At 36.3% G+C, this 62,635-nt stretch overlaps 3 protein-coding genes and 1 long non-coding RNA gene across 5 annotated transcripts; 2 read left to right on the forward strand and 2 right to left on the reverse strand.

Annotated features, from left to right (window-relative positions):
* The first annotated feature begins 16,554 nt into the window (after window positions 1–16,554).
* Window positions 16,555–22,318, forward strand: LOC113091745 (SLAM family member 9-like). The gene is made up of 6 exons (XM_026257368.1): window positions 16,555–16,703; window positions 17,112–17,441; window positions 20,115–20,399; window positions 20,519–20,626; window positions 20,755–20,816; window positions 21,786–22,318. Exons 1-6 carry the CDS (start codon window positions 16,595–16,597, stop codon window positions 21,831–21,833), a joined length of 942 nt encoding a protein of 313 aa, XP_026113153.1. The 5' UTR covers window positions 16,555–16,594; the 3' UTR covers window positions 21,834–22,318.
* A 991-nt stretch (window positions 22,319–23,309) lies between these two features.
* On the reverse strand, window positions 23,310–27,020 carry LOC113091746 (uncharacterized). Of its 2 annotated transcripts, none has more exons than XM_026257369.1 (5): window positions 26,639–27,020; window positions 25,678–26,013; window positions 24,372–24,743; window positions 24,221–24,277; window positions 23,310–23,799 (listed from the first exon to the last, which is right to left on the reverse strand). In XM_026257369.1, the coding sequence occupies exons 1-5, from the start codon at window positions 26,706–26,708 to the stop codon at window positions 23,690–23,692; spliced, it is 945 nt and encodes a 314-aa protein (XP_026113154.1). In that variant the 5' UTR covers window positions 26,709–27,020; the 3' UTR covers window positions 23,310–23,689. The 2 variants fall into 2 exon arrangements, with proteins under 2 accessions (XP_026113154.1, XP_026113155.1); XM_026257370.1 differs by having other exon boundaries at window positions 23,312–23,799; window positions 24,390–24,743.
* A 17,334-nt stretch (window positions 27,021–44,354) lies between these two features.
* Window positions 44,355–51,182, reverse strand: LOC113091747 (uncharacterized). Its single transcript, XM_026257371.1, has 7 exons — window positions 51,143–51,182; window positions 50,716–51,051; window positions 46,980–47,312; window positions 46,220–46,543; window positions 45,370–45,696; window positions 44,945–45,289; window positions 44,355–44,434 (listed from the first exon to the last, which is right to left on the reverse strand). The coding sequence occupies exons 1-7, from the start codon at window positions 51,180–51,182 to the stop codon at window positions 44,355–44,357; spliced, it is 1,785 nt and encodes a 594-aa protein (XP_026113156.1).
* Window positions 51,183–52,782: 1,600 nt separating this feature from the next.
* On the forward strand, window positions 52,783–55,342 carry LOC113091744 (uncharacterized). Its single transcript, XR_003287429.1, has 3 exons — window positions 52,783–52,949; window positions 54,301–54,398; window positions 54,488–55,342. It is a non-coding gene; the product is annotated as an uncharacterized LOC113091744 (long non-coding RNA).
* The last annotated feature ends 7,293 nt before the right edge of the window (window positions 55,343–62,635 follow it).

Below are 62,635 nucleotides of genomic sequence, written 5' to 3' on the forward strand. Positions count from 1 at the left end.
TTCATGCCACCTTTGTAGTGCAAAAATTTAGTTCCTGACAGTGTTTTTTACATATTAAATCAGATTTTCTATATTAAACGTTTGAAAAGTTGAGTTTTGAGGATAACTCAGACCAAAGTATTATCTATTTAAAACCACTGGTCCAATCAAACAGCATTTGTTGTTTGCAGGGATGGACATGAATGGCAAGGAACATAACATTTATTTGGGCATTATGTACAGATCAGCTTAGCTGAATCATAAAACATTTTACAAGCAAACTTATTATATACTGGCTATCAATTGAATATTATAATATATGCCTAAAATATTTAGGTGTGAAAATAACCTTAATTTAAAATATATTTAATAAACAAAACATGACAACAGACTTTGAAATGTGATTTGATAAAAAACAGGTGGCCCCCTGAGAGAAAAAAGTTTGGCCAGGGCTAATTTCAAATAATGTGGCATGAAAAGTTGTACGTAGCATCAGAAAGCTACATTAACCTACATCATGTTCTACAACGGATGTGAGCAGCCGCTGTGCGGCGAAGCGCAAATATACAATAGAACTCTTTATAATAAGTGATGCTGTCTTGGATGAGGCACAACAGCAAAAATGTGGCGAGTTTGTAGAAAAGAAAAGTGGACATGGAAAAATAGATTATTCAAATGTGACTGGACTGAACAGTTTTGAGTGAGTGACTTATCTTTGTTATGGAATACACGTGTTGGTTCACGGTGAGTTCACAGTTTTAATGTACAAGTTAGATTTTTTTCAAGATCTAAGGTAAAATATGCTATCTATTGTTGCTTTCACTATGGCTATAAAGATAATGCAAATTATTATTGTTATTATTCATTACATTTATACGGCTCTTTTCTGCTGTTCTAAACACTAAAAACACTGCGCTTGTTCTCTCTTTCAGCGCGTAGAGTTATTCATTTTAGGTTAAACTCAAATCTGACTCCATTTTATTATTTAATCTGACTCCATTTTAGTATGACCTCGAATTTAGGTTGAAATGCAAATTGGTTGTATGCCTTTTTAATTAATATTCTTCTGGCATTTGAATTATTCTAGTTAACTCTATTTTTATATTAACTCATTCATTCGGGTGCTCATGTTGCTAACAAGGGATACAACGTAATCTACTAGTCAATAATTACAGAGTAAGACAGAATAGAATCAAAATGTAACAATTTATTTACAGTCAGGTAGATATGTATTTTGCCAATTACATATCCAATTGAAACAACATCAAATCATATCAATACAAACATCAATTCTCAAAAGATGAATCTAAAAGTAAAATATGCATACCTGACCTTAGAAAATACATAGTATGAAGTGAAGAGACACACAACACACTACGGGCTTTCTGGCTACAGAAATCGCCCTGATCCTTTTGCTGCAATCCTTTAAATACCTCAGACCAAGACAAACATCCCCCGAGATGAAGACAGAAACTAACAATTGGAATTTGCATTACCTCAGGTCCCAAGCCTGGGTGGTTTTTTACAACTCAATGGGAATAGCGGGTAATTTACATGGAGGACCCTAGGTAAGGGCACTCCCATCACAGTAATCAAGATATTCTCTGACTCTTCAGATCTGTATTACCTTCTAATCTACTTTTTTGAGAGTGAGACCATTGTACCAGTTGCACTGAGACATTTCCAATGATACTAGACATGAGTGTTAGTTCACTTGCATTGACATTTTCATGTAATCATTTTGAGCAGACTGAGTAGAAGGAAGAATGGGTGAAGGGATTTAAAATGAAACAAATGGCCAGAAGGGGAGGAGGTCTCCTGCTCCTCCACTCTGTGGGGTGTCTTGAAGATCCCCGTGTATGTTTGTATTGTCTGTTTCTCAGGAGATCAAAGTATCTCAGGTTCTTTCGTCCTTACAATGAGTCTATTAGAAACATTAATTTAAATGAATTATATAATAAATAAATAACTTTTATTTATTTATTTATTTTTAAACGGAAGTCCTGAATGACTTATTAAAGGCCATTTATTCATTTTGATCGTGGCTGCTGAAACATCAGGTTTTATATCTGGACAATTACATTTTTTTTATTTTTTAACAAAATATTGGGTACAGAGACCAAAATAATACTAATTAAAAGAAGAACAATCATTGTTAGTTGGCCTCAGTTAGGAAACATTTATTTTCCATTAAGTTATTTTCACACTTAATTATAGTCAAGTCAAGTCACCTTTATTTATATAGTGCTTTTAAACAAAAAAGATTTTGTCAAAGCAACTGAACAACATTAATTAAGGAAAACAGTGTCATATGCAAAGTGACAGTTAAAGGCAGTTCATCATTGAATTCAGTGAGGTCATCACTCATTCTAAGTTCAGTTTTAAATAATGTCTGTACAATCATTTGCAATCAAAGTCAACGATACTCTGTCAATGAAGTGTCCCCAACTAAGCAAGCCAGAGGCGACAGCGGCAAGGAACCGAAACTCCATCGGTGACAGAAATGGGGAAAATAACCTTGGGAGAAACCAGGCTCAGTTGTCAGTCTCCTCTGACCAGACGAAACCAGTAGTTCAATTCCAGGCTGCAGCAAAGTCAGATTTGTGCAGAAGAATCATCTGTTTCCTGTGGTCTTGTCCTGGTGGTCCTCTGAGACAAGGTCTTTACAGGGGATCTGTATCTGGGGCTCTAGTTGTCCTGGTCTCCCGCTGTCTTTCAGGGCTGTAGAGGCCTTTCTAGGTGCTGATCCACCATCCTGGCTGGATAAGTACTGGACCCAGGTGACTGCAGTGACCCTTTATCTAGATACAGACTGGATCTGGTGGCTATGGCATTTTATACCTGTTAAAATTAATTGTGTAAGCTTTTGTTACTTTCACTGTTCATTTTAATGGTGGCATTCGAGAAGCTCAATGCTGTAATACAGGGAACCACTCCTTATACATTATACGAGTACACCCGTATATTTTGGTGATGTAATTTGCGTCACACGCACTGTACGCGGACCCTCAGATATGAATAAAAACCATAATTTTAGAGCAAGCTAAACATACACAAGTGCGCACACGTTTGCATTGGTGCAGAAGACTCGAGAGCCTAGAGCATTTTGACACAGTCTGCCAGTCTCACTTTTGGCTGTATGCTTGACGTTTTAAAATAAATGTTGTTTATAGTGAATTCCTCTATAATTTTTTATTTGTTTAAAATTTATGAATTTAGATCATTTGAATCACATGCAATTACTGTAACCCACCCTGTTAAAATCCACTTTGTGGTTATTTATCATCCCCTAGGTCAACTGGGAAACTTTTTGGAGGAGTTTGGATATGCTACTATCAAACTTTCCAGATAAACCCCAGGCTGCTGACTTCAAAACTCTGCTCACCTAATTTGAACTCAAGTGAGCGTCTACTACAGCAACTCACAAATCAGGCAATTAACTTGACCTCATCTACACTCGCTGTTGCTCCATGGACAACTCTTCAGTGCTCCACTGCACACCTCAAACCACTTCCTCATAACTGCTAACCTCACACTTACTCCTGAAGCGGCACACACTCCAACGCAGGTCACCTTTCGATGGAACCCTATGCTCACTCTCTCTATATCGCCTATCCTCTGTGGTTTCATCCTCTCTTCCTTCACTCTCTCAGTTTTCAGCTCTGGACACTCTTTACTCCAACCTAACCTCTTGCTTGGGCAACTTTTGCCCACTGTTGTCTAGACCAGCACGCACCACCCCATCGGCCCCTTGGCTGTCCGATGTTCTCTGTGAACATCGCTCTAAACTCAGGGCTGAAGAGAAGAAATGGCATAAATCAAGAAAACTCTACGGACCTCAGTGTGTATCAGTCTATTTCTCTTCCTTCTCTGCCAAATGTCTTCACAGTGAAAACATACTACCACAACAAAATCACAACTCGAATGGAATCAATCTTACTGATATAGATATCATACCTCAAGCGATGATGTTACAGACCATTTCCTTGTATCGTGCATGCTGCATATCACTGATATTAACTATATGTCTCAGCGTTACCATCTGGGCAGAACTATTGTTCCAGTCACCAAAGACAGATTCGCAAATAACCTGCCTGATCTATCTCAACTGCCTATTTGTACCCAAAATACACATGAATTAGACGAAATGACTGAGAACATGGGCACTACTTTCTGTAAAACATTAGAAGCTTTTGCCCCCATCAAATTGAAAAAGGTTAGAGAAAAACGTACTGTACCATGGTATAACAGTAATACTCACTCTCTCAAGAAAGTAACTCATAGTCTTGAACGCAAATGGAGAAAAATTAACTTGGACCATTTTTTAGAATTGCATGGAAAAACAGTATGCCCAGCTATAGACAGGCTCTAAAAAACTGCTAGGGCAGAGCAAATACACAAACACATAGAAAATAACCAAAGCAATCCAAGGTTTTTTATTTAGCACAGTGTCTAAATTAACAAATTACCAGATGCCACCTGATTCAAATACTCCACCAAACATTTAATAGTAATGACTTGATAAATTTCTTCACTGTAAAATAGATAACATTACAAATATAATAGTGAATGTAGATTCTACAGCGTCTAACACTTCAGTTTCATCCATCGCACCCAAAGAATAAACTGCAAGTGCTTTTACAAATATTGGACAGGAAGAGCTAAATAAACTTATCATTGTATCTAAACCAACAACATGTTTATTAGATCCTGTACCCACTAATACTGAAGAGTTGTTACCTGTAGCCGAAGAACCGCTTCTCAGTCCAGTTTCAAGGCCCCATCTTAACACAAAAACTTGCACTTGTTAAAATTACAAATGGCCTGATTCTTGCGTCAGATCAAGGCTGCATCTCATTTCTAGTTTTACTTGATCTTAGTGCTGCGTTCGACACCATAGATCATGACATACTCATAGATCGATTACAAAACTATACAGGTATTCAAGGGCAGGCTCTAAGATGGTTTAGATCCTACCTGTCCGATCGCTACCATTTTGTTTATTTAAATGGGAAGTCATCTTATTTATCACCAGTAAAATATGGAGTGCCACAAGGATCCCGTCCTAGGTCCCCTTCTATTTTCAATATACATGTTGCCCTTGGTAATATTATTAGAAAATACGGAATTAGCTTCCACTGTTATGCTGATGATACTCAGCTATATATCTCAATGAGACCTGATTCAACTTCTAAATTATCTAAGCTAACAGAGTGCTGTATGTAAAGATTGGATGACCAATAATTTTCTCCAATTAAAATTCGGATAAGAAAGAGATATTAATTATTGGACCAAAAAACACTACACAGAATCTGGTAGATTACAATTTGCAACTAGACGGATGTACTGTTACTTCTTCTACAGACAAAAATCTGGGTGTTATATTAGACAGCAACTTGTCTTTTGAAAAATCATATTTCCCATGTTACAAAAACTGCATTCTTCCATCTTAAAACATTGCGAAGCTACGAAACATGTTATCTGTTTCTGATGCAGAAAAGCTAGTTCATGTATTCATGACCTCTAGACTGGACTATTGTAATGCACTTCTAGGTGGTAGTCTTGCATCCTCTATAAATAAGCTACAGGTAGTCCGAAATGCCAGCAGCTAGAGTCCTTACCAGGTCAAGAAAATATGGTCATATTACCCCAATTTTACAGTCACTGCACTGGCTACCTATTATTATTAATTTTTTTTTTTTATTTATCCTTTATTTAACCAGGAGAAGCCCATTGAGATTAAAAATCTCTTTTGCAAGGGAGACCTGGCCAAGATAGGCAGCTGAATTACATCACATCATTACATACGTACAAAGACACACACTCAAAAAACCATGAAAATAAAATATTAATTAATAGAAACAGTTTGAAAGCCAATTATGCACTTACAATGAAATCTCAATTAAAAAACATTGACATGTGAGGGAGTCCAACTCAAAACATCTCATTCTTAACTTAAAAACACTCAAAGGAATCAATTTACTAAGTTTTAAGTTGTTCTGCAGCAAATTCCATGTAAAGGGAGCAGAATAAACAAAGGCCTTTTTACCCAGCTCAGTACTGATATGTGGGACAGAAAACAAGACAACAGCCTGAGAACGCAGAGAGGTAATGACCAGCACTTTTTTTTCATAAGAAGTGAACATAAATAGGATGGAAGCACACCAAGAATAGCCTTATATATAATATGTACCAATGACAAAGCCCCCGTGTGGCCAGAGCAGACCACCCTACACGAGAGTACAGCTCACAGTGGTGGGTGCGAGCTTTACAATTAGTAATAAACCTCAGTGATGCATGATAGGCTGCGTCAATCATTTGAAGGCATTGAGCAGATGAATGCATATATAATATATCACCATAGTCCAGCACAGATAAAAAAGTGGATGCCACTAACTGTTTTTTAACATTAAAAGAAAAACACAGCTTATTTCGAAAGTAAAAACCCAATTTTAGCTTCAACTTTCTCACTAGACAGTGAACATGAGGCTTAAATGACAGGCAATCATCAATAACAATTCCAAGATACTTATAAGTTGTAACAGTCTGTATTTCATGTCCGTCAAGAGTAATCACTGAAGGAACATTCAGTGGTCTATTCCGAGTGCCCGTGAAGAGCATACATTTGGTTTTTTCTGCATTAAGCACAAGTTTCAACTGTAGCAACGTGTTTTGAACCACAGTGAAGGCATTCTGTAAATGTGCAATGGCTTGTTTAAGAGAGGGAGCACAGCAGTATATAACGGTGTCATCTGCATAAAAATGAAAGTTTGCATCAGACACATGCCGATTAAGGTTATTTATATATATAGTAAATAAAATAGGGCCTAACACAGATCCTTGTGGAACCCCTTTAAGGATTGGTAAAATACCTGATTGAACACCATCATACTTAATGCACTGGGTTCTGTCACTAAGATAGTTTGAGAACCAAGAGACAGTATTCTCTGAAAACCCCGAATTAAGAAGCCTAATCTTTAAAACATCATGATCAACCGTGTCAAAAGCTTTTGACAAATCAATAAAAAGTGCTGCACAATGCTGCTTCTTGTCACGAGCAACAGAGATGTCATTTATCACCTTCATTGCAGCTTTATTAAGTTCCGTATGAGTTACAAATTATCATTACTTACCTATAAGGCCCTAAATGGTTTAGCTCCTGCGTACCTAACTAGCCTTCTACCACGCTACAACCCATCACGCTCCCTAAGGTCACAAAACGCTGGACTTTTGGTAGTTCCTAGGATAGCAAAGTCCACCAAAGGAGGTAGAGTTTTTCACATTTGGCTCCCAAACTCTGGAATAGTCTTGCTGATAATGTTCAGGCTTCAGACACACTCTCTCTGTTTAAATCTAGATTAAAAACACATCTCTTTCGCCAAGCATTCGAATAATGTATCTTAAATTGTGAGTGTAGTTGCATCAGATTAAATGCGCATTCTTATTCTTTAGCTTGGGTTAAACTAATTAATTTTACTTTGTTGAATCAGCAGCTATGTTAATGATGTCTCTATTTGTTTCTATGTTTTGCCATGGGATTTACATCCCGTGGTAACTAGGATTTACACAAGCTCCCAGTCTGGATCCAGAACACCTGAGAATAGATGATGCTGACCCTCAGAGGACCTCTGAATCCTGAATCAACAAACAGAACTAACAAATATTGCTACAAGTGTGACTGCATCATATAATAATTATTAATTATTAATAATATTCATCGTCTGGCTGACTATGTCTTGTATACATTTTTCTAAAAATCCTTTCATGCGTGCACAAACTGACAATCACCCCTTATAAGCTACTACTAAATATTGTAGAAACATAATTTTCTGTAAAGTTGCTTTGTAACGATTTGTATTGTAAAAAGTGCTATACAAATAAACTTGAATTGAATTGAATTGAAGAAGTGTTCTGACTATCGCACATTTTTCAAAACTTTCTCTCCTCTTCTTAGTCCACCTCCACGTCCTCCTTCATTGACTCTTACAGCCAACGACTTTGCATTTTTCTTCACAAATAAGACAAGAACCATCAGTGACATATTCTCCAGACCGCAAACTGCTGATAACTTCACAACGACTAATACACACTATCTCTCCTCCTTCTCTCCACTCTCAGAGACGGACATTTCCAAACTTGTCCTGTCATCCTACTTCTTTTCCACTTGATCCTATCCCCACTCGGTTCCTTCAACTAATTTCTTATTCAGTCATACCTTTACTTACTCACATTATTAACACCTCTCTTCACTCTGGTACATTTCCCTTAGCATTCAAGCAGGCTCGGGTAAGCCCACTGCTTAAGAAACCATCTCTAAATCCAGCACTTCTTGAAAACTACAGGCATCCCTTCTTCCATTCATTGCAAAGACACTTGAGCGAGTTGTGTTCAACCAACATGTTTAGAACAACCTCCTGGACAGCAACCAATCTGGCTTCAAAAGCAGCTGAAACTGTCCTGCTCTCGGTTACTGCAGCCCTGCAACTGGTAAGAGCAGCTTCCACATCCTCTGTACTCATCCTGCTGGATCTGTCTGCAGCTTTTGACACAGTTAATCACCAGATTCTACTGTCCACCCTAAAAAAGATGGGCATCTCTGGAACCGCACTCCTGTGGTTTAAGTCCTACCTCTCCGATAGATCCTTCAGGGTGTCTTGGAGGGGTGAAGTTTCTAAGTCACAGCTTCTTGCTAATAAAATCGACCAATTAGAAAAGAAATGCCAACGTGAGTCAGATAAGTCTGAAGGTCTGTACTGAGTTTGGTGAAGCTCTAGGTCAGGGGTGCCCAACCCTGTTCCTAGCGCTCGACTGTCCTGCAAAGTTTGGCTCCAACCCTAATCAAATACTTTGGTCCAATAATCAAATCAAATGTTTTCTCTCGCAAAATGCTTTCACAACTAATGGCAAACACATGAATACACGACATGAATACAGTAAGAGCTTCGATGTGCAACCTAACAGCTTTATTCATTTTAACGGCAGTTTGTGCAAGTGTGCAGATATAATTGCGATGTGTGATTGACAGCTCCCAACAGTATAAAGGGAGCGTTCTTTGATCGCTCTCTGTAGTTAAATCACAATTTAAATAACAGATTTGTTTCTTGCTACTAAGAGAAACAAAATAAAGTTTGTGGAGTCAATAAAATGCCGCATATATACGCAAAAAAAAATTAAGTTTTGCAAAAGAAAATTAAAGTATTGAGGAAAATAAATGTGCTTTTTGCAAAAAAAAAAAAAAAAATTATAAAGAATTGCAAAAGAAAATAATAGTATTGGGATAAAAAAATATTTTTGCAAACAAAAATAAAGTATTGTAAAAAATAAATGAAACAGCGCGAAAGCAATGATTTAGCAATACATATTTTCCATGATCATATCTATTAATTTATTTGCAACGCTGCTTTTATTTTATGCGTCAGTCCAGTTTGAGCTTGCTATACCATTTTGCATGTTGCACCGGTAACAACATGCCTCCCTGGAAGTGACTTCATTGGCCCGAGACGCAGCTCACTGATCCATACTGTCAAGATGAGCAGAGGCTTGCAAGTGGATCGTTTCTTTTTATTCAATGGCATTGACTTCCTTTGCAAGCATTTGTAATAACATGTTAATAACATTGTTTATTTTATATTTGCCTATACATTATGTATTTTAACAGTGTTATTATTTATCAATCATTATTGCCTCATTGTTTTTTTTTATATAATGCATTTTAAGTAATTTTAAAGGCTATTGATGGCTTAGGTCTGTTTTTATAGCAACAACAACAACATTAAAATATTACAGTATATTAATACTTCTTTGTAAATTATTATTTAAAGTAACAAAACCATGGTTGTTTTGCAGTTACCATGGCTACAAGAATGATGATTTGTGGGGTTATTGTTAAAACCATGGGTAATTTTCGTAAGGGAACCTGAACCTTTCACAAGAATGGGCCTGAAAGTGATAAACAGGCCTTGTTTTTTTACCAAAATGATTTATTTTAATATATATTAAAAATGTATAAAGTGTGCATTGCTGACACCTAAATGAACACATTACAGTTGTTTTATGACTGCAAGTCTTTCTCCTCAAATGCTATTGGACAGGACAACTAGAGCCCCAGATACAGATCCCCTGTAAAGACCTTGTCTCAGAGGACCACCAGGACAAGACCACAGGAAACAGATGATTCTTCTGCACAATCTGACTTTGCTGCAGCCTGGAATTGAACTGCTCTTTTCGTCTGGTCAGAGGAGAACTGGCCCCACAACTGAGCCTGGTTTCTCCCAAGGTTTTTTTCTCCATTCTGTCACAGATGGAGTTTCAGTTCCTTGCCGCTGTCGCCTCTGGCTTGCTTAGTTGGGGTCACTTCATCTACAGCGATATCGTTGACTTGATAGCAAATAAATGCACAGTACACTGTTTTCCTAATGAATGTTGTTCAGTTGATTGGACGCAATGTATTTTGTTTAAAGTGCTATATAAATAAAGGTGACTTGACTTGACTATTGCGCTTCAAATTTGCGTTTGAGCCCATGTGAAAAAGTAGCATAATTTACATATGATTTACAGTTTATTTGAATAAATATTAAACATTCAGTTCAATTATGCATTAAAGCTGACATCTAGATGAACAATTACAGTTGTTTTTATGACTGTAAGTCATTCTCCTCAAATGCTACTGACGTTAGAAAAGTGTATACCAATATCGCATGTAACTTTAGAGACGGTCCCTAAATTTGAGACTCGAACGTCCAATGTCAAGCCAACTTTAAAACAGTCAAGCCTGTTTTTTATTTTTATTTTATTTTTTTTTACTTTCGTTTTCTTTTCTCTGCGCAGGATTGCTGTTGTCCTTTACCCGGATATAGATGTCCATCCATCCATTATGAACATTCAGCCGCAAGCATTAGATGCGAGCGCCTAAGGGAGAGTGGCGCATTTTTTATTTTTTTTTTATTTTTTTTTGCAAATTGGATGGTGCCCTCTCTGGGAGTTGGTGCCCTACGCAGACTGCGTACTCTGCCTATAGGGAGCGGTGGTACTGATGGGACATTTAAAGAAGATTTTCAAAGGATGGTTTTGGTCAAATGGTGCCCCATGCACTGCATACCCCGTTTTTGCGCCCCTGCTTACCACGAGCAACATAGGCTCCTCCACCACCGCGGTTTTTGCTGGAGATCCATGCATCATACGGTCCAGAGTCTGTGGTTCTGATGGACAGATTTTCAGTTTGATGATCCAGCTTCAGTCTGTCTCTGATTCTCTTTTTACGATTATCACAAGGCACATCTGTACAGATCTTACTGGGGTCCCCATTGATTTCAGCGATAGCAATGTTATTAAAAGGCCATATAATGATTTCTTGTTGTTGTTTTTCCATAAGATATTGTAAAGTAACCAAATCTCCCTCCATCACAGAGACTGACCCTCCATCTGTGCCTTCATCAGACACGCCTGCAGAAGAATAAACTGTAAAAAAAAAAAAAAAAAAAAAAAAAAAAAAAAAAAAATGTCGTACAATGGTATTGTAGAATACAGATAATAAATATATTTGTCGAATATAAACTAAACTGCATCCCGTATTTATCTTTGACCTGAAGATAGATTCTAACATTAAAATTACTTACCATACGTGAGTAAATGCACGAGCAATACGAGCAAATTTAAAGCACCCTTCATTTTCTACAGTTTCGGTTGAAGGTGCTTGGTCATGCCTGCTGCGTAACCACTGGATGACGAGATGACGTAGTGACGTTTGTGCAAACGAAACAAACATATTTTACAGCTTCTGTTTGTAGTGACGTGCGAAACGAATTTTAGTCATTCGAATCACAGCTTCGTGAATCTTAGACTTATTTTGTGGACTCTGGAGAACTGCAAAGCTGGCACCACCTTTATACGAAAAAAAAAAATAAATACCACGCATCAAATGTTTATACGTTTCCACATAATGCTTCTGTATCGTAAACATAACATCCCATGCATTTCTTAACCAAGATTCTGTCTATGATTGCCGTTGCTTTTAATGTCTGTATGTGCTAGAACTCAAAGCAAGCTGATGAAAGAAGAAGCACCCGGCTGCAGCCTGCAGATCGAGGCGGGTCTGCATTTGGGGCGGGGCTGCACGTGTAGATAGAAGAAAGAATTATGAATTCAATATATTTTTAAAATTGTATTATTTCATATCATCAGAGTATGAGAAAGGGAATGAAAAGGATGTACCATTATTGTTTTCATTTATATAGCATAAGACAATTATTGTAACATAATTATCTGCCATGTAGTTGATAAATGACACCACAATAGGCTAATGTGTCTGTCATTTTAATTTTTATGAAACTTTAATTTTCTTTACTACACTGCAAAGCATATACTTTTTCCTCTCCTTTATTTCAGAAAAATATGCAGTTCCTCGTTATTTTAAAGTAAAACAAAATAAATAAATTCGAGCGCAATTTCATGCACATCATGCTCTTATTTTAGTGCAGTTGTAATAAATTCACATCCTTGAATAAGCCATGCATATCTTCTGATATGACCAGTTTCAGGGGCAGCCAAAAAAGAAAAGAAAAAATAATTAAAATCATATTTTCACTCATTACTCGAAAGTTTCTTAAGAGATCCGAGAATCTCACAGCCACTGCTGTAAAATACTGAGATAAACTTTATAATGTATCATCTATTTATATTGAATTAATATATTAAATTGGTATCTTTTCTGATACCCATTTTGTGATCATTATTGAGCCGATTCTTGTCAATCAGTCGGAATGATCGGGACATTATACACTTAACGTGGCGTAATACATTAAAACGTGTATTAAAAACGTTTACAAACCATAGTAAACATTTTTAATAAACCATTCTATAACACACAAGAAGGTTATGGGAGGAAAATGCTTAATGCGTAATTAAACGTGCGGCGTTCGTATTCTGGGCTCATATCTGCTTGTCTATGAATATAATATAATATAATGCTTTATTAATAGTTTGTTTACTGAGTTTGATCTTTTTAAAACACTGTTTAAATGCATAAAGCCATACTCTCACGTTAAGCGTCCAGAAGATTAAACTTGCACCAGCTAACATCTCGTGATTCAATGAATCAGACATAGGGAGTCAAGTTAACAATGAACAACTGAGCATTGTAATAAAAGCTTTTAAAAACTGCATAGCGTTTTTAGCTTTTAAACAACATACTCCATCCTACACTAATTACGCACATATTTCCTATTATGTATGTCTATGAAAGACGATCGAACCAATCAGAGTAGCTATGGGGCGGGGCTACACGTGCAGCCCCGCCTCAATCTGCAGGCTGCAGCCGGGTGTATTTGGATGAAAGCGCGACCCCAAAAGCGAAACTAAAACAGCATTTGACCACTAGAGGGATAAACAATATTCATGTTATAAGTTTTTCAGACAGTAGAGTCTGATATCACAATACCACTTAAGATTTTCTTAATACGTAGGTTTAAAGTACAAGCAGTAGGCTATTATCATATAATAATCTTGTGTCCAAACTATGGAATTCACAATTTCAGGAATTATAGCTATTATATGTGAAAACCTATTTTTTGTGGTATTTATCAATTAAATGCAAAAAAAAAATTATTTTTATTTTTTTTCAGAAAACAACTTTAAAACACTTTATTATTATTTTTTACATTGGGTGATGCAAAGTTAAGGAAAGGCAAACATTTCTCTTTTATCATTAAATAAATGCTCTTTTTATACACAGATCAACATTTGAACGGCTTACTTAAAAATACTGAAACATTTGTATCAGTGAAACTAAAACATCCATGTCTAATTCTTTCTTAATTATGAAATGGTAACAGACTTTTTTCTTTATCTCTGATATCAGAAAAACATTCACATGGAGGGAAATATATATAATAATTTAAGTCCCTATTATATTACTTAGCCTGTTTACATATTTACAGGCGAATTCAGAAGAAAATACAATTAAAAAGATGGTATAAAATCACACAAACATTTCAATAAAAGAACTAGGAGAGACAGATGGGAAAAAATCCTCACCTGAAATAATAGACTCTGCCACCACATCTAAACAGAACCTCATGAAATATCACAAATTGTTTTAAATTTCAGGCAAGATGACATTACAACTCTATTGTGATTCAAATAAAAGTACAATTAAAAACAATGTTTCACTTGTGCACATTATAACAGAACCAGTGTTGCCAGATAGGGTGGATTTCCGCCCAATCGGGTGGAATTTGATTGTGCATCAAAATGCTGGTTTGGGTGGGTTGACAAAATTTTTGATAATTTCACCGGTATTCAAATTTTTATTAACGTGGATAAATTGTTGAGCTGTTATGGTGTGTGTATATGAGCATGTGAGATGACAGCATCAGTCTCATCCCAATAAGTGTGCTATAGTTGCTCTAATACCATTGCTTATTATGATAACTTATCCTGTGCTTTTTGTCTGCACTTGAATGCTGGGTATTCATAAGCTGATGTTTCATGCTATACATCCTTAAACCTCAGGTAATGTTTTTATTGCATACTCAGGGTCATTGATTGGACGAAAGCACCATGTGACTTGTGTGCATATGCCTCTAGCATTGCACATTATCATATAGATATTGTGATTTACTACAAAGTTTTTCCTGAGTGGATTTATAATACTTCTTCAATTAAAATTGGAAAATGTAATTTTTTTCACACTGAAACGTTTTTTTGTTTTGTTTTTTTTGTTTTTTGTTAAATGTGATCCAAAATCATCACGATGAGAAGAACCAACGACTTAAACTACTTCAGTCTGTGTGAAATGAATTTATTTAATACACAAGTTTCACAATTTTAGTTGAATTTCTGAAATAAATGAACTTTTTCCACGGCATTCTAATTAATTGAGATGCACCTGTATGGTTAGACACACCAGTTTGCAATATCAAGCAGCAAAACAAGCTGTTTTGTAGCTAAAAATAGCAGGACGTGGATGGGACCAGAAGCCAGACACATAAAACTGATAAATGGCTGTGCAGGAAAAATAAAGTGGATACTTTCTCAGAAGTAATAGGAGTGTGAAGTCTTTATATAAAGTCTTTTTTCTGGAGGTAGTTGAAAACACATTGGACAGGATTGCTTTTGTAGACACACATGTGGTCAAACATGTTCAATAGGCTCTTATCAGTCCTGATTCTAACATAAACCAACAGTGTTCAGTATAGTTTTGTGGCTATCAGAGCAGAAAAGAAAGCTGCTGTTCTCGGTATCATTTCCTGCTATCTCCTTTCATGTTTAATATAAATAGCATGAGCTTATTGTGCATTATCAGACCAAAAGAATTAGAAAAGGCCTATGCATGCACCCTCCTTTAGACAGTCCCCTCAGAAAAAAAGAAACAAAAAAATCAGAGAAAGGCAGGATCCATTTGACTGACATGTAAAGTAACCAATCACCATCATGTTTAAGGAAGTGAAAATGTATCAAAAATATCTCTACCATAACAGACCAGTGTGCAAACAATAAGACATAGATTCTAAAACATGAACTTAACATAATTTTGAACAGATTCATTCTTCCATGAATCTCAACATCACAACATTTTTTTTTTTTTTTCAGGCAGAACATTAAATAATGAGACATGTCGGTAGCACTTTATTTTACAGTCCTGTTTCTCATGTATGTACTACGTACATATTATAGTAATTACAATAACTGTGTAATAACTAGGTACTAACCTTAAACCTTGAACCTACCCCTAAACCTAACCCCATGTAGTTACCTTGTGTTACCAGAACTTTCTTAGATAAATACACTGTAAGTACACTATAAGTACATGTTAGTACACTTACTGTAAAATAAAGTGCAACCGACATGTCTCCTGGAAATCCTGTAGAATTCAATTAATCAGATGATGACTGTGAAACTCATGAAGTGTTTCCAATTTTGTGTGCAGGTGTGGTCATGATGCAGACCATGAGCCATATCTGACCAGTTAAAAGTATAAGACAGTTAATATAACCTCTGATCTGTGAATAACCTTTAACTGTGTTTCATACATTAGTTTTGAGTAATTTATTTGTAAAGCAGTTTTATCTAAACAGGAAGTCAGACTGTGTGGTTCATTACAGAAGGACAGGAAGAAGCCCTTCAGCCTCAAACTAAACACGCACATAATGAACAAATGTCCATTCTCAGCTCTTAAACTAAGTGTCTACAGAGAGATCAGATCATGTTTCTGTATCGAAATCAGACCACAGCAGTTTCAGTTTCACTCAGAATATTATCTGCACGTGTCACACACCGCAGAAAGACTAGCAATGAGAGAAGATTCACGCTTCTTAATTTTGTTTTGCAACTCAAACAACTGAATTATTATAAAACCATTTTAAAACCCATAAGTTTATTTACCAATAAATTTAGATTGACTATTCCAGTATATTGGTGCATATTTAACAGAAAAGTTTTTTTTTTTGAAACCCATCAATGTTAAATGATAAAAATCAAGAATGTTTTCAATAATTACAAATAGTTAAAGTCTTTATACATATAAATCTTGTTCTTATAAAGACTAAATAGCATATTCAGAGTGTTTCCGTGTGCATTAGGTGTGTCAAACTCTGTTGTGGGAGGATTCATAAAGCAGATGAACAGACTGAGTGTTTTCAGCAGATGGTCTCGATCAGACACTGAACTACTGAAGAAAATGTTTCACATGGTTTTTTTGCTCTGCTTGTCCCGGTGGTGTCTGACTGGTAAGTTCAAAAAACTATTCAGTTTCTTTCAGTTTCAGGTTAATAAACATGCTGCTTTTGTTCAGATACTTAAGTTAGAGGATTTGCATTTGCTGTTCATCCCAGATTAATCAAGTAAAACAGATAATAATATGACAGCTACCCTGGATTCAGGTCTGTCTCTCACTGAGTCCAGAATTACTTTCAATCATTTCACTCAGGTGCAAGACACATGTGAAGTTACAGGCAATTAATACCTTAAAGTCTGAATTATCAGCTTACACAACAATCTGTAACTTGTTGTCATTGTTTCCTTTAGCATTTCTGTTGCCATTTGAGATTTTCCTCAGTACACATTTTAGAAACAAAAAACTGATTTCAGGCTTTGTAAACCAACAAAAGTTTTTAAATGTGTGAAATCTCTACCAGTCTGTTCATCAGGTATGTTTCGTGAGTCGTTGTCAGTGATGGAGGGAGACTCTGTTACTCTACACACTGATCTTACTGAAATACATGAAGACGACGACATACTGTGGAAACGTGTAACTGAAGACTCTCTCATAGCTCAAATCAATAGAGAGGACCAAATCTTCTCCACATTTAATGGTCCTGACGGGAGATTCAGAAACAGACTGAAGCTGGACGATCAAACTGGATCTCTGACCATCACAAGCATCTCAATTGAACACTCTGGAGATTATAAACTAGATATAAGTGGAGATGTTTCGTCATCAAAAATATTCAGTGTTTTTGTCTATGGTGAGTAGATATTCTTGTTTTATTAAAGGAATATTTTGATTCAACACAACTTACGCTTATTTGGCAGCATTTGTGGCATTAGTTTGATTAATAAATACCTGAGACATCCCTTGTTTTCTTATGACGAGGCACTTACAATGGCAATGAACAGTTAAACATTTAAAAGCTGACACTGTAAAGTTTATACATAGTCTGCTTGCTAAGTTGTAACACAAGGAATTATGTTTCCAAGTCCAAGCATCAACTCGTTTCACTCAAAAATATCCCAAGAGCTGTTTATAAGCAGTATTTATTCATATCACGCTTTTAAGTTAAGCATGCTCGTGACATCCCAGACCTAAATAGTTAAATGATTTACAGAAGATGGATCACTGTCTAGCCATCTGGGATTTTGCTATGGAGATGCAGGTTAGGATAATATTTTTGGTAGCATTGCATCACATCATGTGTGTATATTAGCATTTGTGGGATCTGATAGAAGGTTCAGACAAAGAAGCATTGACACGTGACGTCAGACTTAAGTGGACTGAATTATTATACTTAAAATGTTTTTTTTACTATTATTATTATTATTAAACAGGACATTGGATAAAATTTTCACTTTGTTCACTTTTATTTTTTGCATTTGGTGTAACTGCCAGCTCAGAAAAGCTGAAAAGAAATCACACAGTTACTTTGTTATGCGGTGTCTGTGTCTGAAAGTCATTCAGTGAGCTGCTTCAATCTGCACCCATTTGTTTTTCACGTAGATAGCTAGCTATTTGAATAAGACTAGCTCACGCACATATAGGGATATATTCACTCGTCTTGTGTTGATATGTACCATGGAAGAGATGTGGGGCAAGCAGTAGCTCATTATCATTTAAAGAGATATGTACCGAATGCGTCGCTGTGAACAGATCTGTTTTTGATCAAGTAAAAAGTGTGTTGTTTTATATGAACATTGAGGAATTTTAACCAAACTATGTTACAGACATTTCATGAACTCCCTGAAGAATCATACCAACTTGTGGAAAATGGGCATCCAATGTCCCTTTTAAATAATTTTTACTGTATTTTAATACTTTAAGGTCAACTTAACACAGAAAAGGTTAGTTAAGTGATTTATCAGACTTAAATCATAATAGCATGCACATTGTTTAAGTATTGCACCTGCATTATTAAAACTTTGAGCATTTTAGATGTGCGGATGGGATACATTTACAGCCAGTGTAAGTGCACAACACTCAATTTTGTTTGTCTGCTGAAAATAAATATTTGTGTTTTTAAGAAGCAGTAGACCTCAGATGCTTTAGATTGAGCTGTAGTGAACTCTGAATGTTCCTTTAGCTATTTGCTGACTGGCAGACAGAAATCAGCTTGGAGAAAATCAACAGCAGTACAGAGAATGAAAGGACAATGCCGAAAAGCTGAGCGGATGTGGCTTAAGACAAAATTTGAAGTTCACTATAGCATCTATAAAGACAGCCTTCATGCTTTCAATGTGGAACCAGCCACAGCTAGACAGACTTACTTCTCAAACCTTATAAACAGTAACTTAAACAACACTAGTACTCTTCTTGCCACTGTTGAGAAACCAGATTTTCAGGCAGATTTCCAGTCAAATGCTCTCTGACAGCAAAAGCAATGAGTTTGCTTCCTCATCAATATCAGGAAGGCGATTAGCACATCCCCAATTATGCAGAGGTCAGCTGGATTTGGCTACAATATCAAAAAGAAGATACTATGTCTATTTTTGAAGCAATTAATAGCACATTTTTGGAAGAAATAGTGCAGCAACTAAAATCATCAACCTGCTATCTTGACACACTTGAATGAATGCCTCACTTCTTTCTGGGACTTTTCCAAACTTCCTGAAAATTGCAGTTGTTAAGCCCCTCCTGAAAAAGAGCAATCTTGATAGCACAATTATGAGCAATTATAGACCAATATCAAATCTTCCTTTTATAAAAAAATTATATAAAGGTAGTTTTTAATCAACTGAACAAATAATTAAACTCAAATGGATAATTGAACCATTTTCAATCTGGTTTACAACTGCATCGCTGCACAGAGACAGTACTCTAGGAGAGCATAAGTCTAAGTGGACGTCAATGACATGCGGAGTCCCACAAGGCTCAATTCTTGCACCGCTCTTGTTTAGCCTGTATATGCTCCCATTAAGTCAAATGATGAGAAAGAACCAAATTGCCTATCACAGCTTGATTTACCAAGCCTTATTGCCAAATGACTAAAGACTCATTAACTCCTATAAAATATAAACCTACCAGACCACTCAGATCATTAGGATCGAGTCAGTTAGAAGTACCAAGGGTTCATACAAAACAAAGCGAATCTACTTTTAGTTATTTTGTCAACCGGAGTTGGAATTGGTTTCCAGAAGAGATCAAATGTGCTAAAACATTACCCACTTTTAAATCTAGACTCAAAACTCATCATTTTAACTGTGCATTTATTGAAAGAGCACTGTGCGATGTCCATAATGATTGTACAGTATTTAATGAATTGAACAAACGAATTGAATTAATAAATAAACTTGCTTTGCCTTGCCTAATTACATAACTGAAATGTTTAATGTTTGGGATAACAGAAGCATTCACTGACTGTCAACACACTATACCAACAATATTGTTGATCAAATTTATTTTCTGTTTATTGTCTCACATTTTCCAGCTCATCTGCCCACTCCTAACATAAGCAGAAATTTTTCACAAAATCTGTCATCATCCTCACAGCAGAATTGCTCATTGGTGTGTTCAGTGGTGAATGTGGGTCATGTGACTCTCTCCTGGTACAAAGGAAACAGTTTATTGTCCAGCATCAGTGTGTCTGATCTCAGCATCAGTCTCTCTCTACCTCTGGAGGTGGAATATCAGGATAAAAACCGCTACAGCTGTGTGCTCAACAATCCCATCAGCAACCAGACTCAACGTCTGGACATAATTCAGCTCTGTACAGGTATGATAGGAGTGAATATTAGTGATTATTTAGAGAGCGAATCCACTCAAAAAAATAAACTATTATGGAGATCTTTCAGATGTATTTAAAGTCAGACAGACTATTTTTCTTCATTACAGATCAGGGTCTACCTGTGTTTTACATGATGTTGATTGCTGCTGCTGGATCTCTGTTGATTATTGCTGTACTCATGATCTTCTGCATCTGCAGGAAATGTACAAAAACAGGTGAGGAATTCAATTATTATCTACAAACATTAACTTCCATTCATTCATTTCAATCAGATATACAGATTGCTATATACAAGAATGCAAACTTTCCAGTTTTAACACATGTGTGATTATTGTTAATACAGTTAAGACCTGGGAAGAAAACAATACTGATTCAACATTTGGTAAACCAACAACTCGAAAAACGGTAAGAAGATGCAAGAAGTTGATGCAGTCAGTTAGTCTGATTGAAGCTTGTTGAATGCAGCTTTGTGTGTGATACTCATCATACAGACGAGGAACAAATGTGGGTGATCTATCAGCCCCACCATTATCAGTATTGCCTTCAGTAACTAGCAGATCAAAAGGACAGATCTTAAGTATGTTTTCAAGCTATTAAAAACTAAGTGCATTTACTGTTTGTAAACCACTGTAAGTATTTTCGGACCTAAGTAGATTAATTAGCAGAAATGTAAATTTATTAGCAAAGAAAAGTATTGTATTCTTCTCAATCTCTGTTCTATTTATGACCTACGTCACATGCTACTTCTGAGATGAACAACAAATGTGTATTTATATTACAAATGTCCATGTTTGCTTGGTTGTGTTTAGTGAAGCCACAGTGTCCTTTCACATTTAATGCATCTTTTTATGCAATCTAATATATATGTAAAAGAAAATAGCATTGGAAAGAAAATAAAAACTAATTGTGTTGGCCCTTTACTAAAAGTCACAATATGTAATTTTTGCCGCTAGAGGGAGCATGTTCAAAATAAACAAAGACCAAAATCAAAAGATTATTATGTCACTGGCAGGTGACACAATGACACTGTGGACACGGTCCATGTCACCAGTTAAAATTGCTAATTACTCTGGATTTAATCATTATTCGAAACATTTGGGTGAATGTAAGTACACAAGAATATATAACACTGCTCTAGTGTTTTTTTGGATATTTTAATAAAAAAAATCTAAGATTTTGTGCCTTTAATGCTAGTTTCTATTATCTTTTATAAAAGTTTGTTTAAAAACAAAACACATTATTTGTTTACATACAAAGTTCACACTTAAGGTCTGTTAACCGCTCAAAAGTCTTTTGTCATTAATACATTTTAATTCAATAACTGTACATCCAGCAAATCAACAGATACCTGATTGAGTGTATTTTTCCTTGCAGAAATCAAACATGGATGATGTGTATGAAAATATCCCCAGAAAACGATGAAGAAATACTGTGTCTACTGGAATTTGACATTGACTCGCACCATTTGGTTTTGTTCACATTTGTTCTCTGATAGGATGTTGTTTTGACTCTTGTATCACATTTTGTAATGTTATAAAATTTTTGCAATTCAAACTTTCAGTTTAACATATGAACATTAGCTAACTTTAATACTGTTGTACTTTATTATTTACTGATTTTTTTATCTTTTAAAAATGTTATTGGCTGTCGAGAGCATTACATTGTGATTACAGTATCACACATACATATTATGATTTCCTGGACATTTTGGCAAATAAATCACAAGCACATCAAATTCACAATTCAAAGCAGAAAATCACGAATATAAGAATATTGTTATTTTTCCTTGCTATAAAAAGATGCTGTTATTACAGAGGAGCCCTAAAGAACCAGCTGCTGATGCCTACTTGAACAACAAACTGAGTAAAATGCTGTCAAAATATATTTATTTATCTTTTAAAGGCTCCTTTCATAGACTAACATTGTTATATTTAAATGTTAATAAATCTGCAGTATGTTGGCTTCTCTGAATTCTGTTCTGTTTGAGATTTGTACAGACTGTGGATATTTAAACGGATAGTTCCCGTAAAAAAAACGGTCATTAATTACTCACCCTCATGTTGTTGAAACCCGTAAAACCTTTGTTCATCTTTGGAATACAAATGGACATATTTTTGATGAATCCGAAAGGACATCTGTTAAATATTCCATTTTGAATCTCTGATTTAGGTCTGTCTGAACACTGAATCCACTTATTTTCAGATCTGATTGACTCTTCTTTATGTTGTGTTTCTCTGTCTGATGATCTGGATGATAATGTCTCTGTGCTGAATTCTGTTCTCTTGTCTGGCCTGGACATGCTGGCTCCCTTGAAATCACAATCTGTTTCTTTAATATTCTCTGCTCCTTGGTACAATGATGTTATGTGTGCTTTGAAAGCTATGTGTCATGAAATGGAGCATCATTCTACCTCAATAGAGAGCCCAGGGGAAAACCAATCCACTTCCATCCCAACCAGCTATGCCCCCTTCAGTGATGTCTTCTGCCCCAAACGGGCTTCCAAGCTGCCTCCACACCGGCCGTGGGACTGTGTCATCGATCTGCTGCCGGGTGAACCAGTGCATAAAGGAAGGATCTACCCTCTATCCATTCCGGAGGAGAAGGCCATGGAGGAATACATCAAGGAGGCGCTGGCCCAGGGTTACATTCGTCCATCTACCTCCCCTGCTGCTTCGAGCTTCTTCTTTGTAGAAAAGAAGGACGGAGGCTTGAGACCCTGTATCGATTATCGGGCTCTCAACAACATAACAGTCAAATTCAGATACCCACTTCCCCTCAGAAAACGTGTTTTAAGAGCATTAACTGCAGGGCAATGCACATAAATTTTGAGGGACAGTTGCCCAAAACAAAAACCTCCAAAAACGGTGGCACAAAGAGGGTGGGTGCTTGTTTAATTATCCATTTGTTACACATAACAATTAAAATACAAGTCAACACACTCTGTAATCATTTCAGACTTTATTGTAGATGATTTGATAGAACATCACAATTGCTCATTGCTGATAATAACAACATATTTACTGTTTTACATTTTGATATTAACCTCATCTTTTATGATTGCGATGCCCTTTTAAATGTCCTTTTAAAGCCATCATATTTTGCCAAGATATTCCTGTCTGGCCTTCTTACAACCAAGACTGAAAAGGAATATTTTTGGTTTAAAGGAGCTTTAGTTGCATTTACATTTGCTGGCAACTGGGTGGAAACCCATTCATAATGCAATGAAGTGCTTTCATCTGTTTATGATACTGTTTAAAAGCTAAATGGTTGTGACATAATTACACATACTGAAAATAAAACTCTTCCTCTGTGAAAGGGTAAAATACCAGATCATTTGTTGAGGAATCCAGGATGCTTGTTTTATGGGTACGTTTTCTACAGCAGCCTCCTGTAAGAAATAAATAAAATAATTAATAAAACAGATTCACAGAATGTGAAAAAATGAACAGGATTGATGTTTCAGTTACAAAATGCTCTGACAAACTGAATCACATTGTCATGTTCTGTTCTAGTAATGCAACCTGTTTGAATGCAGTGACTGATGCTTTGAGATTAAAATAGCCACAAAGCATATAGAAAGAATTTGGTTGTTTCTACAAAATGACAAAAATAAAAAAAAGGACTTTTTGCATGTGATTTGAAACAAAACTTCTAACTTTCAGTTAAATATCCACAGACATCTTCTCTCACTTGCACATCTAAAAAAAACATCACTATTGTAAATGCACTTATACTGGTGTTTTTGTAATGACGGAATGAAATGAAACCACATCACACACAAAAAACACACAACAACCATAAATTCTCACCTGGAACAAATAGCAGAACAAATATTGCTGCTATAGCAAATAAATACAAAAGACAATCTGTAACGAAAAAGACATTATTACTAGAGATTGATCATTATTGAGATCTTCGATAACAAAAACTTTAAAACTGCTCAAGGGAAAATGATCTTACAGACTGAATTACACTCACTATAGCCGGGAACACTGAAGATGCTGATAATGTGGCGTCGACGGATGCTGCTGCTGTTGGTGACGATCTCAAGATGATAAAGTCCAGAGTCTGTGGTTCTGGTGTTTGTGATGGTCAGAGATCCAGTCTGATGATCCAGCTTCAGTCTGCCTCTGAATCTCTCATCAGCATCTTCACATTGATCATCTCTACAGATCTTACTGGGATCACCATTGATTTTTGCTATGAAAGTGTAATTGAAGTACCAAGTCATCAAATCACTGGGGTTCTTCATTACAGCAGGATCTAAAGTGACAGATTCTCCCTCCTTCACTGACTTGGCCAGCATTTTATTCAGCTCTGCACCAGGAACATCTGAAACACAAACCAACAGCTGCTGGAGGATATTATAGTACACAATTTCTCCCACATACGCATAAGATTGTCATAATTGTTACATTATGGAGTCAATTTAACACCGTATATATATATATATATATGCAAAAACATTTTGCAAAAGAAAATAAAGTTTTGCAAACGAAAATGTAAGTATTGAGGAAAATGTATTTGCTTTTTGCAAACAAAAATTAAGAATTTCAAAACATAAATGAAACAAAAAAGAAGATTTGTAAAAACAAAGCCACAAGACATGCGGAAAAGTGAAGCACAAAGGAAAAATGGTATCGCAGGCTCAAATTATACTGACACGCAAAATAAAAGCAGCGTTGCAAATAAAATAATAGATATGACCATGGAAAATATTCATAGCAAAATCATTGCTTTTGCGCTTTTTTATTTATGTTTTGCAATTCTTAATTTTTGTTTGCAAAAAGCAAATTTATTTTCCTCAATAATTTAATTCTCGTTTGCAAAACTAAATTTTTTTGCGTGTAAATATGCCGTTAAATTGACTCCATATTACATTTCATTTTCATTCAGTTTCATTTTACTCCCTAGTGACAGTGGCACAGGACTTCTATATAATTAAGAACTATCAATACTAAATACCATCTTACACCCCCAACAAAAAAAGGTTACATTTTTTCTTCTCAAGTAAATCGACTTTGTCCATATTTTGTGTTTCTAAAACACACGTTACTTATTTATTTAATTTTTTTTTACCTCACTTTGGATTCCCAGTTAAATAGACAGAAGTAAATATGAAATGATTGTAAACAGATGACAAAAGAAGGTCATAATAGAGGGGTCCACAAACATCTGGATTGCCACTGTAAAGATAAAAAGCACTGAAACTCAGTGATGTAATAAAAAATTAAGCATTTTTTTAATCATTCATTTAATGACTCACCGTGGACAGTGATACTAAAGATCTTTTGAGTGATACTGTTGCTGCTGATGATCTGTAGTTTATAAAGTCCAGAGTCTGTGTTTGTGATGTTTGTGATGGTAAGAGATCCAGTCTGATGATCCAGCTTCAGTCTGTCTCTGAATCTCTCAGTACCTTCATTACACTCAACATCTGTACAGGTCTTACTGAGATCTCCACTGATTTGAGCGATGCGAGTGTCTTTAAAATACCATTTAATTTTTTCTTGTTGGTTTGTTTTAACATCAGTGTGTAGAGTGACTGAATCTCCCTCCATCGCTGACACTAAGACTATGTCTGGATCAACACCAGACACACCTGAAGAAGAAATAAACAGATAATCATAATTCACTTTTAAGAAAGTAGCATATATACAACACACCGTATTTTATTTTTTATTTTTTTCTGTAAATTTCTCCAAATTTTTTGTTGGTAATAAGCTTATACTCATTTATAAGCAATGATATCACAGAGTCTTAGGTTTCAGTTTCAAGACTGAACCATTTGCTTAATACATCGCAAAACAGACCAGACAGAGACAGACAACAGAGTGTGCAAACACACACACACACACACACACACGCACACACATACACACACACACACACACACACACACACAACAGTGAATTTTAGAATTAAATATTTTCACACACATACACACACAGACGATGTTGCGCTTGAAACGCAAGCCGGATGAGGGTGTTTCGTCCGAATTCACTGACCCATATCGCTCGGTGGAAACTAAATATAGGATACAATATGCTGACATCCGATTTTCTCTTTGTTTTTGTTGACTGTATTCATTTAGATACAGTCTCATCTAGACACATAGGCTATTCGTGTTTTTATAATTGTTATATATCGAAATAAAAACTAAAACTCGATTCATTGCACAGCCATAGTAAAATAACAATACAAAATAAATGCAAAACATGCCTTACCAAGCTGTAGAACACACACCGGGACGAAAATGAAGAGATTCACCACCATTGCTGCCGAAAACGAAGGCATTCGAGTGGATTACGTCATCCTGGAAAGCCAGAGTTCAGAATTTGTATTAGACTTAGACCCCCCTGTATTCGACTGACCAGGCCAGAGGGAGACTGAGCCATCAGAACAGACCAGAGACCCGTTCACACCTCCTTTAATATATCTGAGATGAAATACATGAAAGATGTCAGATCTTCTAATCGTGGTAAATGCATGATCTCTAGCTGATTTGGTTCTTTAAACGAATTTGCGGATTTTAATTAAAACAACTGGATTAGGTTGTCTAAGATTCCTGCTTATTCTGGTGTTCCCCGTACAAGCCAGCTGTTTCAAAATGAAACCACGATCAGCAATGCAGCGATTGGCTGGCGGCAGGAAACGTAATGACGTCATATAATTAAAGAAGACACCTGACGAAAAACTTGACAAATTTCTGGTCCTTTTAAGAAAACAACCAAGTGAACAAACGACATCTTATAATTGATAAATGAAATGTGCTTTTATTTTATTTTGTTTTATTGTATTTTATTTACATGATTCCCAATTAAAATCAATGTATTCACAATTTCTGGCATTTTTACAGGCTTTACATTTTAATCTGTCAGCACTCAAATTAATGCAGGACTCAGATTAACTGTACGGCATGTGTGTAAGACTCTAATACATAAAGTAATTATTTTATCACAAATATATCTTTCAATGAGTAAAACTGGCTGTGTCTATATAGTAGCCTGTTATGGTAACACATTTTAAATTATTATTATCATAAAATATTGTCCCGGGATTAGCAGGGTTCACTTGCAATAAAGTAGCAGTGGCTTGGACAGATTTTAAGTATCAGTTACATTTAAAAAGATGCAATCTAATCCTGTTTTCATGAAATAAGCTGCTCCTGAGCAGCTTTAAGTTTAAAGACCTGTTGTGATGACAGCAACATTGAATACGTTTATTCTAAATGTGCTAAGTGTGCTACTTCTTTTAAACTAAAAATAGGAAAGTATGCTTTTAGTTTACTTTTTATTTACTTCTCAGAAATGGGCTTTATGTACTCCTCAGAAATATATTTAAAATTACATTTAAATATACTTGACTTATACTTAAAAAAAGTATATATTTTATATATTTTAACTTTACTCCTAGAATCTGTGTTTTCATTATTATAGAGTAGAGGGCGCTCGTACACATCTTCTGCACAGAATTTCCAAAAAACACAAGTGAAGAAGAAAAAGAAACAACGGATACTAAAACACGTTATCTAACATGATCATCTGACATGAAACAGCATCAAAACTGTAACTTTATTGAATAAAATCTAGACCGATGAAAAATTTATAATTACAGTCAAGCTATGGGGTGTTGATCGACTCCATCTACATTTTGATTATCATTCTGAATCCAATTCATATCGTATTTTTTTCAGCTTTTGGTTCAAAATTGTATTTCTTTATTTTTTATGAAACTTACCAGCACTAAAGTGTTTTAAAAAAAGAATGCATGAAGCTAGAATAAAATGTTTTTGTTTACAAGCAGATACCCTGTTCTTTCTTTGGATGTTTTGTATGTTCAGATATTCATGTAACAAAATATATAAACATTAAAACCTAAATAGGGACAAAGTAGTATACTCAAAGTATGATTTAAAGTTCACTTACAGAAAACTTATGAGTAGACTTGCAGTATAAAACTACTAAACTAGTAGTTTACTGAGAAAGTGTACAAAGTATTTATTTAGTAAACTATCAGTGTACCTATAAGTTCACTTTTAGTATAATTGCAGTACAAACTACAAACATAGAGGTAAACTGATAGTGTAGTCCAAGTTTGCTACTGGTATACTTAAAGTATACTTTTATATACTAGAAAGTGGGCCAGTTTAGTCCCAAGGAGTATTGAAACATACTCGGTTACTAACGTAACCTCGGTTCCCTGAAATACGGGAACAAGTACTGCATCGAAGACGCTTTTGGGAAAACCTCATTTTTTCTCCTGAACTGAACCCTTATTCAAAACCAATGGCTCGGCAGCATGAACCTATGGCAGCAAAGGTCGCCAAAGCCCGCCAAAATGGGCGGGGAATCTGACTATATATTGGCTGCTTCGCCACAGGAATTCAGGTTACTTCGACTGAAGCGACGACTGAGTCATGCAAACTTTTAGCATGGCAAGGAACGCAGTACTCATTCCCATATTTCAGGGAACTGAGGTTATGCTAGTAACCGAGTACGTTCCCTTTCAATACTTCACTCGTACTGTGTCGAAGGTGCTTATGGAAACCCAGTTCAATCACGCCATGCTAAGCAGGGGGGACGACCAACGCAATCATACTTGATCTGTTATACCAAGATACAACAATAGCAACTAGGAGCAGAATAAGCTCAGTGAGGTAACATCTGGCCTAGCCTGATCATCCCGTGTTCGTATAGCCTCAGTACCAAAGGGACCGAGTGCATATGAGCAGAGTTTGAGTCTTACAGAAGACTGACACAACAGAACAAGCGACCTAAGACAGAATGAGCTGGGCTGAAGACTACATGTGTGCGATCCTGCAGGAGGAAAGGTCTTTGAAAGAGTATGTGGAGGTTCTCGTGCCTGATACCTCTGGTGAGTTGGAGGGATTCCACGATTAATACTTCTGGATGGGACTAAAAGATGATGATCTTTTTTTGATTGCACATTATTTTACAGTACGTGAACTAACATGTACTTATAGCGTACTTACAGTGTATTTATCTAAGAAAGTTCTGGTAAAACAAGGTTACTACATGGGGTGGGGTTAGGTTTAGGGTTAGGTTCAGGGTTAGTACCTAGTTATTACATAGTTATTGTAACTACTATAATAAGTACATAATATGTACATGAGGAACAGGACTGTAAAATAAAGTGCTATCTTTTTTTTTTTTTTTTTTTGACTGCTGACGATTGTCTTAGACCCATAGCAGATTTTATGTCCTTGATCTAACTGGTTCAGAGTCTTTCGTTGATTTGGAGGATCCTAATCCTCCTCCCATCCGGAATCATGTACAGTAGGTGCTCCAGCTCACCATAAGCCAGCTCCATCCACATACTACTTGAAAGAGCCCACTCCTTCCTTTACCTCAGCCCTTCCCCGAGACCCCCAGATCTCCTCCCTGACCCTAATCCCGGAAACCCCTGTGTCTCCCCTGGTCCTGTCCATCCCTTCCTCATCTGAGCAACCCGATCTCCAGTTATGCCCAGAAGAGGCTCCTGATCTCCTGTTATGGATTCCTCATTGAGCTCAGAAGAGGCCCCTGATTCCCAGTAGAGATTCATCCATAGAGGCTGAGGCGGTTGGAGCCACGGCCTCGGAGACAGATCCACCATGGCCGCCCCGAGTCTCCAGATCCGACCTGGAGGTCCTCCTCTACTCAACCCGGTCCCGTCCTGCACCAACCTCCAGATTGATGTATTCCACTAACCCCCTGGCTTCAGTCCATCTGTTACAATATTACTAGAACACTGATATTTGTATACTTGCTACATAAAGTATACTTAAAAAAACTTTAACTTTACTTAAGTTTACTTAATAAAATAAACTTGAAGTATACTACTTTTTGGTAAGGGAACTCCAGGATGAGCTTCGAAGAACCAAATAATCTAAGATCATGCCAAAGCTTCAACAATCAAATCCAGTTTACTGAGTTAGTGATATATGAAGAACGGGCCCCAAGCAACATGAATAAATAATATCTTAAGCTATAATTGTTGAGCAATCGTGCAATGTTGCAACATTTATAATTACATGATTAGCTATGTCAATTAATTTTCAATATCTACAGATTATTTTAATCGGTAGTGCAGATCATTACACTATATCTGAAATCTTGTAACGTTTACATTTAAATTCACAAAAAAATTATAAATTAAAAGTCAGGTGATATTAACCTCTCAGTTTGATTAAACGACTTCTATCTATTGATGTGCGAATCTTACATTTTTCCCATTTTTATAGATTAATTTAATATTAATGTAAAGCTAGACTGTGTAGGAGGAAGTCAGACTGTGACTGTGAAGTAAATAACAGCAGGACAGGAAGGTTTTCACCTACACGCTTAACACACATCAAACAAATGGCCATTTTCCTGCAAGAGCTGTTCGTCCACCCGACAGATCAAACCATGCTTCTGAAGAAAAACCACCGCAGCAGGTTTCAGTTTGACTCAGATGCTGAGCTACTAGTGTCACACCTCATTAAGACTCACAGAGTGAGATGGCAAGCTGCTTTTGCCATTTTGCAAAAACGTTGATCATACAACCATTTTAAAGTCCATCAGATTTACCAATGAATTTATTGCATTATTGCATTTTCTACTTTTTCAAATTTAACAACCAGAAACCTCTTTTTGAGAACAATCAATGTTAGAATTAAACACAAGTTTTATATTTTAAAAAGACCATTTTCAGTTGTTAAGTTAAAGCCTTAAGAGGCAGAAACACACACATATACAAACAGGGAGTATGTGTGTGTGTGTGTGTGTGTGTGTGTGCACTAATAAGGTCATCAAACTCAGTTGGGGGAGGATTCACATCAGATTCCATGTTATCTAGTCTTATTAGATCCGAGTTTTCACTGAACGACTGAAGAAAATGTTTCACGTGTCTGTTTTGTTCTGTTTGTGTTGGTCGCATCTGAATGGTGAGTTATACCTATATTTTTACAGCATTTTAAAACTGCTGCTACTGTTCAAATCAGATGATTTCTTTAGCTGTTTTTCCCAAGTAAATCAAGTCAAATGATCATTATTGTAAGACATACTTTGGATTCCAATGAGCCGAATCTAAAAATATGAAACTATTGAAAGTGTCCAGCAGAATCAAACATGACGTTTTACTCACCCGCGGTTAACTCGTCATGTCTATTTTGCTATAAAGAAAACTTGAAAACACATTAAAGATCAAACGTCACCTTTCATTTTGTTTTAGGCCTCTGCTGCTACATTGTTATAAACTGTTTTCAAATTCACATTTTCCAGGTGAGTCAGTTTCAGTGATGGAGGGAGAATCAATCACTCTAAAGTCTGATGTTACTAAAATACACGAAAATGAAGACCTACTGTGGAAATTTGGGGCTGAAAAGATACTGATTGCTGAAATCAGTAAAAATGCTGGAATCTTCTCCACATGTGATGTTCCTGACGGGAGATTTAGAGACAGACTGAAGCTGGACGATCAAACTGGATCTCTGACCATCACAAACATCACAACTGAACACACTGGAGATTACGAACTACTGATAAGTGGAGCAAAACGGTTGTTAAAAACATTTCATGTTTCAGTTTATGGTGAGTAGAGATCATTTCTTCTGTCCTTCAGATTTTATTGTTATTAGCAAATTAAGGAATGTTTTATGTTCAATACAAGTTAAGCAGTTCACAACAAATATAATAAGGTTGCACGGCGGCGCTTACAGCAGAACTCAATGAGGTCCATTTTTTAAGGATTTAAAAGGAGAAATGCGAAGCTTATGATATAGTAAAAACATTTTTTATTATTTTGAAACTTGTGTATTATTTGAGCTGTAAAGCTATTTAAAAAAATTATAAAATTAGACCACACATTTTATTTTTCCACACTTAATCTTTTAAATTTTAACACACACATTGTTCATGTCTCGTAGCTTTAAAATTGAATCCTCATTCATTGCATTTCTCCATGACAAATGGAAATAAATAAAAAATGACAAATGCATTTGATTGAGCCTAACTTGTATTGAAACCAGAATGTTTCTTTAAATATTTACATTTTGAAACATTTAATCGTTTTATAGTTTGAGATGACATAAAGACTCCCTGACTGTCAACACACTACACTGAAAATAAGAACATTTGTTCTTGTACCCATATTTGTTTATTCTCTCATTTTCCAGCTCATCTGTTCAAACCCAACATTACCAGAAACTCTTCACAATTCTCTTCATCATCCTCATCCTCCGAGCAGAATTGTTCATTGGTGTGTTCAGTGGTGAATGTGGGTCATGTGACTCTCTCCTGGTACAAAGGAAACAGTTTATTGTCCAGCATCAGTGTGTCTGATCTCAGCATCAGTCTCTCTCTACCTCTGGAGGTGGAATATCAGGATAAAAACAGCTACAGCTGTGTGCTCAACAATCCCATCAGCAACCAGACTCAACATCTGGACATCACTCAACTCTGTTGGCCGTGTTTAGGTATGTCAGTGCCGATATACTAGGGTTTATTTACAGAACTGATCTATTAAGAGTTTTTGTAGATTCAGTTGCACTAATGGCTCATTTTTGTCCATTACAGATCAGGGTCTATCTTTATTCTACATAGTGTTGATCTCTGCCGCTGGATCTCTGTTGATTGTCGCTTCAGTCGTGATCTGCTGCATCTGCAGGAAACACAGAAAAACAGGTCAGAAGAAAAAAATTTAACTACAAATTAAGCAGAAATATTAATTTATTACAGAAGCAGAAATATTCATTCATTACAAATGCCCACATTTGTGACCCCGGAAAACAAAACCAGTCTGAAGTGTCAATAAATTTTTCTACTTTTTGAAAATCTGGAATCCGAGGGTACAAAAAAAAATTTTGAAATACTGAGAAAATCGCCTTTAGAGTTGTCTAAATGAAGTTCTTATCAATGCATATTACTAATCAAAAATTAAGTTTAATATATTTACAGTTGTACATTTACAAAATATCTTCATGGAACGTGATCTTTACTTTAATATCCTAATGATTTTGGGCATAAAAGAAAAATAGATAATTTTGTCTAATATAAGGTGTTTTTTTTTGTTGTTGTTTTTTTTTTTTTTTTTTTTTTTTGCTGTAAATATACCCCAGAGACTTCAGACTGGTTTAGTGGTACAGGATCACATTTAAATACATGACTGCAAGCTTTGTTGTTTTAACAGTCTGTATTTTTGTGATGCAGTCCAAACAGAGGAGGACGACAGAACTGGTTCAGCCTTGTGTAAATCAACACGGAAAACGGTAAAATGATTCTTGACTCTGTTGTTGCAGTCAGTTAGTCTGTTAGTTTGCAGCATCAAGTGATCAGTGAACATACGTTTGTGATCTATCGGCCAACCGTCATCAGCATTACTCTCTTTATAGGGAGAAGATCAAAAGCAGAGTTTAGGCATGCTTTTTTTTTTTTTATTCTATTTATACTAAATGCAGACAGTTTGCTCCAGTGTAAGTGTTTACATTTTACAGGGCTATTTTCAATTACAGATCTAAAATTCAAAACTTATCAGCAAATTAAAAAGGCATATATTTAAGTGTTAGTTCACCCTAAAATGTTTTAATCTGAATGTTATCTGAGAGCCTCAGTCACCATTCACATTCAGCGCATCTTTTTCTATACAATGTTAGTGATGGTGGATGGTGACTTTCTTGTTTTTACAAACCATATCAAATCTTTTATCATTTGACTAATTTACCTACTAATTTAAACCCTATGTTATTTAAATTAATATTTAGGTTAAACAATTCTTTAAAAAACATAAAAAAAAAAAAACATACTAAGTCAGTCTTATATTATTAGATTTGTATTGACAAAAGTAGGACAGCGGTTAACTCTTGTTACGTGTGCTGATGTGTGGTCTCGAGCTGCAGCTGCTCTGCGGTTCACGATCATCTGAGGTGAAGTGCAGCTTTAGCGGCCCTTGGTTGCTTTGTAGACGAGCTGAAACAAGTATCTTTGGTGTGAAAGACCGTTGTTCTTAGCGCAGAAGACAAACCTTCAGAACTTACATAATCTGTTTGATGATTTAACTGCTTAAAACGTCAGCTGCTTCAAAGCATCTGTTCTGTAGTAGTTCTTGAAAAGTATTTAGAATCAGCTCTGCATTTTAAAAATAAAAACAGCTTTTCGTACACACTACATAAACATTGAATCGTCTTGTTTTAAAGGTTGGTCTGTTATTGATATTATATTTATCGAATCAGCACGTTACTGACTGGCTTTGTGTTTCTTTGCAGAAATCAAAGACATATGTTGTGTATGAAAATTTCCCCAAAAAACGATAATTGAATACCGCATCTAGGAACTGATGTTACGGCTCACCCAGGACAACAACTCACACCTTTTGGTTTTGTTCACACTTATTTTCTGTTTTGTTTTGTCTTTTGATATTATCTCATTTTTAATAGTTTGTTTGTTTAGAAGTTGTTATTGTGATATTTTGTTGCTCTGATTGGCATTCAGAATTCAGAATTTAAAATGTTGTTTTACTTTAATATCACATTAAAATGTACTTTATTGTTAAATATTGATGGTGCTTCTTTGTCTGCATGTCATTTTACTGCAAAGTGAGTGGTGCACAGTATCTCACACAATACGTTGACAAATGTAGTCATCGTCACTAGTGGCCAAAGCAGAAAAATACGTTTTGACAGATACAGTGTGCTATCAATAGATGAGGACGAATGAACTGCCAAAAAGAGGAAACAGTGAAACACCAGCAAAACTGCAACACGAAAACAGACCTGATTCTGTAATTATAAAGACATAAACATATTTTTATTTCTAGAAATGAACTAACAATTTATTTTACTGATATCTTGATATTTACATCTATCTGTTTACTCTTCAGCTAACCACAAGCCATCACTATCTCAGCCGAATATTTACTTCTTCTGGCAGACCAAATTTACTTCTCATGAGAGTTACTGCTCATTGATATCAAAACATGGGAATTTAAGCACATTTACAAAGCAAGAAGAAAATAGGACATGAAAGAGGGCAACTAAAAGTAATCATGTCATTGCGGTATCAGTCATCAACAAACCTTCTTGAGACTCTACTTGAGATTGATTGTGCAAGTTATTGAACGCCACAACCCACATCCTTACACCCCCTCCTTAAGCATTTATACAGATTAATTCATGCCAGTATAGTGATCACAACACATAATACTTTCATATATTCATATACCCCGATGAATATTATCCCATCAAACGGCTGCAAAATTAATGTATTGCTATTTTCACCATATTATGACTTCAATAGTGCTACATGTATTTCTTGTTTTCCTAGTTTGATTATCTCACATAAAAAGTAAAATATATGATTGTCATGGTTTATTTATCAGGCCCGCTCATGTCAATAGTTCAGCCCATTTGATGAACTACAGATAAGTGGAGCTAAACTGACATCAAAAACATTCACTGTTTCTGTCTATGGTGCGTAAAGATGTAATTTGTCCAAATATCCGCGTATTCTTGTTTTATTAAATTAATATTTTAGGTTCAAAACAAGTTATGTTAAATCCACAGCATTTGTGCCATAATGCTGATTTACACAAATTAATTCTAAACTCATTCTTTAAATCAAGATCACAGTGAGGCACTAACAATGGAAACCAACAGGCATTTATCAAGTCAAAGTCAAGTCTGCTTTATTGTCAATTCTTCCACATGTACATTACATACATACAGAGAATTGAAATTGCGTTACTCTCAGACCCTCAGTGCATACAGATAACACTAAAAGGAAAGGGAGAGATTTTTTTTTTCTTTTACATTCAAGCTTTCACTATTCTAGACTGTTTGTGCTGCCTGTAAATAGTCCAATCAGCGTTGAGTCACGTTTTGTGTTGCACAGCCTCTTTTTGGGAGATTTCTGTCAAACTGTGAATCGCCCTCATAGACTTCCATTCAAAGATCACTTTTTTCGAACTGCAGCCACTGCAATGCAATCTCAATGAGTTCCGGGAGGACTCGCCCTAACGTGCTTTCATCATTGTGCGTGACCTTAACTTGTGCAACGACTCGTGGGAACACAAATAAAAAATGTTTAAACCACGGACACTTTATGAACACAATCTTACCTGTGCAAAGATGCAGAAATCCACCAATGTTTAAAATATTTCTATTTATGATGATGTTCCACTTGTTGAAATTATTTTAAAATAACATTTCACATACAATGAATGCAAATAACTTAACTCCCATTTTTACAAATGTACCTCTTTCTAAGTTAAATGACAAATACATACATACTCTGTTAGAAACTTTAGCCCAATAGCATTGTTTTAAAGAAACTTATCTAGTTGTGACTGAGTTTTCTTCTTTTAATCCATCTATTATTGCTGTTGAAACAGTTCAGACTTGTGAAGAAGAGATCACTTACACTGATCCAAAGTTCAACAAAAGAAATGCACATATATCGGTAAGATACATTCCTGTCATGTGACTCTGTATGATTTCTGCAGTGAGTCAGATGTAGCTTAGTACAGACAAAATTTTAAGGATACACACAATGATCCACTGAACACAACAGCATGAATTAAATTAATGCATAGAACCATGACACACTGAAAATATCTTAGTTATATATATATATATATATAATGTTTTTGAAAGAAGATTCTTCGGCTCATCAAGCCTGCATTTATTTGATAAAAAATACAGAAAAAATGTAATATTGTGATATATTATTACAGTTTAAAATAATTGTTTTTAAATGTATTATACTTTAAATTATCATTTATTTCTGTGATGCAAAGCTTAATTTTTAGGATCTTCATCATAATATGATGATTCATTATCAAAGTTGGAAACAGTTCTGCTGCTTAATATTTTTTCAGAACATGTGATACTTTGATTAATAAAAAGTAAGAAAAAAAAGAAGCTAAGTTTTTAAAATATAAATATTTTGTAATAACAATATACACTACTGGTCAGTAATTTGGGGTCAGTAATTATTATTATTTTTTTTTACTTAAAAAAAAATCAATACTTTTATTCAGCAAGGATTTGTTAAATTGATAAAAAGTGATAGTAAAGAAAATATATTATTAGAATATATATTTATTAGAAACATTTTTTTTTTAATAAATGCAGTTCTTTTTAACCTTTAATTGATCAAATATATAAGACAGCAGAACTGTTTCCAACACTCATAATAAATCAGAATATTAGAATGATTTCTAAATGATCATGTGATCGACTGGATGTTACATGTGACACTGAAGGCTTGAGTAATGATGCTGAAAATTCAGCTTTGCATCACAGGAATACATTATTTTTTTTAAGTATATTCAAATAGAAAACTATTATTTTAAGTTGTAATAATATTTCACAATATTGCTGTTTTTTCTGTATTTTTGATCAAATAACTGCAGGCTTGATGAGCAGAAGAAACTTTTCAAAAACAGTTCCAGGCTGAGGACCTTCTGCACCTAGGCCAGATTTTAGGACCCTTTGGTGCCCCAGAAGATCAGCATTCTCCAGCGCTTCCTGTTCATGGCTGTTAAAATGGATTCCTTCTTCTTTCCCCACTGCACTGTTACCAGCACAACCAGTGGATTAAGTCACTGCTACTGGAATGCTCACTCGACCACAGAGAATGTAAATATCACTTATCCAAACCTCTTCCAGAGACCTTGGCATTGTTTTATATTATCAGTATTAGATTTTTCTAATTAACGTTAGATATTATAACTGATTGCAGTTTGTAACAAATCCTTCATGTATTTGTTTGATGCATAATAGGGCTGCACAATTAATCGCACGTGATTGTCATGCGTGTCTCTTTAGTAAAGTACATTTATTGTATTCATTTAGTAGTTGCTGATTACTCTTGTCTATCTTTTGTTAATAAAATCTATTTTTATTACAATTGTGTCTTCCCTGTGTTGATGATACAGAAAACGGTTCTACAAGTTAGAGATCCCACCAATCTTTTTTATGTAATGTACTCATAACCCCACCTTAAGTGACAAGTGATCCAAATATCATAACATCATAAGTGATTACTAAACTGTTTCGTCTCCCTAGGTTGGCGAAAACAAAATTCACTGCAATATAATAAAAAAGAAAATATGTGACACACTTGCACATTTGATGCACTTTACTTGTGTGACTTTAATTATAATTCTACATGATATCCTGTATAATATTAAAAAAGAACATAAGAGACTCACACCGGACTTACTTATAAACATTTTATTAGGTCACAGATACATTTGTAAAGGTTCATATCAAGTATGGGTTAGCACAGGTTGTTTGCTTGTTTACCTGTAATAAACCAGGCAGAACAGTTCAGGCGATTGATCATATTACACAAACTATGCATTCTTTTGACACTGTTGCAGGTAATGCTTAACATTGAAACTTCATTACCTTTATTGAAACTTCATTACCTACATTTTCAGTTCCATTCATTGCATTTTTTCACAAGGATAAGCCCACAACATGTAAACTTTGGCATAGAGGGATTCACATGTGATCAATGCAGGGAAATAGGTTTCAGAATTAGAGACACATATTCAAACTTTAATTGAAGACAGTAAGAATATTAGGGCTGTAGATATGGCTTTGGATGCGACTAGCTCAGGGATTCCTGTACATTGTTCGGTTCTGGTAACAGAGCCTCTGCAGCAGGGCAACTGGGTGACTGTGATGCGGCATAGTCGCAGGTCAAAACACCGCTCTTCCATTCTGATAAAAAACATGAAATAGTTTCTCCCCACTCAGTGACGGACCCACTGAGAAACTTGATGAAAGTCATCTAGTTATTGGTGATTCTATTGTACGGAACGTGAAAATAAAAACCCCAGCCACCATAGTCAAATGTTTACCGGGAGCCAGAGCGCCTGACATCTTGGTGAATTTAAAAGTTCTGGCTAATGCTAAGCATAAATTCAGTAAGATTGTTATTCATGCTGGCGCTAATGATGTTCGACTTCGCCAGTCGGAGATCACTAAAAATAACTTTAAAGAGGTGTGTGAACTTGCAAGCACGATGTCAGACACTGTAATATGCTCTGGTCCCCTGCCTGCTTACCGTGGTGATGAGATGCATAGCAGATTGTCATCACTCAATGGCTGGATGTCTAAGTGGTGCCCGCAGAATAACATAGGTTTCATAGACAATTGGACGAGCTTTTGGGGCAGACCTGACCTGTTGAAAAGAGATGGTCTTCATCCCTCCTGGGGTGGTGCTGCTCTTCTTTCTAGAAATATGGCACATAGTCTTAGTGTTTATACTTGACTAACTGGGGCCCAGGTCAGGAAGCAGAAAGACTGGCTAAACCGACCGTCTGCTAGCTGCCTCCCGTCACAGAGGTCAGTTAATTCTCAGCACATAGAGACTCTTTCACCTAGATATCACACTATAGAGACTGTGTCTGTTCCCCGAACTAAAAAATACAAAAATGTCCTAACCAATTTAAGAATAACAATTAAATTGATGTTCAACAAATAAAAAACTGATGTAATATGAATAAACAAATGTTAAAGCTTGTCTTATTGAATATCAGGTCCCTTTCTACGAAAGCACGAACTAGATGTGCTCTGTTTGACAAAAACCTGTCTAAAACAAGATGATTACATTATTTTAAATGAATCTACCTCCCAAGAACACTTTTATAAACATGAGCCACAACCAAAAAGGTAAAGGGGGAGGTGCTGCTATAATTTATACAAATATTTGTAGTGTTTCTAAGAGGGAGGGCTTCACGAATAACTCATTTGAAGTTACAATGCTTTATATAACATTATCCAAAGAAACAAGTGTTAATGAAAAATCCTCTGTGATGTTTGTACTGGCTACTGTAAACGGTCTAGAGCTGAAGATCTTTACCTGAACTCGATGGGACCCTATGGGTTCGGGCTTAATTTATATCATTTTACATGGGCTCAGGCTTGTGCTCCGGTTTGTGAGGTAAATGAGTGGTCATGAGATGTGTTTCAATTAGCGCGAGAAAGACGCGAATATAGATGCTAAGTAGGTGAAACGGAGGCTTGACTCTGGTGATAACGTTTTGATTGCACCAGCAACTAAAGCAAAGTCTGAGGTGTGGAAAAGTTTTGACCTTGTTTATAATGAGAATAATGAGCCAGTGGGTTACGTTGCTGGACACACCATCAGTGAGCATTATTGCCTAATACCCATCTTAATTTAGAATTTATCTTAATTTAATTTGTTAAGAAAGACTCATTTTTAATGTTGCGGTGGTCTATTTATATGCTAAATGAGCCTATGCCTAGGCCCATTTAGAGTGCTGAGATGTTACGATGTTACAGAATGACTCATTCTTGACAAAAGGCAAAATAGCTGTGTGCATGCGTATATTTGAAAAATGTCGGGCTGTAAACGGGTTCAGGCTTTTAAAAAGCTGTCAATCAAAATGTACTTGTCGGGCTCGGGCCGAAATCTGTCGGTCTCGGGTCCTGTGGGTCCTAACTTTTAAGACCCCGATTACAGCTAATACAGTCCACCAGGGCACCATACAGAATGTATTAAAGAATTTTAATACAAAAACACACTACTGCCAGACCAATTATGAATGTAATTTGGGCAGTAGGTGTATGGTGGCAGTCTGTATGGGTTTGTTCCCCCTCAGCTAGGGGTGGGCGATATGATAATTTTGATTATTTATATAATTATAATCTATAATTATATGATTATTTTTATTTCCTGATTTTATCCCATTAATATGAAAAAGTATGGATGATATCTAGGCCTAAGTGCATGGGTAAAGATAGAAATCTTTGTTATTATTTTATTTTTGTTATTAAAAAAAGTAGAACAATACGAATTATAAATACAGATATTAACCCTCTTGGCGCCACGGTCGAGTTTACTCGACAAGATGCGGCACTGAATAAAACGGCCGATTTTGTCAAATAGGGTGTCAAATTTCATGCAACCTCCCCTGCACCAGATAGCAGAAATGTAATACTTCATCTCTGACTGAAAAAAACGTCATGGTCCTATACAAAATCTTCGAGATAGAGCGCATTGAATCAGTGCAAAAAAAAGCGGAGCTTGTGTGAGAGTGAGCCATTTTATCTGACCAATATTGTCAACGTCAGCGAGTATTGGCATTAGATTATTATTATTTTCATTATTATTATTATCTAAAGGCATCAATAAAGCTTCAATAAAGCCGCAATGAGGTGTTGGAACTTCTATTCGCGGACACTTATGAGAATATCTGCATTCAGAAGATGACGGTGATACTGAAAGTGAAAGTATAGCCTTACACCAAGCACAGACGGTGAATCCTTTGCCCAATGTAAATAAATGGTCCTTTGCCAAATGTCAGAGGTGTGAACAATTGCGAAATTAGGCATGTTATTGTTGCGGGGACGAGGCGGGAGATTTTTACCGCGCTAGACATGTGTATTTGTCTTCTGACCGCACTTCTCCGCAATCGCGGCGACAGTAGCCTATTGTAGTGGAGACTTTGTCTAATGCCACTGGGTATGTTAGACGAGGTCGAAGTATTCATAGGACAGTTAGGAGGCAAGGTGGGGAGTCGCAATGACACTGACAGTAGTTCGAGCTGTGCACACTCGGCGCGTGCGCGAGGCAGATCTGGCCCACGCTGCTCATAGCAGAAGCAGAGGCGATGTGACACGGGGCATAGCTTTTGAACTAATCAGGTCTTGTCTGCTTGTGTTTGTGTGTCATATGAATAATATATATGTGCCCCATACATGGAATCAGAGTGCCTGCTGTATGTTGTAAATTGAAAATCCCAACCGCTACATGCATTCGGCTTGTTTCTACCATTTATTAGTAATTATTTACACAGTTTGTTTACTGCTTGCTATTTACCTGAGCATTCAGTATTGTGCAATATAGCACACAGAAGGTGAGGGACCGTTTTTTGGGGAAAGAAGTGCTCCATTTTATCGTTTAAACATGTGACTTTTCATGAAAATTCTATAATTCAAGATGACCACCCCATATGACGTCATAATATGCAAATTAGATGTGGAAATAAAATCCCTACATAAACATTGGGTCATCCTTAATATTTTTACAATTGACAGAAAGTCTCTATCTTTTATAAATTTTAAGATATAACCTTTTGAAATTAAGATGTCAAAATCGAACGTTTTAGGAAAAAACCTCTGGCGCCTAAAGGGTTAAACAAATAAAATGAAGTGTTTTATTTACAGGTACAATAGGTTTATTTAGCAGGAGCATTAAAAAAAAATGATCAAATATAAAAATAAAACACTATATAAATTGATTCCTATTAAAGCAACTGTATTAAAGTTTTTGGTGTTTTATTAACATGAAAAAAATAATACACCCCAAAATTTAAATATCGTTAGTGAAATTAAATTTTCGGGTGAACTATCTATATGTCGCAGTACATTCATTCTGGGGCGCCAGAACCGCAGCTGATAGAATGTGCGCTGCAACACAATACAAAATTTCTTCAAAAGCAGATCGTGGAGACATTTTTATTATCCACAATCAAAAATATTAATATCCTACCCTCGGCAGAAATCGCGGATTGGGGGCAGACCGGACCACAAGGGCACATTGCACGCCACTGTTGTTCATATTCGTGATGGAGACAGAGATGAGGTAGTTTTACTATGCGTGTGTTCTACTGAGATCTATGGGTTATTTTTTTTAGTAGGATCAAAGAAAAAAAGATTGAAATGACTTGCATATTGAGTCAGACTCCATCTGTTAGTTAGTCTACTAGTGCCGCTTACTTTTGCCCAGTCCCACCCAAAAATTACATTCTGCCTACGTCACTAGTTTAATGAAATCTTGTCATTGTCTCATCTTAAGTCATGTAAAAAAGGTCGTTTTTGTTTATAACTATAATGATTATATATTAAAGATGCTAAATATTCTATGATTATTCATGTAAGTAAATATTAATGATTAACAGCAGTACTAAAGGAAACAAAGATAATCGTGCACTGTTCTTGTCTGGATCACTTTCAGTAGCAGCTTTAATAAACCTCTATACTGAAGAACATCAAGCACTCTATTTTCTATTGCAGTGAACATGTTTTTTTTTTTTTTTTGCTGGTTTACTGTTTGTGTTTTCTGAAGTAATGTTTACACAAATTCAAAAGTATTTAGCCTGCAATTGTAAATGTATTATTTCAAAATTAATTATAGCAATGAAGTTGGTACCTAATTGGTACCTAACACTAAAATCTTTTTAATGTGACAATACTATTTCTCTGTTAGTGATGAGCGTATCATGATACAATGCTTTTCTCTCAGTTCCCATCATCTCTTCACTGTTTCTTTCAATAAAAATATCAAATAATGTTACGTTAGTGTCTCACTGGATTCCTCAGACTCGGCCTCATCAATCCTAAATGGTAGGTAAAGCATCAATCTGATCAGGGGACATGTTTTCAACATGATTCACCTGTAGGAAAATACAGATTCACAGAAGATTAAAGAAATGAACACGACTAATGATTAAGTTTCACACAAAGATACTTGGAATTGTGTTGCTTTTCTTTTACAAAAAAATCAACACAATGTCATTTTTTTTTTAATTATATAATAACATAAAAACTGTGAAAAGCATTTTGTAGGTTTTATTTGCAAGAAAGATTCAATATATGCACAGAGTCAATATTTTCTTTCTACCTCAAAATTTCTGCAATTCATTGGGCTAATCCAGGTAAATATTTTGTGATTGTATAGGACCTCATTCCTATATTTTGCCCACAAATCACTAAACCCGACCCAACACACTCACAAACATTTTGCATTTTTAAACAAGAATAACAAACTCACATTTAAACACACATTACTTTGATCAATTGGGATAAAAATACACATTTAATAATCTTTATAAAATGTTTTTCATACAATAAATCTCAAAGTTCCCTTTGGATAAACCATATGCATGTAATACTCACTTGTTTTATTGCTCACAGATTGCGATCAATTAAGCCAGCAGCTGTAACAAGAAGCAGCAGAACAACAGCAGCAACGCATATTCCTGCTCAGCTGAAGATAGACCTGAACCTGGAATGGAAAAAGACAAAGAATATTACATTCTATAAAAATGTGTACTGTTGTCTATATTTATATTTAGAGCCATGCTGCATCATATTCACAAAATTTCTTGCACATAAGTAACTTTTTTATATTAGAGGAACAAATTTAACAAACAAACGTTGATACTGATATTATACGGAGGTTTAATAAATAGCCTAAAAGACGTCAAGTACACATTAAGTGTACCATTTGGGACAGGACCACCGAAATGAATGCATATTTTGAATAAATCTGTTGATCAAATGATTTAATGACCCATGATTTGCTTCCTTCCTGAATTAATTAGCCATTTTGAATGAATCGAATGAACGAACAATTCATTCATTAAGATTTACTTGCCACCACCTACTGGCAGATCTAGTTTTCTTTTTAAAAATATAATTGAACATTTTCCATGATTTAATATTTCAGTTTTTTTAAATGTTTTTAAAAGTGTATTCTAAACCTACTTGTGCAAAATTAATACTTCATACTCACCACTGACAGTAACACAGAAGCTCTTAATGACGGTGATACTGATGTTCCTGTTGCTGCAGCTGGTAATCTCCAGTTTATAAACTCCAGAGTCTGTGGTTCTGGTGTTAGTGATGGTCAGAGATTCAGTCTGATGATCCAGCTTCAGTCTGTCTCTGAATCTCTCATCACACTGATCATCTGTACAGATCTTACGGAGATCTCCACTGATTTGAGCGATGCGAGTGTAATTAAAATACCACACCTTTAAATAATTTGGGTTTTTTATTTCACCAGGATCGAAAGTGATAGATTCTCCCTCCTTCACTGACTTTCTCTTCATTTTATCTCGTTCAGAAGCAGCAACACCTGAAACACAAACCAACAGCTCACTGATTTGCTGAAAAAAAGTTAATTGTCAAGACTTGTTTATAATCAAATTGACTCACCATTTACAGCAACAATGAATTTCTTTTGACTGATTCTGCTGTTGATGATCTGTAGTTCATAAAGTCCAGAGTCTGTGTTTGTGATGTTTGTGATGGTCAGAGATCCAGTCTGATGATCCAGCTTCAGTCTGTCTCTGAATCTCTCAGTTCCTTCATTACACTCAACATCTGTACAGATCTCACTGAGATCTTTACTTATTTCAGCAATGTAAATACTGTTAAAATACCACCTCATTCTGCCTTGTTGGTTTGTTTCAACATCAGGGTGTAGAGTGACTGAATCTCCCTCCATCACTGGCGCTTCACATGTATCAACACTGAAAAAACCTAAAGAAGAAATGAACAGTTAATCATGAGCCAAACAAAAACCCACAACAGGAAAGTGATGTGAAAAAGTTGTGAAATGCAACACATGCAAAGAAACAGCAGAGGAGCATCACTAATTTACACACTCACTCTTCAGATAAACATACATTTGACTCACTTATGATCTTCAGAACTTAATGCACATACAATACATGAATATTACACATTAATTTCAACCATCAACATATTTAAAGAATCTATGCTATTTTCAACTGTTAAAATAAAATGTCTTGTTTTTATATACATTTTTCTTTTTAGTCCTGCTGTTTGAATATCTCAAAAATAACATGTTCACTTATTTATTTATTTTTCCATTTGGCAGAAGCTTTTATCCAAAGCAACTCACCGAGGTCAATAATCATGCTTTATTATTTCGCTTTATTAAAAAATGCAGTCAAGGTGGACAATTTTCATTTCTCATGTGCATCAGACACCTAGAAGATAAAACACGGATATATTTGATATATTACTAAAAGATACTCACTACCGACAATAATACTGAATCTCTTTACAATGGTGCCACCACTGCTGCTGATGATCTGTAGTTTATAAAGTCCAGAATCTGTAGTTCTGATGTCTGTGATGGTCAGAGATCCAGTCTGATGATCCAGCTTCAGTCTGTCTCTGAATCTCTCATCACACTGATCATCTGTACAGATCTTACTCTGATCTCCAGTGATTTCAGCGATGAGAATGTCATTAAAATACCACGTCATCACATCATTTGGGCTTTTAGTTTCACCAGGATCTAAAGTGACAGATTCTCCCTCCTCAACTGACATTTCATCTGATTTAACAGCAGGAACACCTGAAACACAAACCAACAGCTGCTTGAGCCTTGTTTTGCTGATAGTAACAAACTACATAACATGAAAGAACTGTAGAAGTAAAAATCATTGTGACAAAATGTATTTTTTATCCTTTTTTCATCAGGTTCTCTGCACTTCGGATTCTTGGTTAACTAAACCAGGCCTTCTTAACCTTCTTAACATTTGAGCATTAGTTTTGTTATGTAAAATGTTAGGTTAGACTAAATCTTTCATGTCCAACGGTGATCTCCACCGGTGGGGATCAGGGCTTGCATGTGCCACCCAACCTGTGAGCCTGGCCTACCATGGGCCCACCCCATCCAATCACAGAATTGCTCTGGTGTCCAGTGTAAGTTCACTACAAACACTTACAGGATTCAAAACACATTATTCACATGATTTAAATGTACATAGCTTTTAAACATAATGACTCACCATATACAGCAACAAAGTAGATATTTTCACTGATTCTGCTGCTGATGTTGATCTGTACCTTATAGAATCCAAAGTCTGTGTTTGTGATGTTTGTGATGGTCAGAGATCCAGTCTGATGATCCAGCTTCAGTCTGTCTCTGAATCTCTCATTAACATCTTCACACTGAACATCTGTGCAAATAAAACTGAGATCTTCATTGATTTCAGCCACTCGGATGTCATTAAAATACCATTTAATATCTTTTTGTTGGATTGCTTCAACATCAGTGTGTAGAGTTACTGAATCTCCCTCCTTCACAAAAACTTGCAAGATGGCTCCGTAACCAAAAACACCTCATGAATAAAGAGAGAGTTAGGCCGGTGACACACTGGCTGTGTGGCGTGAGCGTGGAGTTTCTGTTGCGTGGCGGCTGCGTCGCGTTTGCTGTGTCTTTACACCCCAGAACCGTGCCTGACGCGGCGCTGGCGCACTGCTGCTGCTGTATGTGACGTAGAGGGAATCCGCCGACAAACCAGGCTCTTGTCTTCACGACAACGATTTCAAAAAAAAATTCTCACATGCTTACACCTTCATGATAAGCATAAATATAAAGCTTACTGATAAAGGACACCATCAACAGTATTGACTGCAAAAAAACTATGCTTGACAGGTGCGATATTTGAAAATCTATAATTATTTATTTATTAAATTACACTTCTTAATTTATGTCAATCTATAGACTTTCAAAAATCTAAATGTCATTAATTAATATGTATTTGTGTACAAAATGACATAGAAAAATATTTTCCTGTTCTATTTTGCCTGGAAACGCTTCCAACACGCTTGCGTGTCGTGGGAAAAATAGACGTTGGTTCTATTTCTAGCATGCATGCGTTTTCTGTGCGGCTCGAGCAGGCAGTCCCTTTTGATGTTCACTCCTGTTATGTACTGTATGTGAAAAACTCATTTTTTCCATTCTGCTGAAGCCCGATTTGTTCACATTTGTGTAGCTGCACAAACCAATGTCGCTTTAGCCTGCAAAAAGGGGCGGGGCCAACCGCTATAAAGTTGGCCGAAGCGCCATTCATCAGATTATTCTCCTTCAGCGACGAGGATAATCTCTTTGCTGACACTTCTGCAAGAATAAGCCGTGGAATAAGCTCCAGCTCTGCTCACTGCCATGGAAGAAGCCGAAGCAGCGAACGCAAGCTTCACTGCAGGTATCCGGCATCCGAGAAAGAGCATTTTGCAAGGAGAAAATTTCCAGCACGCATTGTTCCAAGTGTCGCGCCACGAGTATGGTTTCGTGCAAGGGACTCTTGCACTGACGAGAGGGGATACACCAAACATTCCCCCCTGGAGGAAATGATCACCACACATCTGTGCCCACCATCTGCCCTCGGCTTAAAGGGCCATGCAGCGCATCCATCTAAGCCCTGCAGGACCACCTGAGCCATCGGCAACAGGGCTTATGCAACAGCCAAACAGGCCGGCTCAGAGCTGCACACAATGGTGATCCAAGCCAAACTTCTCCGTAGTATGGACAAGTCTGGCCAAGAGCACTAAGAGGCCTTTAAAGAGCTGCGTAAAGCAACAGATCGCACTCTGCGCGCTACTAAGGCCACACCGCAAGCAATCGGTAAGACCATGGCCAGCATGGTGGTGTTGGAACACCACCTTTGGCTAACGCTTACAGAGATCAGGGATGCTGAAATAATGGCCTCCCTTGACTCGCCATTCTCGCTGAAAGGGTTATTTGGCTCCACTGTGCATGGGTTCACTGAATAGTGTTCGAAAGCTCAGAAGATGTTGTAGGCGCTTCAGGTGTCCTGCAGGTGAAGTGTGTGCCCGAATATTTTACTGTTGTAATAGCGGACCCAAATGCTTTAAAGAGCAAAATTCCTCATCGTCTCGCAATCACTTACACGAACGTAGACTTCCTGCTTTTTCAAGGCGAGCTATCGTTCAAGAAAATAAATTATCTCGCCACCCATTATATTGCTTGGGCAGCCATTCCGGGAAGCTGGAAATGGGTTTTGGAAACAATTTGTTCGCAGGCTGCCCGCTACAGGGGCGTTGTTCAAACGTCTGTCCCGGACTACTAAGCTATTGTTCTCCAGCAGGAGGTGCAAGCACTGCTTGCAAAAGGTGCTGTGGAAATAGTGCCCCCAGTGAACAGTGAGTCAAGCTCTTTCAGCGACTATTTCTTCTTTCCAAAGAGAGATGGTGGGCTCAGACCCATTCTAGATCTCAGACATTTGAACAGCTCGCTTATGCGCCATTTATTGTATATTACGTGTATATTAAGGAGGGACCTTCTCTCGCAGGCAAAAGGCATGATTTGGCATCCTTGCCCAGAGTTGTGGACCCTTCATGTCTGGTGCCTTGACCGGAGTTTGTTAGGCTCCTAGTGAGATTAAGCAACACCATTCACGAGATGGCTCTAATGCCAGAAATGGTCAGTATTCCTCAACTGGTGCTCTGCATGGCAAGTGGACAAATTTTCATGTGACATGTCCTGCGTGCTGACTTTTCTGCAAGAGCTGTGGGATAAGAGGTGTGCCCCATCCAGACTCAAAGTATATCTGGGGGCCATCGCTGCGAATCATTCTCACAAGGCTTGCCATTCAATAGGCAGAAACAACTTGGTTGTTAAATTTCTGAAGGGCACAAGGAGACTTAGTTCTCCTCGTGCTGTGCCAGACTGTGCCATGTTGGGACTTATTCGTGGTCTTAGAGGCCCTTATCGCTTAAAATGGCCCTTCTCCTTGCTTTGGTGTCACTTAAGCATGTGGGTGACTTACAAACACTGTCGGTCGGTGCCTGGTGTCTTGAGTTTGGGCTCAATCACTGCAAGGTCATTTTGAAACCAAGTCACGACTATGTTCCTAAAGTGCTCTCTACTCCCTTTAGAGAACAAGTAATATACCTATTGGCACTCCCCTCTGCAGACATTGAGCAGGGACCGAACACTCTCTGCCCTATTAGGGCTCTGAGAGTCTATGTGGAATGTTCTAAACTGTTTAGGCAGTCTAAACAGCTGTTTATTTGCGTTGGAGGCCACCAGAAGGGTCTGCCGGTCTCACTGGATTGTTGATGCAATACTCTTTCTTATGCATCAGAAGGACTGGAATGCCCTTTTGGTGTGAGAGCCCACTCCACAAGGGCAATGGCCTCCTCATGGGCGTGGTCCTGCGGCATATCTGCAGAGAGATCTGTGCAGCTGCCGGCTTGTCATCGCCGTCCACTTTTGCCAGATTCTATAACTTAAGACGTCCCTGCTCTGCAGATGCGGATTCTATCTGTTTAATCCTCCCACATGGTTAGTGGTTTCTCATGCCCTCAGCTAAGCTTTGGTGAGTCCCTTAGGGCCTTTATTAGTGCTCTAACACTGCATGTAATTGTTGCTTGTAGTGTGGCCTGATTGGATTCGTTCCTATACATAACGGGAGTGAATGTTCGAAAGAGAAAGCTTAGAATACTTAACGTAACCTCGGTTCCCTGAGATAAGGTAACGAGTGTTATGTCACTTGCCGCACTATAAGCTTCATAAATTATCTTTTGTTTCAGTCACACCACTGAAACTGATCTGGGCTACATTTTAGTGTAACTTTTTTCCATTTGGTTACTGAAGAGAGATTGTAACAATTAAAGTTTTTTTTTTCTTTTTTTTTTTTTTTAAACAAAATGTTTTACCATACATGAGTTATCAAAAAAGCAGTTAGAGCTAAATTTATATCATCACATGATACTCACCAGAGATACTAACACTGTATGTCTTTATGATGCTGAATTTGCTGCTGTTGATCTGTAGTTTATAAAGTCCAGAGTCTGTGGTTTTGGTGTTTGTGATTGTCAGAGATCCAGTCTGATGATCCATAGCAAGTCTGCCTCTAAATTTCCCATGAGCATCTTCACACTGAACATCTGTACAGATATCAGTGTGATCTCCAGTGATTTCCGCTATTTGAGAGCCAGTAAAATACCATCTAAATGTTATTCTGTTTTGTTGGTTTGCTTTAACATCAGTGTGTAAAGTGACTGAATCTCCCTCCAACATGGACACTTCTCTTGTATCAACACCAACAAAACCTGAAGAAGAAATTAAAATATTAAAAAAGAAACAATAAACTATGGTCTGTCTGAAAATAGTTCAGATTGGCTGCAATGTGTGCATTCAAACCACTGAATGCAGAGATAGCTCCAGTCAGTTTCATCTCCATTATAAATGGGAACAACAGATTTTGTGTGAAAATAAATTATACAAGTAGTTTATTTTACTTAAAAATCTTATAATTGTATGAGGTGGCAAATGGGGGGCTTTTATCCCCCACATATGGGATAAAAGGCTCACCAGAATGGAGCAAAAGGCACACAGTAGATTAAGTTAATACCTGTTCAGAACAATCACTTTAGCAATGTTTATGTTATATTCTGCTTATTTTGATAAATAAAATAATTTGATTAAAATGTACAACGACTCACCACATAAAGCAACAATGAATGCCTTTCTACTGATTCTGCCGCTTTTGCTGGTGATCTTCAGTTTATATTCTCCAGAGTCTGTGTTTGTGATGTTTGTGATGGTCAGAGATCCAGTCTGATGATCCAGCTTCAGTCTGTCTCTGAATCTCTCATCAACATCTTCACACTGAACATCTGTACAGGCCTGTCTGCAATCTCTATTGATTTGAGCTATGCAAATGTCATTGAAATACCATTTCATTTTAACCTGTTGGTTTGTTTTAATATGAGGGTGTAGAATGACTGAATCTCCCTCCATCACTGACACTTTATCTGTACTGAAACCAGATACACCTATAGAAGAAATAAACAGGTAACCATAAGACAAACAATTTGTTATAACATATGTGCTGTGAAAATGTTTTTCTACAGATCATAAAGATTGTAGGTCTTATTTTTACTCCTGCTGTTTGAATCTCCCATTTTCCCCTAGCTATTTGAACAGTTTGGCCATAATGTTTTTAATCCACGCTGCTGAAACTGATATAGGCTTTGACCGCAGCTCCCTACACCAGAGTACGCAGTCTACCTAGGGCACCAACTCCCAGGTGGGCACCATCCCTGTTTCAAAAAAAAAAAAAAATCCCCCAACCGCGCTCACTACCGCTCGCAACTCTGTTTGCAGCTGAATGTTCATAATTAATGGTGGACATCTATGTCAGGTTATAGGAAATCAGAAACCCAGCTGGTGCATATAAAAGAAAACGAAAGTAAAAAAAAAAATAAATAAAATAAACAAATAATAATAATAATAATAAGTAAAACAGGCATAAAGTTGGCTTTATTCGATACATACGAATATTGGTATACACTTTTCTAACGTCAATAGCATGAGGAGAATGACTTACAAAAACAACTATAATTGTTCATCTAGGTGTCAACTATAACGCACATTTTTTACATTTTGATATTTATGAAAATGAAAATTAGGTTACTTCTCCACAACCGAATGGGCTCAAACGCAAATTTGATGCTCAATAGCATCTGAGGAGAAAGACTTTCAGTCATAAAACAACTAATGTCAACTACGCCTTATGCATTTTAAAATATATATTAAAATAAATTGTAAATACTTTAGGTAAAAATGAGGCCCGTACGGTGTACATTTTAGGACATCCTCAGACCTCAGTCATCAAATGAAAAGGCGTCATGCCACAGACTAAAAGGCTTCAGTCATCGGACAAAACGGCATCGCGTCTCTGACTGAAAAGCTTCAGGTCTCAGGAAAAACGACGTCAGGTGTCAGGTCTCATACAATTAACGTTAACATCAGACGAAACAGACTCAGAAAAAAAAGTCATCAGACAAAACGGACTCGGACAAAGTGTCATCAGACGAAACGGACTCAGACAAAAAGTCATCAAACGAAAAGGACTCAGGTGGAGAATCGCGTTGCCCCGCCCCATGTGACGTCACACGCACGCCGTTCACAGGAAGTAGTAATGGTTGATTGATGGCAAAAGGAGGTAAGCAGCGTCTGATATTTTATATTTTATTCAAATGTTACACTAATTAAGTTATATAGGGAAGAGAACATGCTTTTCGAGTGTATTGTGTGCACGTTTAAGAAGTTAGTTAGCCATATTGCAACTAGCCAGCTTTTATTTTGGCCAAGTAGTAAAATTACCCTTACGAAAAAAAACATGATTTTACTATCAAAAACCACAAATAAATAAATAAATAAATAAATAAAACACATGGTCGATATAGTTAAATCATGGTATCCACAGATTAACCATGGTTTTGCTACTCACCATAGTTTAACCATGGTGTTTGTAGTAAAACTGTGGTTATACAAATGGTACGTTAATCATTACACTAAAAAAACAATGTTACTACACTTTTACTATAATAAAACCACAATGCATTAAATATAGAAAAACTGTTGTTTCATCTCATAAATAATTATAACAATTATACGTATAAAACTTATACTTATTTAACTTTATAATGGTTTATAAGTCTTATATCGTGACATTATTTATTTAAAATATATACAGTATCTTACTATCTTATTGATATTACAATAAATATTGTTAAAATCAAAAGTGCCATATTACACATTCATCTAATCAGATATTTGATATGTTGGTTGTTTAAGGAAAAATAATATTTTTATTTTCATTATTATTGTTGTAATTATGTATAGTGGTATTTGCCTGCTTTGAGTAAAGTAACAAAACAATAATGCCAAGATATGAGACTTGTATTATATCTAAGGGAAACATTCTATTGTAAGTTAAGTGGATGCATTATATTCATTGCGTATTATAAATCATAATCTTAAATGCTATAACCACAAATAAGTAAACATTATAACACATTTAAACTGTTGTTATGATTACTCATGAGATGATATGACATATTACAAAGTTTTTTTTCTAATACATTATGCATTCATCATAATGCCATAAGAATTCTCTTATAATTTGTTTTAAATACGGGCTTCATAGGAAGTGTTACCGTTAAGTTTAATCGATAATGTACTTCTTCACTGATGTTATACAATATCCTTATACAAATGGAAAAAAAATGTTTACAGCATCTAATGCTTTTATCTTGGAGTGAAACACAACTAAGAAGATGAATAAAATCAAGTGAGTCACAGAGATGGCATCGTCCAAGAGCACAGGCATGTATTTTTCTTTTTTCTGCATTGGTAAGAAAACTATTAACTCAAAGAAAGTATATGTAAACATTTAAACATCATATACTAATAGTGAACAAGAGTGCAGATTAAGTAACAAATATATAAATGAAAACCACCCAAGATCAGTAAACAATCTTTAACTATTACTGTATTCATTTTATATTAAGGGAGTTCATCCAGAGGCAGCGAGTGAACTTTGTGTCCTGAAACCAGAATCAGTTGGGAAGAATGGAACCAAGTCTACCCAATTAAAAGGCTTACACAGGTAATTCACAACTCTGTTTGTGTGTGTGTGTGTGCGCACAGCTATAGCTTAATGTCTTCATGACTCATCATTTGTGTTCATTTCTTTAGGTCCCCTTCCAGATGCTGATGTCTTGGCTTCTGGTGCAAAACTACGTCAGATTAATCCCAAGCCTTTGCTGCCGCAAATACTTGAGGGCATGTCAAAAGTAGAGTTGTACCTCTTGGCAGTCCACTTTCATTCCAGTGTCCCCGTATAGCTGCAGGTGTTCCTGATCTTAATTTCCCCCCACTACCTGTGCTTGGTTTTCAGTTTGGCTGTAATTTTAAATTTGGCCAGACGGACGAGTGCATGATCCATCTGAAACATTCGTTTGGACTAGTGGAGGTAAAAAGCACCTCTGCTGAAAACATTGCTCAGGTTCCATTTATGAAAATTCAAAGAGGACTAGCCAAACTTAAAGAGACCCATAAGTACTACTGGCAGGTACAAGGTCAGACTGCAGTGACTGGTCTACACTGGTGTGACTTTGTGACTGACACACAATCAGATTTCATAATACAGATGATCTGGCGAGATGATGCCTTCATAACATCAATGAAAGTACTGTTATAACGTTTATCTGGATGTGTATCTTTCAGTGGTATGAATGGACAGATTCTGTTCATATTATAGTATGAACCTAAGATTTATTTTTACATTCATAGTAAATATATACTTTATGTAGTTGAGTAGTATGTAGCATATTTTGTAGTAGATCTTTGATAACATATTAGATACATCACAAATTATAACAATAAATATATTGTACTTGCTATTAATTAGATAAATGTACATACCAAGGTGAATACTTTTTGTATGAAATCTTCTGTAATGTATATGATATGCATATTCTTTTACTACTTGCGTATATTTACATTTGATACATTGTGTGATATAACAAAGAAGATTTTTTTCATGAGTTTTTATAAAAATACTTTTCATTGTCAACTATTTCATTGTGTCTGTGAAATTATTTTCAGGGACATTTTATTTAAATAATTTCATTATACAAAATATACAATTTTACATTACAATAAAAAAAGGAAAAACACATTTAATGGTGGTAGGTATGCATTGCAACTAACTGAAAAGGTAAAAAAATTTAATAAATAAAAAACTACTATCAAATGTTAACACTGTAACACTACTATTGTAATAATATAGATTCACTGCTCAAGAAACATTGGTCCCTGATAATAAACCATAAAACAGCAATTATGCCAGATCTGATTAATTCTTCCTGACAAGGTGAGTGGCACAACAGAATCCCAGATGTGTATTTCCTTGACCCTTCGAATCACTCTTTCCACCAGAAGTCTGAGGCGTGCAGTGGTCCTGTGTTTTTTCACAGTCCTGTTTGCTAAACTGCTTGGCACATTTGAAAGGTGGAATGATCCGTCTAGCACCAATACTGGAGAGCATATATTCAATAGTGAACCCCTTGTCTGCCATAACCACATCTCCACTGCACCACACAGAGCTACCCCAACCAGACCTTTGAATGTGGTAGTGCACTTATAACTTCAGAGTGGAGTTTCAGTGATGTAGGGCTTTCACAGCAGATTTCTGTACAGTCCAGGATGACATGCAGGTTTTGATTGAACGAACAGTAATTCTCTGGCATGGAGGAGCTTATTTGTTGCCTGGAAATCTAAATGGGTAGTGAATCCAGGTAATCGTCCTGCTCAGCATAGCCACGCTTACCCAGAAAATGTCAGCGATAACTTGATTGACTGAAACAAACAAATATATATTTAATTATAAGACAGAACCATTGTATTTACAAAATCATTTAATTCAACAACTGGTGTTAGACTCATACAGGTATGTTATAATTAGACCAAGATTTCAATCTAATAACTTGAAAGAATTTGCTTTACCAAGACGTAAAGTGACCATGGTTTTATTATAGTAAAAGTGTAGTAACATGTTTTTTTAGTGTAATGATTAACGTACCATTTGTATACCCACAGTTTTACCACAAACACCATGGTTAAACTATGGTGAGTAGCAAAACCATGGTTAATCTGTGGATACCATGATTTAATTTTGTGTGTGTGTGTTTTTTTTTATATATAGTAAAATCATGTTTTTTTCGTAAGGGTAATTTTACTACTTGGCCAAAATAAAAGCTGGCTAGTTGCAATATGGCTAACTAACTTTTTAAACGTGCACACAAGACTCTCGAAAAGCATGTTCTCTTTCCTATATAACTTAATTAGTGTAACATTTGAATAAAACTGTTAAAATATAAAATATCAGACGCTGCTTACCTCCTTTTGCCATCAATCAACCATTACTACTTCCTGTGAACGGCGTGCGTGTGACGTCACATGGGGCGGGGCAACGCGATACTCCACCTGAGTCCTTTTCGTTTGATGACTTTTTGTCTGAGTCCGTTTCGTCTGATGACTTTTTTTCTGAGTCTGTTTCGTCTGATGCCTAACGTTAATTGTATGAGACCTGACACCTGACGTCGTTTTTCCTGAGACCTGAAGCTTTTCAGTCAGAGACGCGATGCCGTTTTGTCCGATGACTGAAGCCTTTTAGTCTGAGGCATGACGCCTTTTCATTTGATGACTGAGATCTGAGGATGTCCTAAAATGTACACCGTAGGCCCGTTTATTTTCAAGATACAATCTGCTTAGGGCATCCATTTGGCCAGCAGCGGCCCTTCGTGTAATATTCATTTTAATAGGCGTGTTGACCAGAAAATATATATGAAAGAATGTATTACAATGGTCGGGCAAAATACAAACAACAATTTATGTCGAATGTGAATCGAGTAGAGCTCATAAACGAATCTTCCTTATGTTCGCTTTTATCATTGACCAAATATAGCCTATATATAAACATGACTTACCGTACGCGATTAAATACATGAGCGATGAGAGCAAATATGAGACGTGCTTCATTTTCATTTTTTTCCCCTTAAATGAATGCAGATTCAGTTACGTAAACATTTCTTTACATTACAAGAGATGTCATCGTTTTGGCGAGGCTCCCTTACGCACCGCAGAGCAGTGACGTTGCGTTAAACGGTCTTTAATTATTAATGATTATATATAGTTATTATTAAAAACATAATCATAGTTTATTGATAAACCATAAAGCAATCTACCACGGAAACCATTGTTTGGTCAATAGTTACTTTTATTACTCCTGGCATACGATCATAACTTAATATGGGATCTTCGTCAGAGAGTATGAGAAAAAAAAAAAGAAAAAAAAAAGGTGTATACTGGAAGCAGTATGCATTCTATACTACTGGCACGCCATCTTGAGTCCCAACTAAGAATTCACCTATCCACGAACATCCTTCACCATCGCCCAATATAACAATATGAAATAAAATAAAAACGTTAGAAAATTACGATTAGATTCTGTGTTTATTGTTAAGGGTGGAATTGAAAAGCTAGTTAGCTTTAGTAAAGATCCTAAAATGTTGAAGTGGAAAGTTCAGTGCATCAGAGAATGTTAAAATCACATTTCAGAATAAACAGAGGAACTGATCAGATTATTCAGTGTAGCTTACTTTAGTTGTTTCTGAGAAAGAAAAAAAAAACGGAACTACTCAAAGATTCAAAGTGTTAGGAGTAAATCAGATCTATTTTTAATGGCACTTGTCATATAAACATAAAAAGATCTTAACTTACAAATTACAAAGGTCCACATAAAAGTTCCTTTCCATTTTAAGAAAATATAGTTTATACATCCATAAATGTAAGACACTTGGTCTTTGGCTGATGCAAATTACAGAAAACAAGCAAATACACAGTATAAAATATCCAAAAGAGGATCAGAAGGCACCTAACTTGTCTTCTACTAAAGGTTTTGGTTCAAGTTTTTGTGATGTGTGCTTATTACAGTACTTCAGCTCTGACACTGAAATTACTTTCCTGAAGAAAACAGGCACCACGATGACACTCCTAAATCTTGCAGTTGAACAAACTACAAAGAATAGCAATTCACTTTTGCACATCAACAATAACCACATAAATCGCAAACAACTGATTATCATAATACATATGTATAATAAATGCATATTGTTGTTTTACCAGTAAACCAGTGGCTCATACATCACTGCAACAACAGATGTGGACGATAATACAGAATATAACAATATATTACAAAAATAGATATTTGCTGTTTTGCATAGATTTGGAAGTTTCTATCCACAGGGTTTTTAAGGATCAGTTCCTGAGATCCAGAGTCTTGATCAAGTACAAAACCCAAAGTGCTTCAATGAAGGATTCCTGCTGAAAACACCTGTTTATTAGTGATGCACGGGTCAGGTTTTTTTCCAACCCATGGGTCCCGCTTTTATGAAATAATTTGGCCCGCCCCAATCCGCTGGTTATGATATGACCCGCACATAGGGGACATCACACAAGTTACGTTGCTACGTAAGCCTTAGTTTTGCAACCTTATCAAAGAACCTAATACCATATGAAAAGATATTCCAGATATTTAATATAGGCTATATTAAATATCTTATATTAATATAATATATGCACTCAACATATATGGATTTTTTTATTTAGTTTTTAATGACCCGTCCCACAAATAAAGTGACAATTTCTTTACCCGCCCTAACCCAACCCTCGTGTCACCCACAGGTTATGAGACAACCCATGCATCTACAACTGCTTAGTGTAATGTGAATAAATTCAGAATAACAGCACACTAGTATATCACAATGTAGATCATCAAACCCCAACATACATATTTGTCTGTGCTTTCCGATCATCAGTGTCTTTTTTTGTGTGCAGCAGCAGCAGCAGAGGGAGAGCAGCCTTTAATACATTCTAGAATATTTATCTCCTCTTTTTGGTGGAAAATAAACATACATTTTGGTTAACATTTTGTTTTTGAAACTTAATTTTAGTTGTCTTTTTGTCAGCAATATTGCATGTTGATGTAATCACAATTAATGACGTCAATGTCATCCCTCATCTTATCATCTTCAATCTTAAAAAAGGTTGTCTTTGTTTACGAATGCTACTGATGATTATAGATAATAGAAAAAAAAGACAATCATGACCTGTTCTTGTCTGGATCACTTTCAGTAGCAGCTTTAATAAACCTCTATATAATGAAAAACTCGTTTCCATCTTTATTGATGGATCTTTATTGTCCCTTTCAATGAAAGTATCTAAATTATAAATGACATTACATTGGTGTCTCACTGGTATTAGGAGTCATCTCATTGGCTGGAGTCCTCGATAAATCGTCAGTCTGAATAGGGAACGAGCTTTCATCATGATTTGCCTTTAAGAAAACACAGAAGATTAAAGAAATGAACAGGATTGATGATTGAGTTACACAAACACAAAAATGCTAGTAACTTTGAAATGGTATTTTAATGACGTTGATGTAGCTGAAATCAATAGAGATCAAATAAACATGGTTATGAGAGATTCAGAGGCAGACTGAAGCTGGATCATCAGACTGGATCTCTGACCATCATGAACTCCACAACCACAGACTCTGGACTTTATAAACTACAGATCATCAGAAGCAGATTCAGCATTACAAAAAGCTTCATTGTTAGTGTCACTAGTGAGTATGATTTAGTAATTCAGTGCCTTTTTTCTTTGAGCAGAATAACTGTTTCCATTGTGGCCTATATGACAAACTGAGCTTATTTAATCTAAAATATGTAAGCACTTATTTAACCCACAATGTCCAATCCTTAATCTAGTAAAAATTATTTCTTCCCTTCGATTCCTTGCAGTGATCCTCCCTGTCCCAACCTTTTGTTGTATTCTATATAAATGTCTCCCTTTGTCCGCTCTATCCCAACCATTCTGCCACTTTTTCATAATTTCCATCCAGATTTTTGTTTTAGCCTCTGTTTTACTTATTAAGATTTCCACATCTTCTCTTTTACTGGCTTGTTTTGCCAAACCATCTACCATTTCATTTCCTTAACACCAACATGAGCTGGTACCCATGTAAATTTTACATTCACCCCCAACTGAGAAATCCTTGTGTAACATTCTAGTACATCATACACGATGTCTAGTCTTGATTTTGACTTAAATGATTGCAAACTCTTTAGTACTGCACTAGAGTTTGAGCAAATTACTACTTTATCTGGTCTTGTTTCTTCTACCCACTGTAGAGCCAGCCAGATACCCATCAATTCCACTGTAAATACAGATACTTGATCAGATAGTCTCTTCTGTACCTTAATTCCCATTTTTGGTATTCCAAATGCAGCACCTGTTTGCCCAGATTTAGGATCTTTAGACCCATCGGTGTAAATATCCAGATACCCATTAAACTCCTCATTCTTATGTTCACAAAAAACTCTACATAAATCCACCTCTGCTCTACTCTTTAAATTTCTATTAATAACTGCAGATCCACTATAGGTTCCTCAAACAACCATGGTGGTCTGACAGGCAACGGAACAGTTGGGCTAAATTCTATACCCTCTAAACCCAAGTCTTTGCCAATAGCACCACATATCCATCCAAAACTCTGACTTTTAACCCTATCGTGCTCCCAGCAAACCTCCATTACTACTCTAGTTGGGTGGGACCTACCATGTCCTTGTAAGTTTGCCAATAGTTAGCTGCCAACTGTTCCCTCCTTAAATGTAAAGGCATCTCACCCATCTCTACTTGCAACGCCACTGCATATCCTAAGTGCTTGAGTTTGTATTACTTGTAGTTCTTGTAGTTCTTGCTGCATCTCTATATGCTATACAACCATAATCTATTACAGACTTAATCAGTGAAACATATATCTCCCTCAGTGATTGCCTGCTCGCCCCCCAGTCCACTCCTGTCAGACACCTCATCACATTTAATACTTTTTTACACTTTACTAAAACTTTCTCTGTGACCCGCCCATGTTAACCTAGCATCAAAACCATTCCCAAAAACCTAAATGACTCTACTTTCTCCAGAACATGTCCATATAATTTAAGATTAATTTCCTCCCCTATCTTTCTCCTTGTAAAGAAAACCACTTGAGATTTTTCCTTTGAAAATCTAAAACCCCATCTCATTGACCATCGTTCTACCTTTTCTATTGCTTCTTGAACTTTACTTACTGTGTATTTTATGTTTCTTACCCTCTTCCACAAGGCCCCGTCATCTGCAAACAGTGATCTTCCAATCCCAGGCCCTACATCTGAAAATACATAATTTATCATGATGATAAAGAGCAGTGGGCTGATAACAATACCCTGAGGTGTTCCATTTTCTACCATATAACTATCAGATAGTTCTTTCCCAATTCACACCCGAATAGAGCGTTCGTACAGGAAACCTTTACCCAGTTAAAGGCCCTCCCTCCAATTACCAAAAGATGTAATTTAATCAAACCCCTCTTTCCACATCATATCATACGCTTTCTCAACGTCTAGGAAGACTTCCACCACTGATTCCCTATTAACCTGCGATTTCCTTATTTCATCTTCCAGACACAGTACTGGATCCATTGTTCCTCTTCCCTTCCTGGATCCACTTGATAAGGATCAATTAATTCTCTTTTCTCCAAAAAATAGACCAGTCTGTCTGTTACCATACGTTCCATAATTTTACCTATATGGGATGTCAGTGCAATTGGTCTATAACTATTAGGTTTCGAAGGATCTTTCCCTGGTTTCCTAATAGGAAACTACAATTGCTTCCTTCCAACGTTTGGAAGTTGTCCTTCCTCTCATACTCTATTATACAATCTAAGCAGTCTTCCTAACGCAATCTCACCCATAAAAGTCAACATAGTATAACACAGTTCATCTCCTCCTGGTGCTGTCATCCCTGCCCGCGTAATTGCTTTCTCCATCTCTTCCTTAGAAAATAGTGCACTCTATGCATAATCCACTCCGCTCTTTTTCCTAAGACCCCAGGATATGTCCTCAATGTCCTTTCCTTCCTTTCTAGCATTCTCCCTCTAGGTTATCCGAGCTATGTATTACTACGAAAGCTTTTGCCATCATCTCTGCCTTCTCCTTATCAGCACAGCTTATTCTCCCCCACTCACTATTACAGGGTAAACCCATTCCCTCCCTTTCCCACCCATCCTCCTATCATCCCCCCACACTTATCCCACAGGTGTCATTCTACCTATTGTGCTGCAGAACTGACGCCAATAATCTCTCTAGCCTGTCGAACAGTCTTTCTTACTTATGCTTGAGCTCTTTTATTATTGAATTAAATGCTCAAAATTATGAGTCTGTCTCAACTGCCTAAAAGCCC

This window comes from Carassius auratus, unplaced genomic scaffold, assembly GCF_003368295.1.
Source record: "Carassius auratus strain Wakin unplaced genomic scaffold, ASM336829v1 scaf_tig00214281, whole genome shotgun sequence".
Classification (NCBI taxonomy): Eukaryota; Metazoa; Chordata; class Actinopteri; order Cypriniformes; family Cyprinidae; genus Carassius; species Carassius auratus.

Coding starts and splice junctions, on each gene's coding strand:
- LOC113091745 (XM_026257368.1), top strand. CDS start 16,595: ATGAACAGACTGAGTGTTTTCAGCAGATGGTCTCGATCAGACACTGAA. Junction 17,442..20,114: donor ATTCAGTGTTTTTGTCTATG/GTGAGTAGATAT, acceptor CACATTTTCCAG/CTCATCTGCCCACTCCTAAC. Junction 20,400..20,518: donor CATAATTCAGCTCTGTACAG/GTATGATAGGAG, acceptor TCTTCATTACAG/ATCAGGGTCTACCTGTGTTT.
- LOC113091746 (XM_026257369.1), bottom strand. CDS start 26,708: ATGCCTTCGTTTTCGGCAGCAATGGTGGTGAATCTCTTCATTTTCGTC. Junction 24,744..25,677: donor CTTTAGTATCACTGTCCACG/GTGAGTCATTAA, acceptor TTTGTGTTTCAG/ATGTTCCTGGTGCAGAGCTG. Junction 24,278..24,371: donor TAGTGAGTGTAATTCAGTCT/GTAAGATCATTT, acceptor TTTTCGTTACAG/ATTGTCTTTTGTATTTATTT.
- LOC113091747 (XM_026257371.1), bottom strand. CDS start 51,182: ATGGAGATGAAACTGACTGGAGCTATCTCTGCATTCAGTG. Junction 51,052..51,142: donor AGCTATCTCTGCATTCAGTG/GTTTGAATGCAC, acceptor TTTCTTCTTCAG/GTTTTGTTGGTGTTGATACA. Junction 44,435..44,944: donor CTTCTGTGTTACTGTCAGTG/GTGAGTATGAAG, acceptor TTTCCATTCCAG/GTTCAGGTCTATCTTCAGCT.